The following is a 72,089-nucleotide window of genomic DNA, read 5'->3' on the forward strand; positions in this document are numbered from 1 at the left end:
TTAAAATAATTATTAATGTACATTTGTACATAATAATTAAAATTAAAAAAAAAGTTATATAATATAATTTATACTCATCTATAATAGGAGTCTTATAGATTGTGCGTTCATGAAATAAAATAAAAGAGAGTAAAAAACATCTTTATAAAAAATTTGGAAGTCTTCCGAAATTTTACATATTTTGCAAGACTTTTATCAAGGCAAATATATACACAAAAGTCACTCAAAATCTTGAAAATAGGTAAGTATGCAAGGTCTTCGAATTTTCAAATTTACAACGAGTAACATAAATTTTAGAAGACCTTTTGACAATCTACAACGAGTAACATAAACTTTGAAAAAGATTTTAAAAGTATACAACCAATAACACAATACTTTGTAAATCCATTAAACTCTTTAGAAATCAATAAAAGTATTTATTGAGTAAACCCCAGGAAGTGTTTAAGGATACCTCAACCCAATTAATACAAAAGGCACAAACTCAAAGAAGACAAGAAATAATAAAAAGCCAAGCGAAATCAATAAAAAGACATACGCCAAACGTATCAAATAATTCGACAATATATCCAACATACTAAAACAAGTATGATATAAATATGAGACGTCACTTTGGCAGTCGAATGTGTTGGGGACGTATGGAAGGTACATTTTCTTAGTGTTGCTCTTCAAACCTATTGATGTTTCCAAATTAAAATAATTTCAATTGAATTTGTCCTCACAAATTCCTCAAACATCCTAATTGGATTTTTCATTCCAAGAAAGAGTTCCATGTATGGTATAAACTGCAGCCAACCCAGGAATGATATATATGTACAGATTAAAAAACACCAGAAAACAAGCTGTAGAATGAATCCTTTATGTCTATGACTTTATCACAAAAACAAGCTCCATAACACATTTATTTTTCCTGATTGTCCTGCAGTTTTGTTGCTCATATGAGTTGCATGCAAGTGGTTATCATAAGAAACCAATCTAGTAATAAATTTAAAGGACGAGACTCCAATACAATTGCACTTGTTGGCCTAATCATTTCGTGTTTCTGAACCCTTCGAATTAAATTGTTATATGAAAATAATAAAAATTTGAGGTCAGTCAATCTACCAAATCAGCAGGCCCAAGTATGTTGGGCGTATTACAAGCGGTGAGCTTAGATTCTATTCGTTGCTTTTTTTTTTTTCTCTCAAAGATTGTTTAATTTCGAATTCACTTTATTTGAACATAATTGAAATTCAACTTATAATGTCATTTTAAGTAATAATCAGTAGCTACAAGTTGAATAATAGTAGTAATAATTTTCACATAATCAGAAGTTACTCACATTATACCATAGAAATCATCTACCCGGAGTTGGTTAGTCGTCAAATACATTTGTTAAAGAATGTGACACACAATAAGTTCTTTGGTTGATTAAACAGCGTGGAGTACAAAGCCACTGTGAGCTGGTATGTAACTATGATGCAAACTTCTCTGTAAATGATGATTGAGTTAGCATTAGACAGATATCCAGATGAATTGGAGTTCAACAGATGCCTAAATGTCTTCACCATGAAATAGAATATGCTTTTGACTTGAACACTCATCTTAATTTCCTCAAACATCCTAATTTTGCTTTCAGTGTTCCTCGTTTTGATATTTCCAGTAAACACATTCATATAATCTATTTACAAACAATAATATAAGAACAACTTTAAGATCTGACTAGATTTGTGCCCGTGCTATGCACCGGGTATTTTTTTATTCTTTTGATTTGGCTGCGTGGGGCTTTGCCCGCCCGTGGAGATGCATTTTTTATTCGAAGCCCCGCCCCGTGGAAATGTATTTTTGTTTGGTGTGCCCGGGGCTTTTCCCCGCCCGATGGAAATGTATTTGATTTGATGTGTACCGGGCTTCGCCCCTCCCCGTAACAATGTATTTTTGATTTGGTATGACGGGGCAATTATATTAAATAGGTTGAGAATATGACATGTATTATTTATTATATTTTCGTAGAAAATATGTGTGAAATATGTGAATTTTTTTCCCTTTGTGCCTATGCTACGCACCGCGAATATATTTTCTTTTCACTAGGTGTGCGCGGGGCTTTCCCCGCCCCGTCGCGATGTATTTTTGATTTGGTGTTCGTAGGGCTTCGCCCCGCCCCGTGGTGATGTATTTTTGATTTGGTTTGCGCGTTCATCGCCCCGCCCCGTTGAGATTGTATTTTTAATTTAGTATGGCGGGGCAAATACATTAAATGGGTTGAAAATATGGGCATATTTTTTTTATTTTTTTTCTTTTAACTTGGTGTGCGTGGGTTTTCGCCCCACCTCGTGGAAATGCATTTTTGATTTGGTGAGCGCGGGGCTTCTCCCCGCCCCGTGGAGATGTATTTTTGATTTGGTGTGGCGGGGCAAATACATTAAATAGGTGGAGGATGTGTGGAAATTTTATTTATTTTTTTCCTTTTATTTTCGCAGAAAATATGAGGATTTTTTCCCCTTTATATATTAATTTGGAAAACATAGTCCTAATATAGCAATTACTCGATTTCCAAATTGAATTTGGACTTCCATAAAATCCAAACATGGTAAGTTAGGCTTTCCTTTTAAGTTCGTATTTTTTGAATCAATCATATGTTGCCAAGTGCCTTCACCTAAATATTGCCACTTTATAAATTCCAAATAGAATTTTCTTTTTTTAATCTTTTTCTATTCTTTTTAAACCAATCATACGTTGCCAAGTGTCCTCACCAAAAAGCTCGTTTCACAAAATTCAAAATTGACATATTTCAACCAATAGGAAGCGAGGATTTCATAACCATTTCATGTGGAAATTTTATTTGTCTAGGCTTTTAAGTCTTTAGATACGGATGTAACACGCAAACTTTCATAAACCGCTTAAAGGCCCAAGTTTCAATCACGTGAATCTTCATTTTCTCCCAAGTCGTTGCATATGCGCCTAATGGTTCTCCTTGAGAAGTATGCAACCGATTCCACCTCTTTTTTCTATGAACGACCAAGACCCATCTGTGTTTATGACCGTGGTAGTAGGATCGAAAGGCTTAGGCAACCTGCATTGGACATGACCAGGTCATAATGGGTCGGGTCTTCACGGACATCAATCAAAACTGGACAGATGCCTAATTGTCTTCACCATGAAATATAAATTGCTTTTGACTTGAACTCTCATATCAGTTTCCTCAAACATCCTAACTTTGCCTAATTTTGCTGTTTGTGTTCTTCGTTTTGGTATTTCGAGTAAACGCATTCATATTATCTATCTAGAAAATTAATATGATGTATATATGGAGAGACCAATGCAAAATGAATCTTATGTGACTTCGTCATAGAATGCAGCTCGAAAAAAGATTTCGTGTGATTGCCCATTTTTCGTGCACTTTGCAACTCAAATGATACTCATATGAACCTCTAGGATTTGAATCTACTAGTAATTAGTATGTTTTAAATAGGATGGAACTAGAACAACTACCCTTATTGGCCTAATAATTTGGTGTTCACTAATAGCGCGTTTGGATACCAGAAATAAAACTGTTTTTGCTTTTCTAGAAGTACAAGTCAGAAGCAGAAGTCAGAAGTAGAAACATTTTGCTTCACAAAAAGTTGACTTTTCTGTTTCTAGAAGTCGTTCTGAAATTTTACACCCAACTAACTTCTTGCTTTTTGACTTCTAGAAGTCGAAAAGCTACTTCTAGATGTGTATCCAAACGCGTTATACCCTTTAAGTCAACTGGTAAGGTAACACTAAGTGTCTTCAGTTAATGCTAGTGTCACTACACCAAATCAAGGTTTAACTAACAATGTGCTTTCTAACTAATTTTTTTATGGTAACACAAATGATCCATTATAATTCTAGTAACCCTTATAAAGAGTTAGCAAATTAACCAATAGTTACTACAATTAGGAATTAACTTATAAAAACTAAATAACTATTCCAAAGTGTGAGTTCATTAGTTATACAAAACTAACATATCTCTACTAAATAACTAATATCAATATTTCTACTCATAACTACATGTATCCTAAAATCAACCCCATCTTTATAACCGTTTACAATTTCATTTATAACGCACTTTCACATATCTCACACATTGATTTTTTTTGAATAACTAGAAAAATAAAATGAATTTCTAAGTTTCTTAAATCTCTTGCCTGGAACCGATTGATAATTCTAGAACCCTAGAATAAATTAATTCCAAAAACCAATGGGTGCGGGAAGCAAAGTTTAGTTCCATTTTTTAACCAAAATTTCAGTCCAAGAGCCAATGGGTCCAGCGTCCACGGACACTCGATAGAACCAAAGCAATATTACTGGTGCATGTACAAGAAAGAACAAATGGTCGAAAGAAAACCTAATGAGAACTTTGGTTTGAAATCAGTTAAATCAAAGCCTGCGCTCCAGAAAAAAACCACTCTAAGCTTCCCTTTTGCAATCAATTGAAAGAAATAGACTCAATCTCGATCAATTTTTCCCTATGGTTTCGATTCCCTTATTGATCTAATCCGTTTTACCATTGATTTTGTGTTATCTCTACGACCAGGGGCAATCGAAAGGTTCATTTTCTTCGTTCTTCTTTCGATCGTAGATCTCGTGACATACTAAAACTCTCTGACCTAAATTGCGGTATGTATCTCAATTTCTTTTCTGTTTTCGTTTGAGATATGGGGTTTTTGATTACTTTGAAATTGGTTTGGTGCATGTTGAAACATGATTAAATTAGGTCCTTTTATAATGTGGGTTTGATTCCATCTATTTTTCTGTGGTAGTTTTTCTTAAGATCCGCTCAAAACTGTGATTGCTTAGATAGATTAATGTTAGAGAAAGTTGTTGAAGTCGTGATTCTTAAGCTATTTGGAAGATTTGAGTTGATCATGCAGTGGTTACTGAGGGGTAAAAGCTAATTTTAACTAGAAAGAAAAAAAAAAATTCAAGCACAACCGTTTCAGGTGAATAATTAGATAACTAGGGTATACACAAAGAATGTTTTTAGTGTCCCATTAGACCATTATTTGTAATTATAATTCAGCCAGTACAATGTGCCGTAGTTGAAGCCATGTAGAGTGGATGATGTGAATATGGTGCAACATCAAAATATTAATTTATACTTAGACGTACAACTCTGTGTAATGAAGCCAATTGTAGTCGTGGTCGGTAATGAAGGATATCCTGCATTGTCTAGTAGTGGATCTAATTGTAATGCTTTTATCAGCATACATTTCATTCATATTAAATCTCATTATGTGTGCATGGGGATATCGGTTTTGGCCATGGAAAAAGATTCACATAGAGTATTACATTGCTTCTCATTTACATTTTCTGTTAAAGATACTTACCTAAAATCTCTTACAGGATCTTGTTGAAATCAATGTCTTCTGCGCTGCAAAGAAGGTCATTGATGCTCTTCAAAGCAGGGAGCTAGCTCTGACTTTAGCTTGGTGCGCAGAGTACAAATCCAGATTGAATAAATCAAAGGTGCAACATTATTTCTATGATTTTTTGTTTGTCTTATGATATTTATCTAGGTGAAAAGTGGTGGCTCTCTAAAAGAGTCACAAACTAATACCTGCAAGTGCACAGGGTCTGTTGTAGTGAGTGTGCAAATACGAGTCGAATCCACAGGGACTAGGGTGTGTATTGAAATTCTCCTAAGCTACTCTCTAAGTGCAAGGCAGTGAAGTAAAGAGACAAAGGCAATGAGCCTAAGGCAGTGAAGTAAAGAGCCAAAGAAACAAAGTAAAACAGTTGCAGTGATGGAAAGAGTGCATTGAATAAAAGAAGCAAAGAAGATCAAAGTAAACAGTTGTGGTAACACTACTAGGGTCTTGAATCCACCTTCTTAATCCTATGCTAAGGAAATATTTATTCAAATTATGTTCTTGTTCCTTTCCAGAGAAAACTACAAAGAATGATTTATCAGTTAATCTTCCTAACTCACCCCTAGCATAGGCTGTCTTCTTACAGCACAACCTATCACAGGCTAATTTGGTTCAATTATCTAACTCTCATTCCTTTCTCAATTAAGCACAGTTCTTATTCTATGGTGGGATCTCAAATGGATAACTTATCAACCAACTTCACTAATTCCCCCCTAGCATAAACTGTCTTCTTACAATACAGCTTATCACAGGTTCATTTGATCAATGTAGATAACTAGCATCCCTAAAGCTATGAAGCATTATAAGAACAATAATATGAACTTGAATTATCTTAACATGTGATTAAGGGTTTCATATAAACCCTAGCAGATTAATTTAGAACATGAACTGAAATTAAATTCTAAAATGAACTGAAATTTACAAAATAATTTAAACTAAGAACTAACCCTTGAGGCACTGGATATTCCAGTCCTCTTGGGTGAAGCACTGGCTAGCCCAGGCATCCTTACAACACACACCCACAACCCATATTTATACCCAAATTAATCAATTAGGGTTTACATAGAAAATCCCCAAATCCCCAAATTAAACAGTTGAAATTAGGGTTTTTACAAAAAGAAAAATTGACATACTTAACTCTCTGAAATCACTCAATCTTCTTCGGCCCATGCCTTTATTCCTTCTCCTGCGTCTACCCATGCTCTAATTACAACTCTATTTCAACCTATTCTACCAATTTCACATCTAGGGTTCATGAGATTGGTGAGGCGTGAAATTGGTGGAATAGAAGTCTATAGAGTTGGTGAAAGTGGTAGTGATGATGGGTTTTAGGGTTGGTGTGTTATGATGAAGGATGGTGGTGGTTGAGAGGCTGTAGACGGAGTTGGTGGTATTGGCAGCGACGGCATGGGAGGGAATGGGTGAAGAAGATGGAAGAAGAAAGTTTGGATCGATAGTTTTAGAGTTAAGGCATGTTTGGCTAATGGGTATAGAATTGGGTATTAGGGTGTTGAGCGGTTTCATCAAGTCTCGATGATTCGCGAAGCTGAGCCGTGGGATGCAGAAATGGTAGATTGATCTAACAGCTACAAGTGAAGAGACTGGTATCGACCGTCGGATTTCTAATACAACGAAACTGACGGCTCAAGATGGAGTTAGGTGCTGTAGTGTTAGACAGGATCTTCAGACTTTGATGTACTGGCGATGCTGCGACCATTGGATTCAGATGTGATCCAATCTGACGGCTGGCGAAGGAGACGGGTATGGATATTGGAAATGGGTTTGGGTAAGGGTTGTGGAACTTGGGTATGCCAAGACCATATCTTCTTTAAGAACAATTCTTCCTCTTCAAGCCCACTTCTAATTGATCCGGCTCTTGCAAACACCAATCTTCGCTTCCTCCTAGCGGAAGTCTTTGCCGTTTCTTTGCTCTTTTCGCTCCGTGAGTTAACCAGGCTTTATTTAGTACCTAAAAATGCAAAATTAATTAATAAAAATATTTATTCTTGAAAACAATGAAAATACAGAATATGGGATAAAATGTAGAATTAATGCACAAAAGATGAGTTAAATACCAAGAAAAATATATACAAATATGCACCTTTTAGCACTCATCAAAAAGGCCATCATATTTGTAGTGTATATTCTTGTATCCAGAATTTTGAACGATGTGCAATAGTTCTAAATGACTGTTCTTTGTGTAGGTCCATAGTTTTCTCAAGAATCCGTTTTTACTGTTCTGTAACATCCCTTCCGACCTCTGTACTGACTGGTCGTTCTAGACTTTAAAGTGGGAATACTGGATAACAAATTACAGCATCTTAGTTTGCTTAAGGTTAGTTAAGAGGCTAGTTTGGGTGTAAGTTTTGTTGAGGATAGTATGGGGTCTGCACATTTACTTGTTGCATCTGAAAATGTGGCAAGCTTGCTTGGTGTCAGCATGGGTTCTCTTTATCAATTGAGGTGGGTTATTAAAATAAATTTAAAATCTCAATGAGTTTAAGGTTTCTTATCATAAGGGTTTTCAAAGTAGTAGATGGTGGAGTTATAGGTTTCGGAATCAGCTCATTTTTGTGGGTATGTAGAGTTTTGTAAGGAGAACATATTCCCAAATATTAACTTCAAATACGTTACTATTCAATTTTAGTTAAGAAAAATGTCTCCAAACATGTACGATAGTGTGAAAATAAGGGTGTGAGGGATCCCTCCTCTTTAATGAGTATACCCATAAATAAAGAAATTATAACTCAAAATATATCTAATTTTGATAATTCTCTTTATAAATTTGATTTACGAGTTAAAAATGAAAGTCTATTAAAAAAAAGAAAAAACCCAGAAAAACCAAAAAAACACCGGTGGGACGGTTCTGATTTCTAATATTCTAAACAGAACATGGTATGGTTTGGTTGTTGGTTTCTTATAATTGCTATTGGTTTGGTCCTTGGGTTTGGCAGAAAACCAAACCAAACCGAACCATGGCAGCCCTAGTTTCAAGTCAATGAAGTCAAATCTTATTAATTTCTTTTGCGCATATATACTATCAACAGGTAAATGATAGTCTGCTAGCTGCGTCTAGCTTGTCAAAAATGAAGTCCATTGGTGTTAGGAGTAATAGACTATACATGCATCTTATCGTGAAGGTACTCATTGAAGACCATATCAACAGGATTTCCGTCTTGTATTGAATGTTACAGTCATCAAGGAGCAATCATACATATCGAAGTTGAGAAACCGTAAAGGTTTCCAAACATCTATCAATCTTTTTGATAAACACTTGTTTGTACTGCATATCTAATATCAAGTACAGACATGATACGATGTATTAGTTCATCTGGTAACATACTGATTCTATCAACTTCTTTCTCAAACATTTTATAGCTTAGCACTTCTTCATATGCGGAAAAATGCTACAAACATGTTGGTCAGGCTTAAACCTGAGGCAGACACTTTGGGCTCACTAAAATCTGAAATAACTGGCATACTGATTAATAATAACAACATTTAACTAAGTCTTTTGGATATCTTTTTTTCACAGAAGAAAACACCAACTACTTGATTTCGCAATGCTTACAATGCATCTGTTGCTAGTCTTGTGTCTTGACCGAGCACAGAAGTATGATTAAACTAGGACCAGGACTTCCATAGTAAAGATTCTTGTCCATCACTGACAATTAGGGTCAGAAGAAATGCTAAGAACTGAACTGGATAAATACATTCATTTAGACTAGGACCGGGACTTCCATGCTAAAAAACATATACATCAGTGACAAATACCGGAAACGCCAGGACCTCCATAGTAGAAAAATGTACCATCAAGTTTCGAACCGTAGCAATTCGCATTTGTTGTAGTCATCGGTAATCTATGATCTCAAGTCCCGACTCTCCTTAGATTTTATTCATAGAGAAGCAGCTGAAAGATCCAGAAGATTGCATAACCAGATGATTTGATCAACTTGATGGACAAGTAGATATGCTTACAATTTAATCTCCCTCTTACTCTCCAAAGTTGAGAATTTTGTTTATTTGGTTAATTCATATGTTTGTTATCAGATTTAATCGTATATTCAACAATTGTGATATATTGAGACTACAAGGATCTGTTGACATAATTACTACTCTCATTTTCGCCGGACTTCAGTATCACAGCTTATTACCAATATCTTAGGTCTCACTGGGTAGTTTTACTGAAAAGATTTTAGTTTGTAATTCTAAAACAAATTGTACTGCTGCGTATATGTGTTCATCCTGTTCATTATCCTCTTGTACATGTCATTTTGGGTGCTACGAATCCCAACCAGGGTCACTACAATAACTACAAAAATATAGAGCCTTGTTTGTTGGGCATTTTCCGTGGCGTTCAATTTTTTTAGTTAGTTACTTTGCTTTGAGCAGATTACCAATGTCTAAGATCTCTATGGGTACGACAAAAATATTTGGATTTGTAACCAAAGTTGAATTGAAAGCTTTCTTCACATTTCTGTTAACTGATTTTACTTCGCTAAAACACCAGAGCTCCCCAGACAATGTCTGTCACTTTGAAAAGGAACGGGTGTTGGATTCTGATATCCTTGTTTTTTATCCAGGTCATTATACTGTAGATAAACAAGATAATTTATGGTGTTTAGAATAATGGCGGAAACTAGTCTTTCCTCCTTGATGAAAAAAGTCTTAACATCTATCATGAATTATTTGAATTGCAGAACCTCAAGTGATGCAAGAAACTTTCGGATGGGCACTGTAAAACAAAAGTTGAAGAGGGAGATGGGGCATGGAACTGCAGTCGGAATGTAATTGTGTGTACGTACCTCTTTGATTTTGGATTTTGCAAACAACTTAATCACAACTGAATGAAATGTAATGGGTAATCCTCTTTCATTGTGAGGACCGTCTTCTGGTAATTGTAATCTGTCTGGTCTACATTTGAAACTGTGAATTGCATTTCAGAAATTTTGGTTGCACTGGGTTTGCACTTGGGATACCCACCAGCCAGCAAGCAAATTTAACAACAACTAGAGAACCTGCGATGTTTGAGAAGGCTTATCCTAATCTAACGGTTTCACTATCAAACAACTGCCTTACATCGCAAGTATGCTTCAAATCCTAATTGCTATTCCTTACATGCGTAAGGCGAAGGGTGGCAGCACTTGTAAGCACAAGCTCAGTCAAATAGCACCGAAGGGCATAATATAACCTTAATATAGCAATTAGCAGAGACCCAAAAAAAATTTTGATTCGATATTTTCATAGAAGCCACTATTTCACAAAAAAAAAAAAGAATGACAATTAAAGTACTTCATTTCCCAGGGAAAGTCTTGAGCTTTCTTATAAAAGTAAATGTTGTTACAAGTTTACTATATACGGAAGGTACTTTCTGTTTCTCCCCACCTCATTTTGATGTCCGAAGAAGCTCTTGGCAGTGCTCTTAGCTTATTTTTAAATTGTTTTCTCAATCTACTAGGAGATTTAACAGAAGAACAAGCAGGGTACAAAGCAACTTCCTTCAAAACCTTCGCATTTTTCAATAAAAAACTGAGAATTTTGAATTCAGCATCACAGCCATCCACATTTTCAATACGAACAATGTTAAGATGAGACAACATGCCTGGCAATGAGAATCCTACTTCCCAATCATCTCCAACGTCTGGTGAATACGACTATATCCAAACAAAATAGCACAAACGGTATTAGACTGACAAAAAAGTAACAAAATAGCACAAACGGTATTAGACTGACAAAAAAATGGTGGAAGTATCACACTAAACATTGAAGTTGTACAAATATACAAAAATGAAATACTGCCAAATAAGTACAGGTGAACACAATGCATTGAAGTTGTATCACACTAAACGTTATATACCTTGTTTGGTTCAAGTTTAATACTCTTAACATTCGGAGAGATCGTGAGTAAGTATGCTATCGAGCGCAAGCTACCTCTTGTAAACCTTGATTCAACCCTCAAAGATTGAAGATTACATAACCAAGGGAATTGACAGTTTATCGAATCCGCAGCTCTCCAGAGAACCTTGAGAAATAGTAGAAAATTCAATCAAGTAACATTGAAGCTAAATCTTATACATGGATAGCCAAAAATACTTAAACGATTTAAGATGAAAATTAAAACAAACCTCGAGGAATCCAGATGATAATTCGAGTCGTTTCACCTTACGAACTGCTACGAAAAGTTGCATTATACGTATAACATACACTTCTTTTTCATGATCGGACAGTTGTTTCTTTTCAAACTCATTGTTATATAATATGTTAAGGTTCGCATCGGATATCTGACCAGAACAGTTTTGAAGATCATAGTCTTGTGTCAAGAAAGATTTACAGGTAAAGCTGATGAGATTTGGAGCAGATAACTTTATAATTTTATGCTTAAGATGATGTCCCCTATAAATATTATGCTGCTCATGATTAGTGTGTGCAAACTGCTTAAGGTTAGGCGACTCGAGACTGAGACTCCGTTTATCATCAATTATTATGTCACAATCAACTATATTCAACGTTTCAAGAAGCGGGCAGCCTGACAAGAGCCTCTTAGTAGATTCTTCGCCGTACACAGAAAGTCCTTCCAGATGCATAAACAGAAGCTGTGGTAAGCTCATTGATTCAGGAAGATTAATATGCACACATTTATTTACTATCAGTTCCAATCTTTTCAATGATGTACAATTAAGTAGTCTTGGAGGAATCTCATATGTACAACTAGATCGTTGACGGAGTTCTAAAGTTACTTCTTGAACGTTATGCTCAACGGAAACATCAATCCATCTAGAAAGACTTTTTCTTACACCTTTATTAATAGTATAGTAAAACCATCTCAACCTAAACCATTGAATGTTATAGTTGTCGCGGAGTATGATTGCGTTATTTATAAAATCTTCCACCCTCTCTGATTGTTTAACTTTAAATATACTTCTGTAACCATGTATATCGAAGTTCAGAAAAGGTAGGGACTTCCAAACATGAATCCATCTTTTCGATAAAACACAAGTTTGGACAGCATACTTTGTATCAATGAATGACATGATGTCATGAATCAGTTCATCTGGTAACATACTAATTCTATCTACTATTTTTTCTTCATCACCAAAAGAAGCTGATAACTTTCTAGATTTTACCATTGCGATATATGTTTTTCTTACTGAATCAACCAAACACTAAAAAGTAAGAATCCCTACTGTTTTCTATGAAGTTCGTTTGTTCTTCAAAAACTCTTGAAAGGTTGAAAAAAATGCCTGAGTTTTTTGCTGAGGCTGATCCAAAACCCTAGCCTCCAACTCCAGGGTTTTTTTTTTGTTCTCTGTTGGTTGCACCTCTTTTATCTTGCGGTAAAAACTGCGGAAACACTAGGATCGCTAAAAGTAATACTACCCTTGGAAAATTTTGCTCACTAGACAGTAATTAAAAATTGTATTCGTACCATTTATGAGCTTTACCCACAACCCAAAACGCTGGAATAGCAGTGGTACGCCAAATTTTTCGGGGCCAATTTCTGAGACCCTGAACCGAACAGTGCAGCACTAAAAGCCTTTCAATACCCTAAAAACTCCAACATCCCCACCGTTGGATCACCTCTCTCTCTTGATATATATATATATGCCCTAAAAACTTGAGGCACCCTAAAAAAACAGAAAATGGGCTATATAGCCAAAATTGTGTGTTTCCTGGGCTAAATGGACAGTTAGGATTCAGCCTGGGTCAAATGGACAGAGAAATCTTTTTAATTGAAACTAACCCAATTACCCCTCTCCAGATCTCCACCATTTCCATTCTTTCTTCTTATGCTCTCGATCTTCTGTTTCTCCACCACCACCGTTTCAGTCATGGTTGCTGTTACTTCTGTGAGATCGAGAATTGAGAGATTTGATGGGAAGAGAAGATGGTGGTCGACGTGATGGGTATGATGGCTAAGATCGACAATCAGTAATGGGTTGACTCGAATTTGGATTATGAAATTGAGAGTTGCAGTGAATGAATGAAGTTGGGGTTTGCTTCTTCGGGTAAATCAGATGAAGAAATTGTGAATTGATAAGGGTTTCCAAAGATAGAGAGGATGAAATTAAGATGGGTTCGATCTGTGAATCCGTGATCTGAGAGCTTCCACAATTAAATTGATTCGAGACTGTGTAGTTGATGGGTTTAATGGACGATTGAGTTCAAGAAGATGAAGTTGCAGAAATTGATATGGGACTGAACTTAGTTACAACAATGGAAGATTGAGAAGCAGATGTGATAGAAGGAGGAGCAACAGATGCTGCTGTTGAATCTGAAACAAAATTGTAATGGTTTTGAGGTTGGATCTGTGATGGCTTGCAGTGAGGTTATGAACTTGAAATTCAGGGTTTGACTCAACAGAGGAAATGGGGGTTTGAAGCTGCTTCCGATTGAATGTAATGGTGGTGCTGAGCATTAAAAATTTTCTTCCATCAATTTCACTGGTAAGTTTCTTGATCCTATTGGTTTAACTTTTGTAAATTCCATTTTAAAAATTCATTGAATTTTGTTTGTATGTAATTAGTTTCATCTGGGTTAAGCTTGTGTAAAATCTGGATTGACCTGAAATTGCTTTTATCCATTTTATACTAGGATGAAACCAGTATCATCCTGTTTTGGATTGACCTGAAATTATTTTCATCCATGTTATACTAGGATGAAACCAGTATCATCCTGTTTTGGATTGACCTGAAATTATTTTCATCCATGTTATACTAGGATGAAACCAGTATCATCCTGTTTTGGATTGACCTAAAATTATTTTCATCCATGTTATACTAGGATGAAACTGGTTTCATCTAGTTATAGTCTGTGATATAATTACGTTTTCGTCAAAATACTCAGGATGAAAACTAATTTCATATAATTTATTCATTGATATACCATTTTCGTCAGAATACTAAACTAGAAACCAATTTCATCTAGTTGTAAACTTTCATATAGCTGTATTTTCGCCAAATGTGCAGGATGAAACCAGTTTCATATAACTTACATATTGATATACCTTAATTTCGTAAGAATACTCAGGATGATACCAATTTCATCTAGTTGTAAACTATAATATAATTGTTTTTTTGTCAAAATATGCAGGATGAAAACTAATTTCATCTAGTTATAGACTATGATATAATTGTATTTTCATCGGAATATGCTGGATGAAATCAGTTTCATCTCGTTTTGAAGGTGCGGCTGCAGGATTGGACCGAGCTTGGTTGCAGTTGAAACTGAGACTAAGAAGATGTTGTTCTTGCTGATAAACAGATGAATTCGAGGTTGAGTTTTTGTTGCTGGAAGATTATGATGATGAATTAAGAACAGGTTTGGTTTAGATTCAATGAAGATGGGTTTCTGATATTTGTTGTCTTGATGTTTCTATTGAACTACAGGTCTGGATTATTAAGAATCTGTATTGATGTGGCTGGCTCTTGAACATAGTGAAGATTGTGATGGAGTTGATGTAGGTTAGCTTGGGCTGTAAACTAGTGGTATTGAGGTTCAGGTGGGATTTGAACTGAGTTTGTTGGTAGTGATGTCAAGAACAAGGAGTAGTAGTGGCTGCAGTTTTGTGAAGTTTCAGTGGTGGTTAAAATGGGTTTTGAGTCTGCAATGGAAATGTGATGTTGCAGGTGAACAAGAAATGTTCTGCAGCTAATGGTCTGAACGGAGTTGTAATGACTGATTATGAAGTTGAGGCTGTAAATGAATGTGCTATTGAATGCAGTGTCTAGAGCTGTGTGAGACTTGGACATAAATGGAGTAAATGGGATTCTCTGGGTTGATGGATGAAGATTGCGTATGAATTCCAGGCCAAGCATTGGAGCTGGAGCATGAAAGATGAATGTTAGGAGATATTGCAAAGATTTGAGCAGAGATTGGCAAGAAGATGCATGTACAGGCAATGGCAGGTTGTTATGATAATGCATGGATTGAGATTGTAGTTGTTGGCCAGACAAGATGATGGTGTTTACTGTGAAGCTGAACTGAGGCAATTGAAGGAAATGTGTAAATGAATGCAGCTGGTAGCTATAATAAAGAAGCTGGTGATACTGAGATAGCAGGCAAGAAGCTACAAATGGGTCTTTGGAATTGGCAGTTGTGATGATGTTGTCGCAGAATGAGAAGGTTTCAGTACAACTGCAGATGGATAATGGTTCGAGTCTGAGAACCGGTGATATAAGGTGGTGCAGAACAAGGATTTTCTTCTTATTCTTGGTGTCTAGTGGAGTTGTGGCAGCTGGAGTTACAGGGGATTGAAAATTAAATGGTTATGATGTTGTTGATTACAAGGAATGCAGTCGTGTGTGAAGATGTTGTTTACAAGAGACCAAGTTCAGTTTGAAAGACAAGCTAGAAGACTAGATTTTGGTGAAGTTTTTATGCAATCAATCAGGCAAAGGAACTGGCGCTTTTCCATGGTTCAATGGTCGCGTTTGGCAGTTAAGGGGTATTTTAGGTGATTGATATCTTTTGGTTTTTATTTTCCTGGGTCAAATATCCTTTTTGGCTAAATGAACAGTATTTTTCTGTTTAATGTCCATATAAACAGTATCTAAACCTAGCAGTCAGTTTCACCCAGAAAATGTTTGTTTTGGTCTTTTTGACCAATTTTGTGTAATAAAAAACATTCTGGGTGAAATAACCAAACTGGATATTTACAAAGTATATTTCTGATTCCTATCTATATAAACAGTATCAAAATCTAGAAATCTATTTCACCCAGAAATTGTTTGTTTTGGTCTTTTTTGACCAATTTTGTGAAGAAATAAATGGAATGCGAAAAACTTACAGTACCAAAAATAAATAAATAATTACACCACTTTTACACCAATGTTATTTTAACTTTTAATACTATTGCCATCCATTACGGTAAAATGGTAACTTTTCACCTATCATTGATAAAAACTAACGGGTGATGGTGTTGCTCCTGTTTTACACTTCGAATCAGGTGGTTTCACACTCAATAGTGCAACTGTTGGCCTTACTCAACCTGAGTCGGGCATTTTGCGCTTACTAAAATCGTGATCTGGTGCATGTAAATTTTTCCATATCTTATGCCTGCAGTATGATAATTGGCGTACAAATTGGTTGGATTACGAGTTTGAATGTAAATTTGGTTCGGAGGAAACTAATATGAATATCATTATGGAAAGCATGGATTAGGATAAAGAAAACTTCTATTCAGTAAAAACTCTATATATTGATACTCCATATATTAATAAGCTCTATATATTAATATAAAAGAGGCCAATTTGGGCCAGATATAAATAGTAATAACCTCCACATTTTTAATATTAATAAATTTTTATTGTCCCGTTATAAGAAATTTACCTCCATATATTAAAATAAAATAAAAATTTCAGCCGTAACCACATTACATTTAGTACATATTTTTTTCTAGAACGAGATGCAAACCTGAATTGCCTTCCCCCATGGATTCATTTAAAATAAGCCGTCAAGAAGTTTAAATTTCTTAACAACCTAGTACATGGAGGTCTGTGAATAATAACTTCATTGTCTACTAAATCACCGTAGGATTGTTTATCATGACCTGGCGATGAAAGTTTCAGTGCACTTTTAGCTTCTGAGGCCAGAAAAACATGTCACATCCTTACATGTTCTCATTGGTCGTAAAAATAATTGTCTTTGTCCATGATTACCAAGTAGTTGACAAAGATCTTTGCTGGGGTTAAAAAATATGCGTCAGAGCCTCGTTCAGTTAACTGTATCTCAGATTTTCCATCTTTGCTTTTAATTTCAATGCATTGCATGTGTTCAGGGCATGTGTTCAGGGCTTTTAAATTTCTTATCGACATTTTGAAGCCATTTTTTTTCATCCATGATTTTGCTTGTCTTGAAGTTTCCTAAAGATTATGTGTACGAGCCTGGTTCAGTTGACCATATCTCATATTTTTCCATCTAAACCTTTAACTTACTTGCTTTGCATGTGATTGTGGACCAATTTGCGACTCAAGTGTTCAGGGCCTTTAAGTTTCTTATCGACGTTTTGAAGCCAGTTTTTTCATCCATGCTTTTGCTTGTCTTTAAGTTCAGAGTGTTCATGGTGCGTTTGGAAATTCGTGCCGGTGTTCTTACTTCTGTTATAACAATCCTGTTTGCTACTAGTATCATGTTTAGTTAGATAAAGATTATCAGGAATCTGACCGTGATAATACTACTGCTCTCATGGATTTCGTTATCTAATCCTTTTACTACTATAACTACTACTTTGGTGGAACAACATTGATAAAAGTTAATGATGTAGCAGTTCTTGTAGTCTTATTGGTATACATGTTTTAATCTTGTGTTCTTTTGTTGAGCTTGATTAATTCTGGTTTCGGGTTTATACATATTTTTGTTTAAGGAACGAAAACCAATGCTTCTTATAAATTTTCCATGTATTTAACTTTATTATCATGATGTTTCTGAACATGTTTCTTAATTATTTGTACTTCTCGTCGTGACTTGAAAGTTTGAGGAAGGATATGTGGAATGGATGGTATATGATGACGGTTTGATACTACTTCATTCTTGGAAGAGATGTCTCGTGCAAGAGCAATGGGAATTGAAGTTACTGCCACTACATCAATAGTTACTATAATTAGGAATTAACTTATAAAAATTAAATAACTATTCCAAAGTGTGAGTTCTTTAGTTATACAAAACTAACACATCTCTACTAATTAACTAATATCAATATTTCTACCCATAACTACATGTATCCTAAAATCAACCCCATCTTTATAATTTTTTGCAATTTTATTTATAACACACTTCCACATATCTCACACTATGTTGAATAACTAGAAAAATAAAATGAATTTTTAAGTTTCTTAAATCTCTTGACTGGAACCGATTGATAATTCTGGAACCCTAGAATAACTTAAGTCCAAGAGCCAATGGGTGCGGGAACCAAAGTTTAGTTCCATTTTTTAACCAAAATTTTAGTCCAAGAGCCAATGGGTCCAGCGTCCACGGTCACACTCGATAGAACCAAAGCAATACTGGTGCCTGTACAAGAAAGAACAAATGATCGAAAGAACACTCCGAGCTTCCCTTTTGAAATAAATTGAAAGAAACAGACTCAATCTCGATCAATTTTGTCCTATAGTTTCGATTCCCTTATTGATATAATCCGTTTTACCATTGATTTTGTGTTATCTCTACGACCAGGGGCAATCGAAAGGTTCAATTTCTTCTACTTCTTCTTTCGATCGTAGCTCTGGTGACATATTAATCTATCTAACCTTAATTATGGTATGTATTTCAGTCTCTATTCTGTTTTTGTTTGAAATTTAGGGTTTTTGATTACTCTGAAGTTGGTTTAGTGCATGTTGAAATATGATTAAATTAGGTGGTTTTATGATTTGGGTTTGATTGCATTTAGTGTTCTATGGTGGATTTTTTCAATATCTCCTCAAATATGTGATTTCTTAGATTGATTAATGTCAGAGAAAGATGATGAAATTGTGGTTCTTGAGATATTTGGAAGATTTGAGTTGATCATGCAATTGTTACAGAGGGGTAAATGCTGGTTTTATCTAGAAAGGGAAACTGTTCCAGGACTCAGGAGGATAGTTAGATAACTAGGGGTATACATAAAGAATTGATTGAGTTTCCCATTAGACCATTACTGATAATTATAACTTTACCAGTACAATATGCCATAGATGTTACAAGATTCTTGGAGAAGTTTTCTCTTAGTGTCATATGATTTTATCAGTACAAGTTATTGTGCATTATTATAGATCGGGGTTTAATCCATGTAGAGTAGATGATGTGAATGTGGTGCAGCATCAAAATATTAATGTTAATAAGATATACTTAGCTGTACAACCCTGTGTAGGCACAAATTCTAGCTAGAGATGCTGAATTTAATGTTAATAAAATGTTAATGTGTGTATACGATGCTTGTTAATGTTGTATGAATCGCTTAGGAGTTCACACCCTGATATAATAGAAAGTAGCATCGCAGAAATGGGCGGATATGTGAATGTGTATTAGTCGCACTGATTTTGAGCATTTTATTTTATGTACTATTGGTTCATTTACTTGGATAGAATACTTAGACAAGGATTTGTATTATATTCTAGTGGTTCCAAGTTTTCCTGTACTAGAATAAAGACTGGAACACGTCTGATGGTGGTGATAAATTAGCAGTACTGCGTAACAAAACCAATTGCAGATGTTATCGTTAATGAAGGATATCCTGAATTGTCGAGCAATAGAGTTAGTTGAAAGTGCATTGATCAGCTTAAATTTCATTATGCATATGGCAAAAGATTTTGATAAGACTAACATATTGCTTCTCGTTTACATTTTCTGTTGAAGAGGCTTATCAGAATTCTCCTACAGGATCTTGTTGGCATTGATGTCTTCTGCAATGCGAAGAAGGTTATTGATGCTCTTCAAAGCAGGGGCGTAGCTCTGGATTTAGCTTGGTGTGCAGAGAACAAAACGAGCTTGAAGAAATCAAAGGTGCACCATTATTTTTCTAATTTTCTGTTTGTCCTGTGATATTTATCTAGGTGAAAAGGCCATCATCTTTATATCATGCTCATTTCACTTTGACATTCTCTAGTGATTTTTCAGAAACCATAAGTATGCAATTAGATTGGATATTCTCATATCCAGGATTTTGGACGATATTCTTTGGGAAATACTGCTAAATGACTGTTGTTAGTCTAGGTCCATAGATTCTTTAAGAATCCGTTTTTACTGTTTTGTATATTCCTTCCGACCTCTGATTTAAATGGTCATTCTACACTTAAAAGTGGGGATACTGGATAGAAATGATACATCATGTTAGTTTGGTTAAGCTTAACAATGGGGCTAGTTTGATGTTAAGCTTTATTGAGGTTAGTATAGTGGCGATACCAGATACATGGCTAATTTAATCGTTCCATGGCTCCTGGGGTAAGCTTTGTCTGTTTTGTAACCTACTCCGAGTCCTTGGGATATCGGCAACTCAAACATTGGAAAGTTTCATATAAAGCAGACTTCAAACTAAGTGAATAGAAACAGATAAAATAAAAAAAGACTACCTTTATGTGAATGTCAAAAATAGAGTTAACGTTAAGCAGTCGAAAGCCTACCCCATATCCTGCTGAGATCAGTACCCTTGCCACTCTCTAACTCCGAGATCACACCCTCCGCCTCTTTCTGATATTAAAAAGAAAATCATGGCTCGCTGCTATGCTTGCTTAGGATTTTTTTGTTTAGAGAAGGAACAGAATGATACAACATGTTAGTTTGGTTAAGGTTAGCAATGGGGCCAGTTTGATGGTAAGCTCCTATCATTGAAGCTGGCAGTATTCTTTCTGTCCCTAGTTACTGAATTTCGTACTGATTATTGAATGTTCTAGATTTTAAAGCTCCCATTTGTCCAAAGCTTCTATTTAGTAGTCCAGTTTTGTGGTTATGTGTTATGAGACTATGTGCAGTAAGATTGATGTCTTCTGTGATGCGAAGAAGGTCATTGATGCTCTTCAAATTAGGGAGGTTCCTCTGGCTTTAGCTTGGTGTACAGAGAATAAATCCAGGTCGAAGAAATCCATTAGCAGTGGAGGCAAGTGGTAAGCTTGCTTGAGGCCGTATAGGTTCTGCACTTCTATTTGTTTCATTGTAAAATGTGGCAAGCTTGCTTGAGGTCAGCATGAGTTTTTTTCATAATTTCCTTGTTTATAGATAATGTGATACGTGATAATTTGTAAGCCACGGAGTTAAAGATGCATTTGATCTAGAAATACTGTCCAAAGGATAACAATTCTAAAACATGCTGCTGAATGTTATGTTTCAGTTTTTCTCTCACAATTTCCCAATTTCTCTTCTGACTCACTATGTGCCATGAGTGACTAAACTGCAAATCACTTTTTCGTAGGGGTTTTGGAACTGCGTGTTCGATTGACTTTTTTTTGTTCTTGGTTGTCTGTCCAAGTGATTAAATGTGTTTGTAGTTGACAAATTCGGAAGATAATCATATAATTCTTTAAACTAAGTGTTTGAATACTAATGAATATGTGGTGCAATGGTAGCACGTCTGACTTCGATGCAGAAAATGCGTGTTCGATTCACGCCAGGTTCACTCATTTGCATCTTTCATCAATGTTTTCTTTGTTGTGCAAATTATATAAATGTGTGAAATTGTGTGTGCAGTTTATTTGAAACGGTAGCGTGTTTCAGTAATGCAAATTATCTATGACTATAATGATTTATTGCCGATTAAATGCGCATTTTCTTGTTTAGTATGCACTTGCCTAATTTAAGACAACTATGTCATCCGATAGCATGGCAATCTGCTATTTAGATAAAAGACTTTGGTTTTTAACTAATTTGTAAGAATTTCGCAATTGTGTATAGTGAATTGACATCTATTTTGTCAATATCGTTCAAGAGATCTTGTTTGTTGTAAGTTCGATTATGGAAACCTGTCTTTACTATTCACCAGAATAATCCTCAGTTCGATTTTGAAAATCTGGTATTTATTATTTTCCAGAGCAATATTTTTTTTGTTGTAAGTCAAAAATACATCTTCAGACGAGTGCGCTAATTTCTAATATTGAAACCTCGTTAGTTATCAATTCATTCTCGGGAACTCGGATTTTATTATCTATCAAGATGATCATTAATTCGATGTAGGTCAAAAATATACCTTTAGACGAGTGTTTAATCTTAATTGTCAAAATATCGTTCATTATCAATTCATTCTCGCAAAGTCAGCATACAATATGCCATAATAGGGTTTGTTTAAGGTTTCAGGAAATATTCTAATGGAAGCTTACCTGTAAATGGATGGAATCATCGTTCATAACAAGTTTCTGACTTATAGTAGTCCACTCACAGCCAGGTTTCGATCTCGGAACCAGGTTATGCATACGATATGCCAGAATAGTGTTTGGTTAAGGTTTTGGTAAATATTCTAATGGAATCTTACCTGTAAATGGATGTATTCATCGTTCTTACCAAGTTTCCGACTTATTGTAGTCCACTCACGACCAAGTTTCCATCTCGGAGCCAGGTTATGCATACAATATGTCGACTTATAGTATCTTAATAGTTCGTTCTCGCATATTGAAGTTCGTTCCCATGAGAATTAGATCTACTTCATGATTTTCGTCAATTTTGATTTATTGTCGCGTCTCGTTCACAGTAAGCTCATTAGTTTCAAGTCAAGAATATATCATCTGTCGAATGTTCAATCTCTAATGTCAGAATCTCGATCAATTTATTCTCGAAACTCATAAAGTTAAACAATATACCAAGATAATCCTCAGTTTGTTGCATGTTAAAATTACAATCTTCAAACGAGTGTTCAATCGATATAATCTTCAGTTCGTTATAATTCATTTTCAGAAACTCGATATAGGTTGTTTTTTTGTTCGTCAAATTTCACAAGTACAAAATCTAAACTTCTAATTAGAATTTCAATCGACTCCCTTATCACATTCTTCAGAATTTCTACCAAGTCAAATGTCGATATAGGTCAAGAATATTCTTCATATTATCATTTAGTAACCTCTTTTACTAAGTTGAAATCTTCACCTGGTTCTAATCCTACAGATGTTTCTCAGATTACCCTTAATGACCTCTTCCACTAAGTATATAATCTTCACTGGAGCTATAAACTGACAAGTGTTTTCATACTATCCTTAATGACCCACTCTACTAAATCAGAATCCTAAATTTACCGATATTGTTCATATTATCCTTAATGACCTCTTCGACTAAGTCGGAATCTACACTAAAGATATAAATCTACTAATATATGTTATATTATCCTAAATAATCTCTTCTTCGACTAACTCAGAATCTTCATAAGAATCATAAACCTACCAATATTGTTCATATAATCCTCAATGTCATCTCCTACTATGTCGGAATATACGCCTGAGCACTAAACCTACCAATGTTTGTCAGATTTTTTTATCGACCTCTTCCACTCATAAGTCCGAATCTTTAACGAAACCCTTGATTTATTGTCATTAAGTTTTGAAATTTTGTTTAATCGAAAGAGAGTAACAATTTTTGATTTCATTTCTGATTCTTTTGATTCATTCTTATAAATTTTTCGGATTTATATATAGTCAGAAGGTCGATAACAATATTATTCTATTGATTCATTCTTCTAATCTTGGCACGGTGACACTTGTTTCTCTAAAACATCTAAACGACGATTAATTTGAAGCTAAGATTTTGGTGACATGTTCCTCCTATAAAACTCTACATTCCTACCAAAAATGAGAGTATTTTGAAATACGAAACTTTGGATTTTGGTCTTACGAAGGTGCAAAACAAACACACTTGTGTTCAAAAGAAACACACTTGTCTTAATCCGAATGAGAATCCAAAACCAATTGTATACCGTTGATAAATCTCCGCAATCCGTATGAGGAGGAATCCAACGTCCAAAGTTTTTCCTACAAAAACCTAAACTTTTTTTCTCCTCTCACTTTCCTCTTTCTCTTCTTTCCTTTCTCTTTCTCGGTCTGTTCTCTCCTCTCTCACTCCGCCTTAACCAAAACCCTCTCATAACAAATTCGTGTTCATAACCCTAAAAATCCTTGAATCCTTGTTAATCTGTGAATCAAAAACCAATCCGAAATCAAAGAAAACCCTCTAATTGAAACATTCATAACCCTAAAAATTTGATATTGTCCCTGAAATAAAAAAAAAACTTTTTCTGTGATAATAATTGTTCTTCGATCTGTTAGCCAACGATTCAGGTATAATCCCGAGATTAATTTGTTGTTGTTTTTGATGATATTGTTTGATTTTGATCTAAAATGGTTTGTTCTTTACTCTTTCTCAGGCAAAAGAAGAACTAATGAACAAGAAGAAGACTATTGGAGCTTCAAAAATGATTTGTTCTTTACTCTGTGATAATAATGAACAAGAACAATAAGAACTAATGAGATGTCTCTCTCTTCTTTGTTGGCATAAATCTTCAATTTTTGTTCTTATTTGTTTTTTTTTACTCGATCTTAAACTAGAGTTTTTCAATTTGGGGATTTTCTTACTCTGTTATTAGTGAAGATGATATGTATAAATTTTTTAACGGGTTTGTGTATGAATTTGGTTGGATTGTTTGAACAAAGGAAGGGTTTGTTGTTATTGGGTTTGTTTATTCGAGTTCGAGTTTTTTTGTGTGGATTTGACATGGGTTTTCAATATTGCAGTCATTAAGTTGTTTAGACTGTTCAGTTTAGTGGGATGAAGAAGTTTACTTTTTATTGTTCTTACTTCTGTTTTGTTGTTGTTGTTATGTTTCAGATGAATAGAAGTGCAAACCCTATCGGTGACGTTTGGCAAGGTAAAAATGGTGCTCGACAAGGTTAATAATCTTGTGAAAGTGAACATCAAATATAACTAATCTTTACTCATTTAAATATGTGGTTTGTTTTAGTTACTAAGAGTATTTTTTGATGGCGGATTCATTAAATTAATGACAGAATTACACTACTAGTACACTTACAATGTCTGTATGTTGTTTCTTGTTGATTTATTCATACGATTGATGAAATGCATACATCTGGAAGACCAAACCAATGCTGATAAGTGAGGCCCTGTATTTGAATTGGCTTCAATATTTTCTGCATCCTCTCCTACTATGTATACGTCAAGATATAACACAATGATCATTTAGCATTTAATGCTTTTCTTGACGGGTGTTGCAGGAGAAAGATCCATGTAAACCTAGTGCTTTCAAAAGGAAATCTGAATCAAAAAATCTGGTGGCCCACAACAAAAAACAAAATTATAGATGGAACATATCTTCAACTGCATGTCTGCATTAGAAAAGTTGGTTCTTCTATCAAATTTATTTAGGTTGTCCTCAGTTCTTTCTTACGTGGTTTTTGTTCTACGCGATTTGTAGTTTCGTTACCTTTATCACCATTTATGAACAATTTGGGAGGTGGTTATGCAGATTTTTCCAGAAACCGAGCTAAACAAAGACTTCTACAACCAAAACATCTGATGAGAAGTGAGTATTTCTTCGTTCTGTACGCATTTTATAGGTTTATGCTTTTCTCAACCCTGTGCTTGAATATTTTTAGTTCTTGTCTTTAATCGTAACAACTTTAGTACAACTTTTTGTTTGCTGTTAACTTTTTTGGTGTTTCCCTCTAGGTACTACTCAAAGGTAACTGATAGAAGATGGTGAAACATTGATGGTATACAACGATACTCTCTCTGACTTTTACTATGATTGTGTTGATGTAAATTTATCAAAGAGAATTTGAGCTGAATTAAAATTGAACGTATTTGTTTTGTTGATTTATGAAAAATTGACTTAATAGTAAAATGGTAAATTCTGTTGAACCTACTGTTCTACAGTGGAAAGTTTTGGAGCAAGTTGATGAAAATCTGATGAAAAGAGATATAGGAGCAGCATTGAGTCTTGTGGAGTTGGCGGGAAACCTGGTGGTCTTTGTTGCTTTGGCACAGCAAGGCAGGTAACTTTTTTAATTTGTTCTTTTTTTCCCATCGGTTGGTGCATTCTATCAATTGTTGGAACCATAGATGATAGTTCTTGAGTTGGTTCCTTATTAGCACTTCTATAGTATGAATGGTGGAGGATGGATCAATTTTGTTGTTGATGTTCTTATGTAGTTGCATGCTTCTGATGTTATTTATAACCATGATGCATCCTCTAGTGTGTTATTATACATGTTTTGCCGAGGGAAGACAGAATAGGTGACTGGAGGAATCCTAAAATAGATCCTTCTGCATGAGTTGTGTAAAAAATATATAGAAGGGATCTACGTCGTGGTTCCTGTTGCTGAAAACTAGGTAGGTCGGTGTCAGGTTTCACATGTTGATAAAAATTCTAGTTCCTTTAATTGCGGTCTTTGTTGATGATGGTTTGTTTCCATTGAATTCTGATTGCCAATGCACACTTGTTTGATTTCTACCATTGGAGAGTAAGATGTAGAATTTGGAAATGGTTGTTTTATTTGTGTTTAATTGCATTGCGGATCTAGACCTTGGATGAGCTTAAGCTGAATGAGATTGATCCTTCAGCAATTCTTTCACATGTTTGATGGGACTGTGAGTTCATTTGAAAGGTAACTTCAACTTGCTGCTATTTTAGGATATAATTCACAAAATTACATAGATTCTTCAACGTTCTTTCACTAATGGGGCCAACGATCCCACTATTATAATACAATTCACAAAACTCACCATGTGATATGCATCTTGCAAATTTTTATAGATAATTTTTTTTGTCAATCAAATTCGAATTTGTAAATTTGCTGTAGTACTTCGCAGGTTGATTCTGGAAAGTTTGGTCCAGTTTCCTTTGGTGTTTTTGCATTGCTGGTTGCTGCTGAAGCTGGGGAAATAGTTATGATCAGGGTCAACTCTTAGTAAAAGTAGGCAATTTGTTGTATTTTCCAAGGTGTTTCAGCTTTCTAATTTGAAAAATTGTTGATACTTTTGGGATCAAAATACTTGATATGAACACAGATTTGTAGTTTCACCAACAATTTTGTTATAAATTTGCACTTAAGAATTTGAATCTGGCATGATATGAACTGCAGTGTACTTTCAGGTCACCGGAACGTTAATTTCCAAGTTGCCGGAACCTGACATTTTTCAGGTGCAATCCCGTGCCGGAATTACCTGACAGTGTTATTTTTTTTTATTAAATTCTGAAAATTTCCTAATGGAAAAAATGCGTGAGCCTATTTTGAAACATAAGACACGTGTCATCTCTTTATTAGCTACTTGAACAGTTATATAAGGAGTTAGAAAAGATTATAACATAATCTTTACATTATAAAGTAAATATAAAGTGTAAAATTTCAATAGTTAGGATAAATAATGTAATGAAAATGGAGTGTTAGGCTATTGAACTTTCCTAATGGAGCAAAAGAGTTAGACAAATTCCTAACACAATATATAACGGGCCATAGGTAACTATTTTTCTTAGTTAGGGAAATTAGCTTGTAATCTTTAGTAACACTTTTTCTTCATAAGGAAAACCTAGATATGGTGTAGTGTGTACACGGTGAAATGTTGTTATTGATGCCTGATAAACCGTCTTAGGCCTATGGCGAGATGGTCGACTTCCCTAGGCCCGAATATATTGTAAACGACTTATTTAGCCATTTTAGATGTAAATCAAGTGGTGAGTAATCAAAATATTGAAAACCTGAGGTTACATTCAAAATAATAATGAGATCAGTTAATAGTTTAAGTGGTGCTAATTTTTACAAGTTTTTAGCTTTCTTATTAATATTATTTTTTAAGTTTTGCTAACCCTCTCAAACTTGTCCTACACAGTATTTGTAAATTACTGGATTTTGTTCATTTATTTTTGACACATTTTCGCGTGTTTATAACGAAAATGATTTACATCCCGCAGACCCAATCTCGTGGATTGTACCGATGTGACACAAGGGGGTGGGACCCACACTAAACCGACCCCCTGCTAAACCGCCGAGTCACTAGGTCTCCTCGTTCTTTCTCTCTTGCAGAATAACGCGGGGGTTGGGCTTACGGTATTTATAATGTGTTGGTGATATTCTTTGAAGCGAAAAACAAGATAAAAATGCTAAGAAAATGTTTACGGTATTAGCTATCACTGCCAGTTTTTATACATAATTTTTGATTATTTCTGAACTCGTATTGGACTTTTATATGCACGCATAACAATCGCTCAACTAATCAATCACCGATTATTCCTTTATCATTTATGCCCAGACACTCTAGAAAAAAGGGCCCTCTTTTGAAAGTTCTCCCTAAGACTCTGAAGTGGTAGAGACGACCATGGGCTGTAAATGCTTGCCTCGTAAAAAGCATTAACCGAGTTTCCAGCAGTTTAACTACCCTCTTGACATATTCATCCATAATTGATCAACAATTGTAACTAAATTTTGAGTCAGGCGCTATCCCACCTCATCTATCATAATTTGTTTCGACAGCCATCACTAAAATCAAGAAACATGACTCTCGTTTGGAAATGAGAGATGCTCTGTATTTCTTCTCTATAGTAACCCCCGGATTCCATTTAGGAATCCTTCGAATAATTGTCAATCAAAACTAAATATGGTTCCAATGGGACTCCATAAAAACTGAAGATTAAATAACGATGACGCCTGTTGAGTTAGAACTACTTAGGTTTAGGTTTAGACAAGAAGATAATAGATTAAGAAGCTGATACAGATAATGTGTAACTTTATTAAGTTTTTAATTGATTTACAAACTGGGAATATACATTGTATTTATATAAAGACTTTGTTTGTTCTTCAGGCTAAAGTATTTCCTAAAGAAGTGTTTCATAACATACAAGAATTCCAAAATAAACAAACTCTTAATAGAGTAATTTGGGTCACATTATTCATGTACCGGATAATGTGTTAACACCCTCCCGCAAGCGCCAACGGCTTATCCTGAACCGTTAGCTTGAACCTTAGAAGGGAAAATGTCTTTGGATAATGGTTTTGTGAATATATCCGCAACCTGATCCTTAGATGATATAAACCTGACATCGAGAAGTTTTAAAGCAACTTGATCACGAACAAAATGATTATCAATCTCAATATGTTTTGTTCTTGCATGAAATATAGGATTGACTGTGAGATAAGTATCTCCAAGATTGTCACACCATAGAACAGGGGGTGATTGAGTGGAAACACGAAGTTCTGAAAGAAGTGATTGAATCCACATAATTTCAGCAGTAGCAATTGCAAGTCCCCTATATTATGCTTCAGTACTTGAACGAGATACTGTTTTCTGCTTACGAGCACTCCAAGAAATAATATTATCACCCAAGAAAATACAATAACCACTAGTAGAACGTCGATCGTCAAGAGAACAAACCCAATCTGAATCAGTATATGCACTGAAAGATAATTGTAGAGAAGAAGATGGTCGAAGAAGTATGCCAAAGGTAGACGTGTTTTTAACATAATGAAGTATACGCTTTACCAGACTCCAGTGAAAAACAGTGGGTGCATGCATAAACTGACATACCTTATTAACAACATACGCCAAATCAGGACGAGTAAATGTCAAATATTGTAAGGCTCCAAAAATGTTATGATATTCAGTAGCATCAGTTAATAAGGTACTACGATCAGAAGATATGTCACCAGAAGTACTTAGTGGTGTTTGAATAGGTTTACCACCATCCATTTTTGCTCGAATAAGAATATTATTAGCATACCTTTGTTGAGAAAGAAACAATCCTGAGGAAGTACGAATCGCTTCAATTCCAAGAAAATAAGACAAGACACCAAGATATTTAATTTCAAATCCTTGTTGTAGAAGATCAAGAGTGGATTTAATACCAGCAGAATTGGAACCTGTAACGATAATATCATCCACATACACCAATAGATAAATAGTGCCATATGATCCATTGTAGATAAATAGAGATGAGTCACATTTTGAAGTGACAAACCCAATTTGTAATAAAAAGGTAGTGAGTAGATGGTACCATGCACGAGGAGCTTCTTTAAGGCCATAGAGAGACCGATGCAGCTTGCAAACATGTGTAGGAAATCTAGAATCAACATATCCTGGAGGTTGTTTCATATACACCTCTTCTTTAAATTCACCATGTAAGAAAGCATTATGTACGTCAAGTTGGTGAATAGGCCAATTGGAAGGCAGATCCAATGTAAGAATAATACGAATAGTGCATGGTTTAACAACCGGACTAAAGGTTTCAGAAAAATCTATCCCCTCTTGTTGATTGTATTCTTTAGCAACCAAGCGAGACTTACGACGTTCAATTTCACCAGTAGACTTGCGTTTGATATGAAATAACCATTTACATACAATGAGATTCATATAAGGATCAAATGGTACTAATGTCCAGGTACCATTACGAAGCAATGCATTAATCTCATCATTTGAGGAGACACGCCAATCTGGATCCTTATGAGCTTCTGAAATACAAGTTGGTTCTCGAAGAGAATCACATACCAGAGCATATTTGGAGTTAGGTTTAAAAAATCCATCTTTTTCCCTAGTCACCATTGGATATGTATCAAGAGTAGATGTAGAATTAGAGCTGGGAGCCGGTGTTGTAGTCAAACTAGAAGTTGGTGCAGAACTGGACGTTGGAGCAGAATTGGAAACTGGTACAGAACTGGATGTTGGTGCAGATCCGAACGATGGTGCTGAGCCGACCATTGGTGCTGACGTGGACGCTGGTGCTGAACTGAACATTGGTGTAGAAGTCGACGCTGGTGCTGAGCTGACTATTGGTGTTGAGGTGGACGCTGGTGCTGAACTGAACATTGGTGCATAAGTCGACGCTGGTGATGAACTAATCGTTGGTGAAGAACCCGAGAAGGAAACTAATACAGTAGTGAATGTGATTTATGGTGACAGTACGTGGCTAGAATTTGAGTACTCTGGCTGAGTTGTCAGGGACGGAACATTAGCTGAGACTAGCATTGGTAGTTGTATAGTTGTACTTCTTATGGAATAAAGGGGAACTGTACCAACTGGTGGTATTGGTGCAGTAATAGAACGAGTAACCTGTGGTGTCGAAAACGATAAGGGTGAATAATTATTTACCTGAGAAGTGATCGATGTCGGTGAAGGTGGTGATGTGGTGGCAAAGGGAAAGGTAGTCTCATCAAAAACGACATGACGACTGACATAAATACGAACGGTAGGAATGAAGACACTTGTAACCCATTTGAGATATACTATAACCAATAAACACACATGGAGAGGAAATAGGCTCAATTTTGTGAGACCTGTACGGACGTAGGTGAGGATAACATAAACAACCAAATACACGAAGGGAGGTGTAATCCGGTGGAAGACCAAAGAGAGCTTCATATGGAGATGAATTATTAACAGAAGTGGAAGGAACACGATTCATTAAATAGCAAGCAGTGTAAAACGAATCTACCAATATGACGATGGTACAGAAGCCATGTTTAAAATTGTAAGTCCAGTTTCACGGATATGACGATGACGGCGTTCCACAAAACCATTTTGTTCAGAAGTGTGTGGACATGAAAATCTATGAAAAATACCAAGTTGTTGAAAATGCGGAGTAAGTTTACGATACTCGGGTGCATTATCAGATTGGAAAATTTTGAATTTTCTATTAAACATATTTTCAACATGCTTTTGAAATAAAAAGAATATAGAAAAGACATCAGACTTTTGAGACATAGGAAACATCCAAGTAAAACGACTAAAAGCATCAATAAAAATAATATAATATTTGTATCCTTCATTATATAAAATATGAGAAGGTCCCCATACATCGGAGACAATTAAATCTAATGGGTTCAAGTAAGTAGTTTTACTAGGATTGAAGGGTAACTTATGACTCCTATGTTCATGAAAAGATGAACAAAACTTAATAGTCTGACTTGAAACCGGAAGGGAAAACTGAGAGATGACTTTACGAACTGTACGCATCATTGGATCTCCAAATCTAGAGTGCCAGTCTTGTAAGCTAGCACGTTCTCCTATGCACACTTTAGGAGACTTAGACGAATCATCAAGTTGATAGAGACCACCCCTCCTACTGCCGCGAAGAAGAACCTTCCCGATACATAGATCCTTCACAAGTCAAAAATTCGGATGAAATTCAAATAAGACATTATTATCAGCAGTGAGACGAGATACAAACAAGAGATTATGAGAAACTTTTGGTGCAAAGAGAACATTACGAAGCTGCAACTTACGGTGTGGAGTTACCAAAATAGAGGAACCAACATTAGAAATTGGAATAGAAGAACCATTCCCCATCTGAATTTGATCAGGACCAGTGTACTCAGTTGAAAACTGAAGAGAGAAAGATCATTCGTTATATGATCTGTAGCACCAATGTCAGGAGTCAATGGAGGAGTTGGCAACAAACCGGTTTGAGAAGTATATGCGTGAGGTACGGAAGCTGGTGGTTGACGACGAGGAGGACGAAAACTTCAATCAAAACGATTCCAACATTCTGGAGCTTCGTGATTTGGACGGCCACAAAGATGGCAAGGAAGTTCAGAACGTCCACGTTGTGGTTGAGTAGCTGGAGGACGATTTGAAGAAGAAAAACGGTTTGAGTTTGGTGCAGTAGTGAACCGGTTCGAGTTTGGTGCAGCAGCGGACTGGACTGGAGACGAGTTGTAAGCACCAGAGTATCGTGACGCACTGGATGCAGTATTACGTGACAGTGCAGCAAGATTATCAACCGGCTGAGCAGTTAGAGTTTTGGCCTGATGCTCTATATGGATTTCAAAAGTTAGAAGAAAGGTAAGAAAATCTTCCAAAGTTAGAGATCTCATTGTGGTAGTAAAAGATGTAACGATAACATCATACGAACTTTCAAGGCCAGCGAGAAGACAGTGTCTGAATTCCTGGTCGGTGACTGTGGTATTGGCAGCAGCAAGATTTTCCACTAAATCTCGAGCATGATTGATATACTCGCGCATGGTTTTGATCATTTCTTAAGAGCACGAAGCTCACACTGAAGACGGTGAATTTGAGCATCATATTTAAAGGCATATTGAGCTTCGAGAGAGTCCCAGATTTCTTTGGAAGTTGTAAGACGATGAACGTGACGAGAAATAGCATCTGTAATAGATGAGAATAACCAACTCACTAGGATTTTATCCTGTTTTTTCCATGAAGCAAATGCTGGATTAGGAGCTTCATCAGGAAGAACACGTGTTGGACATGGTTTTGTACCAGTAATATGACCATCGAGATCGTAACCTTGAAGATACAACAAAAACTGAGCACGCCACAATGAATAATTAGTTCCATCCAATTTAACAGTGATGATATGATGAGGTTGAGAGAATTGGACAGGAGCCATGGTTGAAAGTTGTGAAGAAGAAGTTGAATCAATAAGTGCAGAGGTTGTAGAAGAGATTGTTAAGGATTCAGTAGACATAGTTTTGGAGGATCTAAAACCTAGCTGATACCAAGTTAGAACTACTTAGGTTTAGGTTTAGACAAGAAGATAATAGACTAAAAAGATGATACAGATAATGTGTAACTTTATTAAGTTTTTGATTGACTTACAAACCGTGAATATACATTGTATTTATATACAGACTTTGCTTGTTCTTCAGGCTAAAGTATTTCCTAAAGAAGTATTTCCTAACATACAAGAATCCCAAAATAAACAAACTCTTAATAGAGTAATTTGGGTCACATTATTCATGTACCGGATACTGTGTTAACATGCTGCACACCAGCTTTTTTGTTCTCACAATAACCACAATTCCCAGCTTTTTAGTGTATAAAAAAGAGGAACCAGTCCATTAAGGAAGACACTTCAAGTTATGATGTTGCATTTTTTCAAATTCCTCTACTTATGAACATGTATTCTAGAAAAATTCATCAGTTCCCAAATCCTAAACTACCGACTATAGAAGACATAAGACGTTTGTTGCAATTAAACCACAAACTCTAAATTTGTCAGATAAAGATATTGGATGCATTATTCAACCATAATTACAAAGAAATATCAAAAAATTAAGATACATTAAGAAGTATAAGCTGGTTCATAATTTCGGCTGATTAATCTTCGATAGTAAAATTTCGGCTGATTAATAACTGATTGGAAAAAATTAGAAAATATGTAAATTAGCTAGTTAAGTATGAGATAGTGTCACTTTTAACTCCATGTACGGTGTAAGAGTTACAAATGAAAACAATTTAAGATATGCTCCTCACAGTTTCCTCAAACATCTTAGTTTTTGACTTTCAAAACATTTTTTTTTTGGAAAGAACCAAAAACATGATATACAATACCACTACCAATACTTGATCTGTATATAAACTAAAAAAATGAACTACAAACATTTCAAGCGTGCTATAGAAAGAACACCAAAAAAGAGGATGGAGAATGAATCTTCAATGACTTTGTCATAAAATTCAGAGATACGTTACCTTTACAATGGTCTACGTTTCTACTAAGGATTAGAGCATTTCGAGATATTAAAGAACCCCTGATTTGGGATATTGAAACTAATTGGGGATATAGGAAAAGGACAAAAACAGGATCCAAATATTCAAACAAGATCACCCCTTATCTAAGTATTTTAAGTAATTCCTAATCTACCCCTCACTAATCAGGTTTAGTGATTAATAATAATTAGTAAAATCATAAGATTATTTGATAAATGATTAGTGTGTATTATTATTTGTATTTGGGTGAGTAATGTGAGTAGAAGGAGGGAAAGAAAATTTGAGAGGGAAATTCTTTTGGAGAAAATGGAGGATGATTGTAAAGAGAGAATTGTTGCTGCTGAATCTTTGGCTCAACTACAACAAGGAGCATATCTTGAATCTTCATCCAATGCCAACAACTCAAAATTACAAGTTTTTTTGGAACCAACACCTTTGAATCATGATTTTTATGAGGATGAAGTGTTTCATGAAGAACCAACCCAAGAGAGTAAACTAGTTCAACATATTAGCACTCCAAATACTCAGCTAAAGCTGCGAATAGGTTGAAAATTTGATTTTTTTTTTTTCTTTAAATCCACCATTTCTGCTTCTGAAAAAGCTCGGTACCGGCATGGTCGCGGTATGAATACAATTCCGGAACCTCCAATGCCGGCATATAATTCATACTACTTCCGTGTCGGAAGCTCGATATCCCCCATTTTGAAACTAAAATCGGCATAGTATGCAACCAAAAATCTATGCCGGTACAAAAGTTATTTTTTACCTACCACGAAATATGCTACCGACATATAGTTAAATTATAAGGTTACCATGCCGGTACTGCATGAAAAACATACATGAAGCAGTGTCTTCCAATGCTAAATACCGGCATAGTGATCTAATTAACTACCAGGCCGGAACTGCGTACCGACGTAGAACCATAAATAACGAGCATGCCGGCATTATCGCCTGCATTGTTAAATTATAACGTTACCATGTCGGTACCTAGAAGAAAAAAAAGGAAGGAGTGTTTTCCAAAGCTAAAAACCGGCACGGTATATTATATATTGGTTACGCCGGAACCATATACCGGCGTAGTCACTTAGATTACGAGCTTGCTGGCATTTTTGTTTCCGGCGTTGATTTCAAATAAAATGTTTATGCCGGAAGCATATCAAAATTGTCTTCAGTTTCGGTGCAGTTCGAATATGCCGGGACTGTGATCGAGCATGCCGGAAGTGCATACCGACATAATATTTGATTTTATTTTTAGTACCTAATGTATTTTATTTTCGTTCGATCCTTAGGTTCTGACATATATTGATCCAACAAATGCAAAACCGCTCGGTCGGGATATGTCTGAATACTATAAAATTCCTTTGGTACATTATCAAAGATATCTTTTCACCTAGTATCTTGAATATTGCTTGTAATGAACCTTATAATCTCTCATTGTTGTCCTTATGTAGGGAATAAAAGATCCAAAGGAAGCAATTGTTTGCGCTAAAGAGATGGCTCTTAAGAACATGTGTGTATTGGTGAGGAATACCCAAGGTTCAAAACGCCGTTTTGAGATGGTTTCTGAGAGAAGTGGGCAATACAAGGCGAAGAATAGCCACAATAGAAATGATTATGTATATCCAAAGAAGACTAACAGGGTATACAAGACTCGTACGAGGAAGGATAATTGCACCTTTAAGCTTGTATTCCAATTAAATGACAAGAACAAAGAATAAGATTGTGCGGTTTGGTTCGGCCAATCACCGGGATCCGAAAGATTTTGTTGGTAACTCCCTAGTTTCGAAGCTAAAACCTCATGAAATGGAGGATGTAAATAGATTGACCAAAGCATTTATTAAACCGAGATAAATTCTCAGAGGCTTCAAGGAAAAGGATGAGACGAACGTGTCTTCTCTAAGTTCAATTTATAGCGCACAAGCAAGTATTAGAAGGGGTCGAATGGGAAGGGAGGAGCGTTATGCAAGAATTTGAGAAGATAGTTTGGGTTCACAACCCAACAGCTTGTTAGTCAGAGCGTGCAACTTCGACCATTCCAAGTCCGGGAAGTTATCTCCTTCTGCAACTGATTTTCCGGTAACACTCAAGCCGAGAATGTTCTGAGCATCATCAGGGATAAAGGTCATCTCACCAAACAAGAAGTGCATGGTATTAGTTTCACCATGATACCTTTCAACGAAGCAATTGACTGTCATCATATAATTTTCAACGAAAGCATATAGACCAGAATCCCTTACTATTGTTTGGACCTCTTCACATTCCTTAGAAAAATCACAATGAGCCGCGGCTTGGTTTCGGCAAACATGCACATCCTTCTTATGATCCTACAATTAGGAGACAATACAATTAAGATATTTTACATAAATACACAACAATACATATGCACAAGATAAAAAATTCTTACATAGCTTTGATAGATAGTACGAGCCCACGTGTCCTTGTAGCCAAATAGTATTTTCGGATCGGGAGCTTCACCCAAAATTCTACCACGAGGAAGATCAGGTATCATGTCATCAGTATGAGGAAGGTGCGAACCTTTAACTTTAACTTTGCCTATGCCCTTGCCTTGAGTCGGTTGTTGACTTGGACCACCATCTTCCTCTAAAACTTGTATTTGGGTTTCTAATTAACTTGCATGAACATCATTATCTTCCTCCTCACTTTCCTCTTCATCTTGCTCATCGTGCACAACTGTTCAAGTAGGTTCACGGGTTATGAGTTTTCTACGGTCACGACCGCTATCCCAAACTTCACCTCTTGTATCCGCCCCCAAATGCTTGTTGCGACCTTGATCTTTTCATAGAGGAGGTAGAGAGTGAGGAGTACTAATACCATCCTTCCTTCTTTTATTAATGCCATCATCTTTAGTTTTTCCTATATTGCAGGAAATCCTACAACAAACCCCTTGTATTATCATGACTATGATTTCTAGATCTAAACTTATTTGATATGAAAATAAAATTAAAAATAATGAAACTAGAAAATAAGACACAAGATTTACGTGGTTCGATCAATATGATATACATCCACGGGGTTAGGAATCTTCACTATAATTATTGAAATTACATTTGGTTTACATTGAGAATCTCCATTAATGAGTATTTGGAGCTCTAGGTTGGTAGAGGAAGAAGAACGAAATAATAATAATACCAATTCTAAACCTTTTTTTCTCTCTCTCTGACTTTCCCTTTATATAGGTGTTTACATAGTGTATGACAACTCATATGTAGTGGAGTACAACTCATATTATCTCGCGCCCAAACTACATTCTCGCAAGCTGCGCTACCTTCTCGCAAACTCTCACTATAACTTCGGAGGCTCTATCTATAATATCGCAAACTCTTACCGTTGTGCGATATTTGGATCCTACATATTGCCTCTTTTTCCTTGAATATTGCTTGAAGAGCGATCTTTAAGGAAAAATCCACTTTGTTGTAGTTGTTGGAGAGAGATATGTGTCGTTGGAGTAGTCTTTGATCTTTGTTGATGAAGGAATGAGCGAAAGAATACTGGACTTTAAAAGTACGTGCTTGCCTCTATTCTTTTGTGAAGTTTCGGAGCGTTGCGAAGTAAATATGAAGTATCATCTCTTGAAGTATGCGAAGTATTAAGTATCCTTGAAGAAATATAAGAAGTACTCAATCCTTGAAATATATAAGAAGTATGAAGTATCCTTTGAGAAGTATAAGAAGTACTTAATCCTTAAAATATATAAGAAGAATTTTGCGAAATAAATAAGAAGTATTAACCCTTGAACAAGTATTGCCTCTATTCATGCGAAACGTCCATTTTGGAAATGATTCTTGCCGAGGAAATAAAGAACATAAAACATTTTCTTGGTAATCCATAGTTTCCTCTGTTCTTTATCTATGAGGGTAGAATCTTTGAGAATATGTTGAATGTTCGAGTTGTTTCTTCATTCTTATCTTGCCTCTGTCTCATGTTTTGTGCTCATGCGATAGTATAATCTCTTCAAGTTGCTTATAATTGTGCGAAATAATCATATCGTTCGGAATAATCACATTCTGCGAAATAATCACATTCTGCAAAATTCGGACACACTCTGCGAAATTCTAAATACTTCTGCGAAATTCTGAATAGTTCTGCAAAATTCTGAATAGTTCTGCGAAATTCTGAATAGTTCTGCGAAATTCTGAATAACCCTGAATAATTCTTCTAAATTCTGCGATATTATTGCGAAATTCTGCAATATTATTTCGTACAGTTTTGTAAAGTATTTATGTGAACATAATGCTTATGTGATGATTATGTTATGAAATGTGTATGCGATGTTTATGCCATGAAATGCTTATGCAATGCTTTTATGATGCTAGCATGATGCTTGTATGATGAGAATGCTTATCTATTGCAATGTATAGTTAAGGTTTGTGTTACTTAGCTCATTTTGCCGTCTAAAATTGATGTAGCTTTAAATTGCTTCAATTCTTCATTTCTCTGGCTTTTTCTTTAGTGTATGCATTCATCTTCGTGTAGTTATTGTTCTTCACAAGTTCTTACTTGTGTTTCATCTTTCCTTTTTCCTGCACTATTAGTATCTCATAACAGTATGCTCATAATATCAAGTCTGCGGCATTTTCACTGCCTCAGTTTCATTTCCATGTACATATTCGCAAGCTTATTTGCTTACTCATTTTCTTATGTGGTCTTATTTTGCCTTCCTAGTTAAAGGTCTTATTTTTCCACCTCTTGTCATTGCGACAAAATCGCAGGACGTCTTTGCACTTTCATGCAAAAACCCATTGATCTTGCCTTAACTTTTCTTTTGTATTATTGTCTCTTCAGGATTGTTGCGACAGTATGACATGACTAAATATTCTTGCGAAAATAAAGCCCCATGACATTGTCGTCTTGCGACGAAATCGCATGACGTCTTCACACTTTCATGTAATGACCCATTGATCTCGTCTTATTTTTTTCTCTAGTATTATTGCCTCTTCAGGATTTTCGCACAAATATGACAAGCCTTAATACCCTTGCGAGTAAAAATCCTCATGACATTTGCGTCTTAAGACACTTATCATCTCCCTAATGGAGGGTGCCTCCCTTATCTCCCCCTTGGTTGCCCCTTCAAGGAGGCGTACTTTTACCATAAAAGGTTAGCTCCTCCATCCATCCTTAACAACAACCATTTTTTTTCGCAGCCTCTTATCCCTTTTACCTATAGGGCTTATGGTTACGAGACTGCACCCTAAGTGGGGTTTTTTTCGGGCCGAGTGCAGTATAAGCCAAGACTTGTCAAGAATGGCAAGGTGCGCTTCAAACGCCCCTGGCACTCTTGACTCAACCGTGTACCTCGGCGTCTTGATCAGATCTGCACTCCTTGGGAGAGTCCTTATTACCTTAGTCGCCCAACCTAGAGTTATCAAATCTTTACCTTGTAATTCTGTGATTCTATCGCGTTTTGTAAATCAAATCAAAAATCTTTTTATTCTCTGCAAAAGAAATATTCTAGAGAAATATATAAATTGAATTTTCTCAGTTTTCTGTAATTTTGAAATCTCGCAATCTTTGTAATTTTGAAGTCTTTATAATCTTGAAATCTTAGTAATCTTTAAAATCTTTGTAATCGTGCGATTGAATCGCTTTTTGTAAATCAAATCAAAAATCTTTTTATTCGTTCCTAGTATAAAGTAAAATGTTCAAGGAGGTGGTACTTATCTTTCACGTGAGTCGCTGTTGTTATCAAAGAAGTGAATAAATGCCTTGAAATGTATGAATTTCGCGCATCAAAAAGAAGTGTAAGAAGTGAGACTTGAACCCTTGATCTTCTTCTTGGATTTTCTCGCACCATACCAACTGTGCTAAGCCTCTTTTGCGAAATAATCAAATTTCTTGCGAACAAATCAAATTCCAACTGTGTAAGAGGCAATTATGTATAAATTTCGCATAATAAAAATAAACATGCGAGAAGCAAGAACTTATCCCGCGACCTGCTGCTTGCATTCATGTCTCCTGACCAACTGTGCTAACCCTCTCTTGCGAAATAATCAAAGACTGTGCCTCCTGACCAACTGTGCTAACCCTCTCTTGCGAAATAATCAAAGACTGTGCGAAGTAATCAAATATCAACTCGGCGAAATGAATATTTGCGAAGAAAAAATTATTTGGTCGCAGGGAGAATCGAACCCATGTCCTCTAGTTTGCATACTCCTTCTCTGACCATCTGCGCTATTTGTTGCTTGCGAAAGAAACACACAATGTTGTACTTTATTCCATTTTTTCGCCTTTAGGATTTCAAAAATGTGCGAAAAATTAAGCTTGATGAGGGATTCGAACTCGAGTCTTACAACTCACTCTAGCGAAGCTTGACCAACTGTGCTACCTCTTGTTTGCGAACTAATGAAAAAATATTGCGAAATTATTCATTTTTCGCTATCTGTAAAAAGAAGAAAACTATGCTCGCAGGGAAGTTCGAACTTGCGACCACGAACGTACATATTGTTCTCTTGACCAACTTTTCAAGAATATCTTTGCAAAATAAACGCACAATGTTTTTCTCTTATTCTTTTATTCTCCCATGCAAATGAGAAGAAAATGAAAAATATGTGTCTCTGCGAAATTCGAACCCATGACCTATCGCTTACTCGCTCCAGCTCAAACCATCTGTGCGAATTTCTGTTTGTGATAGAAATTGCAGCATCTGCCTCTTATCTTTTCTTCATCCTTCCTTAACTTCTTTCACATTTGCCTTCTTCTCCTGAACATGAAAATCTTCCACTGAAACTTCCATTTTCTCCTTAAATTTCACCACAACAACTAATTTTTTCTCTCACTCTTTTCATGTCTTTGAATTGTTGATGATGTTTACTCCCTGAAAGTGTGATTTCTTCCATAAAATTTCCATTTTTGAACTTAAATTTTGTAGATCTAGAAAAATATGAACAGTAGCTAATCTTCTTGAAAATTTCTTGAATCAACAAGTTACAGGAAGGATAAATCCTTTACTCGTTCCCTGTTTATAGCGCCATTATGTAATTGCAGGAAGTCCTACAACACACCCCCTGTATTATCATGACTATGATTTATAGATCTAAACTTATTTGATATGAAAATAAAAATAAAGATAATGAAAATAGAAAATAAGACACAAGATTTACGTGGTTAAATCAATATGATCTACATCCACGGGGTTAGGAATATTCACTATAATTATTGAAATTACATTTGGTTTACATTGAGAATCTCCATTAATGAGTATTTGGAGCTCTAGGTTGGTAGAGGAAGAAGAACGAAATAATAATAATACCAATTCTAAACCTTTTTTTCTCTCTCTCTGACTTTCCCTTTATATAGGTGTTTACATAGTGGATGACAGATCATATGTTGTGGAGTACAACTCATATTATCTCGCGCCCAAACTACATTCTCGCAAGCTTCGCAACCTTCTCGCAAACTCTCTCCATAACTTCGCAGGCTCTATCTATAATATCGCAAACTCTTACCGTTGTGCGATATTTGGATCATACATTTCCTTTGTTAGCTTCCTTGGTTGTATCTCTATAACAAAATACACACGAAATGAATATAAGACAACTCACTTTCATTCCTAAGACTGGCATAGATTCAAGAAAAATAAACCATGCCGGGACAGAACTCGGCATAGTGATGTAGAAAATACGTCATGCTGGTACATCAATCCGGCAGTGAACATTAACTATTGACAATGCCGGTAATTCCTAGAATGTTCCTGGATACCAAAAGAGAACTGTCGACACACATTTAAAAATTCGACTCCATGCCGTAACCAGGTACGGACACAAAATGCGACCTAAAATCAATGTCGGTACAGGTAACAAATTCCTAGGTTGTTCCTATATATTTAAATTGCACTACCGGCATACTCGAATAAATCTAAACCAATACCGTAACGCACTACCGGCATAACATTCAACCTGATTTCAATGTCGGTACCTAACATTCAGTTTCAGGTGATTTTAGCATCAGTACCGGCATTGGTTTCATACCAAATTCTACGCCGTAACAGTCTACCGGCATTGCCTTCATTCTAGATTGAATGTCGTAATCCAATACTGGCATTGTATTCATATTCAATTCAATGCCGGTACTCACTCAAACTCAATTGTTTAAGTTAGTGTTCGCGATTCTAACCTAAACCCACTGCCTTAAATCGATTAAAACACTTATAAACTAGTTCAGAAGTACTTACCTTCTCACAGAATCCATGTTTACGCGAGTTTGATTGTCCGAGTTCTCTTGTTCTTCTTCCTCTTGCTCTTGAGCAATCAAAGCAAGCCTTTTTTCTAATTTTTATTGAGTAATCGATTTTGACTTCGATTTGGCATTTGGTTTCTTTAGTGGAGGCATGGTTATGATTCGGGTAGGTTAATCGACGAAGAAATTTATGAATCGACGATTAATCGTCGATGAAGAACGTATGAAGAAGATGAATTTATTTTGCAAAACCCTAAACCTAGGTGACTGCCGGAACAAAATTAGGAGAATGGGGGATATATTTTGGTTATTTTGATTTTAAGTTTTAGGGGAAAGGGTAGTATAGTATATTCATAATATTTTTTAATTAACCAAAGTGTATTTTAGTATTTTCATACCTAAAAATCACTACTTAGAAGACACTATGGGTTGGGGGAAGTAATTTATATCCCTAATTGCGCGTTCATATTAAACCTCAGCTGCTCAGCATGTGCCCATTTTAATTTCAAGGGTTACTCTTCAAAGGGATAGATGACGGTATCATATATCTCGGGTGTGTTCATTTTTAGTCTAAGTATGGAGATTTATAAGAAGAAAATATTATCAATATGTTAGCTTCAATTGCATTGTCGAGTTTTAAAAAAAATGTTCCCGAAATTGTGAAATAGTTTGAGAATAATCCTCTGCAGCAGCCTTGATAGTTTTCTCTATTAGAAATTGATGCGGTATGACCATTAAAAATAGAAAAACCATAGAAATGATACATCAATATGGAATTAATTTTGAAATTATAAAGAAAAAACTTATAATTTTATCAAAATAGTTGCAATGAATCATCACAAATCACAATCATCAAACTAAAACATGTTGAAGTAATTCTCGATCATCATCTTTTTATTTTGTATCACCTCCTCAATCACTGTTGGAACAATTGTTGAATTATGCATGCGCAAAAAATAAAAATCAAACACGAAACAATTAGTATGGCTGAGTCGCGGACTAAGTCACTTTCTTTAAGGCGTTTCGCGGCTCTGCCCAAGATTGTGCAAGCAGTTCTTCAATGTCGCGTCGTCCCCAGGATAAAACAGCTGAATTCAATCTCTTACACAATCACTCTTGCACGATGAGAGGATGTGAAACTTCCACACTTCATTCTTGCTCAGAAGCACTTTTAGAAAAATCAAGGATGATCACACACTTGTTTTTTTTTCTCACACAAATTCATTTTCTAATAAACTCAAGAAACATGATAGAAAACTCTCACATAAGAAAAAAGACTTTTTACAACTCTCCAAATTCTTTTTTATCAAAAACTGATTTTCAATAACCAAAAAATTAAATAAGATTAAATGACATGCATTATTAAGTTCTTAATTAGCACCATTAACCTATTCAACAAAAAACGGTTTTTGGCATTAAAAATGAAATAAATTTATTCTTTAAAAGAAAGAATAAAAGTCACATTAAAACCATTTAAATGAGAGACAACTATTCGGAAATTAATTAATGTTTTTAAAACATATATCTCAACAATCCCCCACTTATATTTTTCTAAACATTGAGCAAGAATATACAGAGATGTGCATAAGCAAAGGTGTTTCGCGACTTGAACCTTTACATAGTGTTAATAGGCTCTCTTAAAATCTGACCATAGAGTGAACACAAGTCTTGAACTCTAGTAGATAAAAAGATCGCTTAACACACACGACTATATTAGTGTAAAATCTAAAGCCAGCACATTACGGCCATGTGCTTGTATCCCAGTTTAATAAATGATCTAGAGAACTGCCCATATTCTCATAGAAAGCGACCACACATTCACATTCACATAGGTGAGTTTATCAAGAGTTTAAAAAATTAAAACTTAAACTCAACCTCTATTCACTTCAGGATATCATGCCGTGGGATGAATTCTTCAAAAGCATGATTCTCGCATCTCCATATTATCTATGACTTGGTGTTCCATTTGAACCTATATTTTGGGATCTCACTCCATAGGTAAGGGTTACCCTTTTGAACCTATTTTTGAGATCTTGAGGTATAGGTTGGTAACCGCAATGTAAATAACTCAATCTCAAAGATGCTATCATCTATGACTTCGTATAGTCCCTTTGAACCTATTTCTAGGTTGGGTAGCCATCACAAATGACTCAATCTCAATGGGCATAAACCTCATCCCTAAGATGTATTCACATCTTCTTATCAATCCTTTCGTTAAAAGACTAACGAAAACTATTTTCAGACATTATATAATCCATTTTCAAAATATCAACTCTTATAGTTGTCGTTGCATGCATTCTCAATTCTTGCAATAGCCGCGGTACTATCATATTGGATTTATATGTCTGTTCCTCTATCTATTAGAGGATCGAATCGCTTCATCTCTTAAAGGATTCAACTGAAAGTATCTCCAATCAGCTTGGGAATATCCTTAAAGGATTGCGGTAACCATTTAGATAGTGTATTTCTAGGCGTAAGATGTGTTTGAAACACCTCAAAACCTTCTCAATATTTTACCAATTTTCCATACTAGGATTGGTAAATCTGAATATAAATTATCCCCCACTATGGAAGCAATATATTACACCCCCACTACAAAAAATACTTATATATATATAATCAATCACGTATCAAAGAAGCATACTGAGCTACCATACTCATGTCTAGTGCAATCACACACAATCTCAAAATCATTAGCACTAAACCAAATGAGTGAAAATTTGTTTACAATCAAGATTATATATATTTCTATCTCTTTTAAAATTCTATTTTCATTGAAATGAAATCGATCCAAAGAAAAAAAATTATTTTTAACAACATACACCATCTTCATTAAATTGTTTCATGTCAAATAGTAAACTAAGCATGTTCTCAATTTCATTTTCATCCTATAAGTTAGAATAAAAATTCAACAAATCACCTATGCATACAAAACAAAGAGTATTCTGCATTTCACTTTCATCAATTCTGAAATCATCCGAATGAATCAAGCAAACAATTTATCTCTTTTAAATTGTTTTAAAGTTGTTTTCATAATATAAATGAGAAATATATAATTTATAGTCTTTCTTTTATTGTAGAAGCTACATAGTTTTCCATGCTTGGTTTACATATATTCTCATCTTTGACTTACAAAAAAGTATATATTTCTACTTATGACTATAAAAAATAGTATATCGTAGAAACAACATCAACAACACAAGCATGTAAGTTAATTTAGATACATGAATGCAAGTGTCAACAATTTTATGTTTGCTTGTCTAAAGATGATATGTTCACGAATTTATTTTTCCAAAGATTTAATTTTTAAAGAACAAAGTTACTTTCTATGAGAAGTTATCTTTCAAATTATAAGCAACAAAATATTCATGACTAAAATTTAGTCTCACTAAATATGCTTTTCTAGGTCCACTCTTAGTGAATTATTCATCACCTTCATTTTTCTAGTTCCTCTAATTCAAATCAAAGTTTGTAAAACATAGGTTATGGAACCCCCACTATTTTTTGACTCAAACAAGAATTTCGAAACAATATCAAAAGACTCCAAAAATTGTGAAAAACTAATGAACCAATGATTTAAATCCAAAGCGTTTTACACAAGATAGCGGGTAAAAATTCAAACAATTTTAGTGAAGACAACATCACCTAGTTAACTACTCAAAGTATCATATTTGATATCAATACAAGTCATTCAAAGCATCACACATGTTTTTATAAAATTCTCTAACATTTTATTTCATTTCAAACTTATACAACTCGCATTAGATTTGAAAGGGTACATGCTTTTATGAGTTAGGTAAGATTACATACATGTTATACAAAAAATTACCAAGTTTATAAGAAAATATAACATCCTCATATTCATCACTAACTCACTGATTTCTTAAAAAGCATGACAAAATCTCATATTTCAAATATTGAAAATTCAATTTATGTTATGATAAAATTGCAATATTATGCTCAAACATTTTATCCATAACATATCATGTGTAACAAATTTCCTATCTCACTCTGGTTTATACAATATATGAACATCTTGTTATTAACAAGATGAACATCTTGGAAACTAGATACATCTTTAACAGGATTGTTCTACCCAAAGTAAAATTTTAGGCTATACCAATACCGAAAATCCTAGTGATGTGAGTATATCTCAACGCCACTTTCTTTCAAAACGATTTGGTTCAACTTTCGAATCATAACCTATCAAAACAAATATGGTGTAAAACACCAATCTATATCAACCTCTCACCGTATTCATAGTTCACATTAACTAAGCTTGAAAAGCGTTGTTAATAACATTTGATATCCTTGCAATGCCGTGCAAGAATCGCAAATAAATTCATAAACAATAGTTTGTTTATTTCTTGGTGAGAGTTGATATTCACATTTGTTTTGACTAGGTTTCTAATTATTTCGGTTTTTGGTTCGTATAAAATTCCATCTCATAAGTTCCAAACTTATATGAGTCACATGTTTATTGTCATATACAATAATTCTCAATATCTTGTTTCCCTAAAATTTATTCTAAGATTGAAAAATCAATTTATTCAATTTAGAATACCATTATTTGATCACTACAATAACTACAAATAGTTCATCAAACATACCTCAATTGCTTTTAAAGCTCAATTGGTTATAAACCATTGTCCATTCTTTGCGCACCAACAAAGAAATCAGCAACCCCATTGCTCCTCACATCGATTAGTCTCCCGTAATTTTTATTTCATTGGGAAATAAGTAAGTGAATTTTCACCTGTCACAATCATGTACATATGAGCATTTAAAACCAAAAAATAAGTAAGGTGTGCACTTACATAATTACTCGAAAATCAAATAATATAGTACTCCAAGTTTCTCTTAATTTTCAAACAAAGATTCAAAGTTATATAGTCGTATAACATCATACATATACTTATAACTTTTTATTAAGCATATTATCAAACATATGGGGTGCATTAGCTTGATTGATATCAATGATATTCTTTTTCATTACCAAAACAAGAGTATGAAGTATAAAATCAAAACATGATTTTTTATGTAATTTGTTACATCTGTATTCTCTAAACTCAAGTATCACTTCAAATATTTAGACATACATACATAACAATTTTGTTATCACCACATCTCTCAAATTAAAACTTCAAATGGACATTTTCAAAAATGTTTCATGTTATATGAATTCAAATTATCCACAAAAACATTTTAAAAAACATATTCAATCAGGATTAAATTTCTGCCCGTCAGAATTTTTTCAGATACGCTGTTCAGTTTTCTAAAATACTTTTCAGATTCCAAAAATTCTGAAATTTTACGTGGATAATCCTCATGATATCTAATAAACCCGGTTAAAATTTCAAGACCTAATTCACTTTTATGTAGGAGATAAAAATAAAACTCTACAACATGTTATAAATATTCGTTTCACATCAATATTATTTTTCTACTTTAGATATTCATGATATAAAAAATATTATCCATATTACATTCCTAGTCCATCAAGATTAGACATAAAGTTAACTTTAGGTACCGGGTTACCTAAAATCTCAAGCATCATGTTTAATCGCTAAATAAAAAATTTCCGGTTATAATTTTAAGACGAAATAAAACAAAGATACTTATAGCATATCAGCAATCGTTTTCATTTTGATTTCCGTGGCAGAATAGAACGTCTTAAAATTTTTGGAACAATTGATGAATTATGCATGCGCAAAAAATAAAATCAAACACGAAACAATTAGTATGGTTGAGTCGCGGACTAAGTCGCTTTCTTTAAGACGTTTCGCGGCTCTGCCTAAGATTGTGCAAGCAGTTCTTCAATGTCGCGTCGTCCCCAGAATAAAACAGCCGAATTCAATCTCTTACATAATCACTCTTGCACGATGAGAGGATGTGAAACTTCTACACTTCATTCTTGCTCAGAAGCACTTTTAGAAAAATCAAGGATGATCACACACTTGTTTTTCTTTCTCACACAAATTCATTTTCTAATAAACTCAAGAAACATGATAGAAAACTCTCACATAAGAAACAAGACTTTTTACAACTCTCCAAATTCTTTTTTATCAAAGACTGATTTTCAATAACAAAAAATTAAATAAGATTAAATGACATGCATTATTAAGTTCTTAATTAGCACCATTAACCTATTCAACAAAAAACGATTTTTGACATTAAAAATGAAATAAATTTATTCTTTAAAAGAAAGAATAAAAGTCACATTAAAACCATTTAAATGAGAGATAACTATTCGGAAATTAATTAAAAACATATATCTCAACAATCACCATCTTTATCCGTTCATAATTTGATTCATTGGAGGGGCCATTTGCACTTGTTGTGGTTCCTGCTGTTGGAGCTGGAGCTTCATTTGATTTCCATACCATCCTTTTGGGGAAAAGAAGTTAAAATCAATAAGAAAAATGTTTCCATAAGGCTATTGGTTAAGGTATACCAAATTATACAACACCCGAAGCCTTTATTTTCATGTGCATCATGCACATTCTGCCACCAAATCAAATCTACGATGATTTGAAAAGGCAACAACACACTTACTGGCTAGAAGATCACAATAGGTGCCTAAGTGTCTTAAAACCATTTTGAATTTTGATTGAACATGGCGGTACATTACACGCACTACAAAAAATCCGAGCATTAGCAACGAGACTAGTTTAATTGCCTAATATTAGTTTTGAGTTGCCAAACAAAAAGGCAACTAATGGTAGTTGCGGGACCTTAGTTGCCGTATGGGTTGTTTCCAAATGCAAAGGCAACTACTAAAAATTTCTAGTTGCTATGCGCGCTTTTGGCAACTTAGTTTGTGATATCCAAATACATTCTTTGTTAAATATAATAGCTTAGACCCACTAGTTTTTTTAGTTCTCAGTTAATTGCCAAACATTCTAACAACAAAATTTATAGTTGTCAGGTAATTGTTAAACATCATGGCGACTACTCTTAGTCTTGTTGTGAACCTGTTTAGCAATTAATATCTTTGTTGCCAAGTATAGTTATCAAACTGTTCAACAACTAATGTTGATAGTTGTCAGACGGTTCCCGAATCATTTTACAAATAACATGGGTCGTTGCCAAACGTTTTATCCAGTTACTTTCTGTGTTCCAATGCAACTTTTATTGGTTGCCGTGCCAAACCAATCTACTTTTCATTTGTTCCAGTGCCTAATTAATTGGTCAAGTGATTACTCCAGTGCAAAACCTTTTTAGGCTCCCATGCTGCCGCCCAATTTATATTAATACAAAATTATTTATTAATTGGTCAAAATTTTAGATTGCCGTGCGAGAGGTGGTTGGAATGTAAACCACCAATAAAGTCAAATAGAAAAATTATCTTAAAACGGACAATTTTTATCTATAATTAATAATACATTGATTACTGATTTTTTTCATTTCGACATTACATTTATTATTTCAATTACTACAAAATAAAACATTTCATAAAAGGAAAAATAAAATAAAAAATAAAACAGAGCGCTGAACACAGTGTGATAGTGCAATGCTGCAACTTATTTCACTGGACAAGATTAGGTTCATGCTGATGCGACTTAATCTCATTCACGCCGGACAGGATTAAATTCCTACTATTTCGTTCTACTATATTTTAGCTCTGATTTCGTACCAACTAATCTTTCCGGATCGCTCCCTCCTAAAAATGATAAACTTGGGTCCTGCATATACAAACAAATGAATAAGGAACATAGAACATAGACTGTACCCTAAATTGGATATACAACATCAAGAACTGAATCAAAAACCAAATAATAAACCTTGTGATAATTGAGAAAAAATAGCTTTCAAGATCAGATGAATTTGGAGTAGACCTCACCTGATTAATTCATTCCAACAACAAAAAATTTAAACAAAAATAGGATCCATATGGAGGAAAAAAACATAGAAAACTAAGAAATTGAGAAACAAGACGACAACCATATTTATAAAATTTCAAAGTACAATTGGATGTCATAGTGAGAAAGAAGATGACATCCATATGTATTTTAAAATGTCTTACGTTCCGAATCTAGAATATAATTTCAAAGTACAATTTGTGTAGAAACAAACTCCAGATCAAAATTATTGTTTACACATCAAAGCTTAGTCTTGATTATTCACGAATCATCAAGGAAAACATGATTATAAAGAAAAAGAGGCACACATATAAGAAAATGCAGAGTAGAAGAAACGTTAATTTAAATTCATTATATTTTAAAAAAAATGACATTCAAGATCGGGAACATATGTTTACCTTTGAGTAAGAACTGAGACATGAATCCATAAAAACTACCCGCAAAGACTCTAAAAACATCAACAACACTTTATTACCAGTGAACATAAACATCAACTAATCTTCACGCATCTTAAATCACATATTCCCAATGAACAACACCTGTCAAATGCAGGGCACATCAGTTAGCAAGACAACATACCCAAACATGAACTTTCCAAATCATACAAAATCAACAGTAACCTAATCAAAATAAACCCAATTCCCTCTGATCCCCAAATTAAAACCCCGAAACCCTTCAAATAAATTAGCCTAATAAACCACTACAACCCAAAACAAGACCAAATTAACAGCATCCAAATCATAAAAATCCAAACTTTAACCAATCCCAACATTAATCAATCCAACACAAGCTATAAACTAATTAACAGAGGACATATGGTTTTGTTCTTCGATCCATGGATTTTTCAAGCATTGATCAATCATCATCATCAAATCTTGAATGCTTTTCCTTTCTCCTATCATTGATCCATCAACGAGATTTAGCAAAGCAAAATAATGAAAGATTCAAAGAGAGGATAAGAGAAATGGATACAGTTTCTGAGCCTGAGAGGGAGGGTGAGATAAAAAGAATTGAAAAGCGGCCACTTGAGTTGAAGGGAAAGATTAGGGTTTCTGTAAGTTTTGAGGACAGTAGGATTAAATGTAAAATTAACAGTTAAGATTAACTTTTTAGAATCTTCTTGTTTCATGTGACCCATTGTAGTATTGTACCACGACCTTTTTTTCTTGTTGACGCGAACACGAGGCTAGTAGACCCGTTCAAAACATGGCACTTTTTATGTAAACGTATATGTTTATCAAAAATAAGAAATATGTAAATGCATACGAACTTGGATGTTAAAATGAGTACAAATGATCATTTAAAAAAAATGGTCCACAAAACTAATCATTTGGTAGCATATACTAGCGTGTAAAATTAATGTATCCTTCAAAAAAACATACATATAGTTCATTGGAATGTGACACATTAAATCTAGTCGTTCTAAAATTGTCAATGATGCTTTGGTTATTACTCATTTCATAAAGCTTGAATAACGGCTTAACCAGCTTTTCTGTGATGCATTCATCTTATTGATTTCCATTAATGGATGCAAACTAAATTTACACTGGTCAATTTAAAATAAAAATACGTATTTCTAAGAATTTGTGTGACTGTGAAATACGAATAGCATAACCAAAAAACTTTTTCCTCCTCTTTCTTTTCTCCATTCTAGATAGCGACGATTTCCGTCGAGGGGAAAATATTTTCGGCGAGCTCTAAACTACTCCGATTTCCTGGAGCAAATCTGAGCAGTATAAGTATCTAGATTTTATTATTTATTGTTTTGTTTTGGATTGGAAGGTAGGGTTTAGATTTGTGAAGGTTTTTATCGTTTTCCACGATATATTCTTCCAGTCATCTGTAGTTTGGTTGCATCTTTATGGCATTTCTATTTACACTTTTAAGTGTTTCTCCTCTAGCTTTATTAGTTATCGTACTTTAGTTACTAGAATTTTGAAGATCATCAATATGGAGCTCCAGTCGCCGGATTATGCCTTTTTTGGTCAAAATTTGTGCAAACTACCTCATTGAAGATGGAGCATATCTTTCTCGAGAAGAAAATACATCAAATGGTAGGGTTTTGTCCTAATATCACCCCTCATCGGATTTCATCGGATCTTTTGTATTCATAATTAGTTAATTTTCAATATTCCTTTTCTCTCTCTTGTCGTAATATTTGTCCATGTACTCCTTACAATTTGTTCTTATTGATACTCAAAGGTTCTTCATGTTTAAAAATTCTATGTATCCTTGGATTTGACATTAATGAAATTGGAGCTTTTTATAAATAAATAGAAAAAAACAAACAAAAGAAAAACCATAACAAAATAAATAAATAATTTCCCACATAATGCAAATGAATGACCTCTAAATAAATATCATCTATATACTCTCGTTGGTAATACAATAGGGTGAGATCTATCGATTCTAATGGATTTCACATGTTATGTATCAATCATGTCTAATATTGCATGATCTCACTCAATTTTAACATGTTGTGTAGCAATATTATCCAATACCGCTCGAGCTCACTAACTTCTTTTAGATTCGATAGGTTTATCTATATGGTTACTTACCTATCAATTAAAACTAAATTACAATAAACTTCACTTAATTTCGGTTGCTACACCTTAATCAATGTGGTTAGGTCTCATTGATTTTTTCTCGAATTTCGTCGGTTTATCCAATTATCCATCATTTAAACCTCATGTCCACCCACGTTAGGAAATTTTACTCGTTTTCGATCATTTTTATCCAATATCACTCAACCTCATTATATTTCTCAAGTATTCCATGGGTTTATATGGTCACCTAGTGACACAAACGAATTTCCATCGTCTTCACATGGTTTCGCTTGTTAACTATCAAACTTACCCAATATCGGTCAACACAACCCAATACTCCTTGATTTCACTGATTCGTCCAATTATCTATCATATTAATTGAAAGTCCATGGACCTTAGTCAATTTCATGTTATTCATCAATGTGTTTTATATCACCTGACCTCACACAACTTTTTTCTAATTCCATGGGTTTATATGGTTATTTATCAATTCAAATCCAATTTTGATCAACTTCAATTAATTTCACTTGTCATCCATCATCTTATGATTAGATAACATCCATCCTTACTCTTTATCCCAGTTCTACTGGTTTCTTCAGTTATCAGGAATTTATCACCAAATGTTCATCAACCTTAGTTAATTTCGCGTGTTGTCGATCAATCTTATCCAATACCGCTCAACTCACTAGATTTCCCATAGATTCCATAGGTTTATATGGTTACATATCAATTCAAACTAAATTTTCGGTCGACTTTACTCGATTTTTCTTGTTATCCGTCAATCTTATTCAATATCGGTAGATTTCTTCTCTCGGATTCTGTAGGTTTCTCCATTTATCCATGATTTTAACCGAATGTCCATCGACCTTACCCAATTTCATATGTTATATATCCTCAATCTTATCGAATATCGCTTGATTTTATTGGAATTAGCTTGGACTCCATGGGGTTTTACCCATTCAAACCAAAATTTCACCAGTCTTACCTAATGTCGGTCGACCTCACTCATTTTCTCACGGATTGCATTGATTTTCTCCAATTTTATATTATTTTAACTTAGTGTTCGTTTGTAAAAACGTTTTACCGGTTAAAGAGTAAAATGGTGGAGTAAGCAGATGCCAAATTAAGCAAATTCTATTAAACTTTAAACAAATGTATTGCACGGGAGTATTTTGAGTTCGAGACGCTAATTTGTAAGACTTTGACCTATACCAAGAAATAACCGCTCCAAATGCATTGAATTAAAAATACAAATGATTGTCTTGGAATCAACTGCGTTAGATTTTACACATTTGTCCACCAATTTTATTCGCTTTTTTGGTCATGTTTACTTTACACAAATTCCAATACCAAACTCATAATGAAAATAATATATGAAATTTGAGATAGAACAATTTTAAGTTTGAGAGAATGAATCGACAGTGAATAAGATTCTGACATTAAAATCGAATATTTTTCTAAAAATATATTTTTAAATTATGAGGATTTTATCAGGTTAACCCTTTTTCCTCAAACTCAACTCGCTCCTCATTATCCACCCATTTCTTGTTATCTATTGATAGTCACCATAATTAAGATCACAATATTTAGCAATGCAAATTTCGGGTTACACACAAGACACCACGCCAATACACCATAGCTAAATATACGCGATCCAGCCTGATATATATCCAACCAATAGAAAATTAGATTTTTTAATCCTACGGCTATCTACTAAAACACAAAAGGTATAAGGATTGCCATCTTATTCAAGGGTGGCAAAAGAATTTCAACTATAATTTTTATGTGGCGGGAAAACATTTTGGGGAAAATGATTTGGCGGGAATGCTGGCGCCTTTTTTTGGGTGAAATCTAAAATTTCAATGAATTTTTCTAGAATTCTCGACTAGAAATTTTTTTCACAGCTCCTATCTCACCCTTTCTCTTTCTTTCTCAGTATCAATTATTCTAAAAAAACATTGATCTCTCCCCTATCTCTAAGAAACTAAAACAAAAAGCAAAACTTGTTTCCAGAATTGAAACTCAGATCCCCCACATCTCTAGCTCACAGTTTAACAGAAACTCTCATCCTTCTTTTTTTCTCTCAGAAATTCCAAATTGACCTTTTCCGGCCAAACCAAATCCAAATCAGTTAACCAAACATTTTCACCAAGGGAAAATCAAGGCTAAAAATAAACTTTAAAACCACGAGTTTATGTGGTGCGAGAAAGGGAATGAAGTGGCTGTTAACGTTTGAGGTTTGTTGTGATTTCTCTCTGTATTCTTCGAGAAAGTTGCAGTCGATGCTATATGTTGTTCAGATCTTAATTTTTTTTTTTTAATCTTTGAGTCAATTATCTTTCCCTGTCAAATCCAGGGTTTTGTAAGTATGGGATTCGTTTGATTTTGGGATTTCTTGACCGATTTCATTTCATTTGGGGGGTTTAATCAATTTGTTATTTCGATTTTGTGCAGTTAGTGTTGACAATTGATTGATTGAAAAAAAAATTCAAGAAAAATTGCTAAGGAAGCAAGCTGAACTCATGGTGATTGAAAGTTGTTCTTGTCATAATCTTGCAACATTTTCTCCAACAGATCTTTTTCTGATTGGCATTAATGGGCTTGCTTCTGTTATAGAAGCGAGTTTTTGATTTGCAGTACTGTTGAGAAAGGTGGTGATAGAGGCTTCCCTTACTCAAAGGTAAAATTGAGTTACATCTTTGTTTTTCAAGTTTCTTATGATTCACATTAGTTTCTCAGAGTCTTTTGTTGATCTAAAGAAAAAATATTGATTTCTTAATAGGGTTTTCATTTTGTTGGAGTTGGGTATTGGTTTTGGTTCGTGTCGGGGATTTAGATGTTTAGGTATCATTTAGCACCTGAAATTAATCATCAGTTTGAGGTAATTTTCTTCTTGTCTTTCTTTTCCCCTTCATTTGAGCTAATCTTAGTCATCATTTTGATATGTATTACCTGTTTGAGATATTGTCTCACTTGCCAATGTTATGGATTGCATTCTCAACAGTAGTTATAGTGGTGAAGAAGAGGGTGCTCTGGTTTGAACTATGAAATCTCTGTAACTAGAAGATTCTTTTCTCCAAGCTAGTTCAAAAATGAGATAAGAGTCCAATATTAATTTGCCTTAGCTACGCTTCCTATTTCTTGGCTTTGTCTCTTTTTACTCATTTATGAAACCCTTTTTTGGAATGGTATTAGTTTTCCACAATTTTAATTTGTAGTGGGTTTACTATTTATGATTAAAGAGTGTGTTCATTGGGTGTTTTCTTGGGTGATTTAGGTTGGGTCGTATAGGTTTGATAATGATCTAATGCATCAGCAATTTGCTCTAGTTTACGTTTTGCCGACACGGATGGTAAAGACCATTTACTCTTGGCTTCTTAGGGTTATGTTAGTTTGGATTCGAGTCTTTTCTTTGTGAATTGGTGTGTGTTTTCTTGGTATTTTACCTTCAGCAGCACTAATTGCAAACCCTCTTGAATCTGCATCCCCTTCAGCAGCACCAATTGCAGACCCTCTCATGTCATCAACACTAGAACCAGCACCAATTACCTGGCTTTGGGAGAAATGGAATGAAGTGGCCGTTGCTTCATGAGGTTTATTATACCTGTTGATCTTTGTGTTTGCCTACAATAGGGTGTTTTCTGAAGTCTGTTCTGTGTTGTTGTTTTTTTTCAATACATTTAGCTTGGACTCCAAAGGTAAAAACTGATTTCCACCACTTCATTTTGCAGGAGAAAAGAATTCAAGATGAAATTCAGGAGCTTAACCCGTTAATTGCAAATTCAGGAGGTTACAGTCATCCATAATACAATCGGCTTGGCGGAAGCATTCCAGGTTCATTTCAGAAGCTAATTTCCCAAACATATCGAGGAACGTCAGATAACAGATTTACTCCAAGAATTACTAACATCATCAATTGGTAAGACTTCACTCCAAGAATTACCAATTCATGAAAACATGTTAATAGGAAATTTACCTGTAAGTATGGGAGAGCTCACAAGTCTTGAACGTTTGCACTTAGAAAAAAACCGGGTAAAACTCCTTCAAAGTTTTGGAGATCTTATGAATCTTTTTGAAGCTGATCTCTCTAGAAACAGCTTGTCTGGTCCCAGTCCTGCTCAACTAGTTAAGTTAACCTCAATGTTAGTACACCTAAAATGTGGTCAGGAAATACACCAATATCTTGGTTATTAAAAATGAACCAATTTTTCACTTATGTTTAGCTGTAACATGGTGGGCCCGGAGGAGTGTGAAAATTAAGCGATAAAAACGCGGGTCTACAGTAATACCGCAAGTGCACGGTCGTTAGTTGTAGCTCGTGCAAGTACGGGTCGATCCACAGAGACTGGGGGTGTTTGGAGTTTCTAGCTATTTGAGCTCTAAATTGCTATTGGGCTTCTAATTGTGCTTTGGGCTTAGTGGGTTTGTTTGTAATGATGAAGTGCTTTAGGCCTTGGGCCTTTGAATTGACTGTGAACTTATGGGCTTTTGGTCTTTTGATGTGAACTGGGCTTGGTAACAGTGAACTGGGCCTTAGGCCTTAACCTGAACTGTGGTTGGGCCTTGAACTAAACTTTGGTCTTAGCTGAGCCAAGCTCAGTTGCAGCAGCAGCAGTGCAAAGGGCAGGTGCTCAGCAGGGAAAGGGAGAGCAGGAGCTGTTCAGGCAGACAAGGTAAAGCAGGCTCTAGGCAGACAGGGCACTAAATCACACAGGACCAAGGATGGTATTTACAATGACATGTACAAAGAAAAAGTGACAATGGTATATACATGGAAGCAACACAGGGCAAAAGGATGCAAATTTACAATGGCAATGAAGATGGTAATGAAATAATGAGACAATGGATGATAAAACAAAAAACACAAGAAAACAGATACAAATACAAAACACAAAACAGGTGACAGAACAATGAAACTAAACAAGAACAATGGAACCAAGGCCTAAGCCAAGGGCAATGGCAGGGGAGCAAAATTACAGATACAAAACAGAGAAACAACACAACTAGGTTATGAATCCACCTTGTGACCTAGCCAGATAGTGTAATTCTATGTTAAATCCCTGTCCCTAATGGAGCTAGGTGAAGGTTCAAGCCTGCCTATGTTCCAGGGCATACATAAATGGAATGGAAGGAGAAGAAGCTTGCTCAACTGTTTACTCCTAGCATTGACTGTCTTTTGACAGCACAATCAATCACAAGCACAGTTGAGCACTAAATTCCTCCATTACTCAATCAACTCAATTTACATGAATTATAACCTAGCACTCCACCACTAACAGTGACTTAAGGCATCATCTCAGCCTAGCTATACACATACACATGTGAGCTCACATAACAGCAACAAAAACAAAACATTTACTAGACAGAGAACTACAAACTAACATGTGAACTAGAATGAAATGTGAATTAAAACATAAAACAAACTGAATTGAAACAAGATAAACTAAAACTGAATTTGGAATTAAAATTAAATCTACAAATACAAAACAGGGAAGAAAAATCTACCCAAGAGGAACTGGCTAGTCCAGCCCTCATGGGGATACACCGGCTAGTCCAGAGATAGTTACAACACACCCCCACATCATCTATTTATACATATAAGCAAAATCCCAAAAAATCCCCCAAATCAGTGAAATTAGGGTTTACCCAAAAATCCAAAATTCACTCACCTAACATACTGATAACAACCCTAATACGTGACCCATGCTTTTAATTAGACGTACAATCAATTTCCCCCAAAAATCCCCAATTTATGGAATTAGGGTTCTTATAAAAATTTCTATTAAAATTTACCTAATCACTGATGACACTGGTAGATGTCGACCCATGCCTCCAATTCTTCTCCTGATGCTTCTCTTGTTCTTCCCATGCCCTAATTGCTTTTCTAGCTCATCTATTTCATCAACCCCTAACCTAGGGTTCCTGTGAGAGGAAAAGATTGAGGAATTGATGTTATAGAAAGCTAGAAGAGTAGGGGAAGAGTGGGTTTCAGTTGGTAGGAGCCATGATGTCTTTGGTGAGAGTTGTGGTGGTGGCAGAGACGGACATGGGTGATGGTGGTGGTTCTGCACAGGGTATGGTGGAGAGGAAGAAGGTGAAGGTCGATTGTTTTGGGAAGAAGGGGATGTTTGGTTAGGTCATAGGGTTCGGTCGCTATGGTGTGTAGCGGGATCATCGAGTTCGGTGTTTGGCGAATCTCGACCGTGGGATATGGAGATGAAAGATCAATCTGACGGTGAGATGAAGTGGATCCTGAAGCGACCGTTGGATTATACAATACAACAAAATTAACGACACCAGATGGAGTTAGGTGTTGTAGTGTTAAGCGGAAGTATCGAGGTTTGATGCGCAGGCAAAGAAGCGATCGTTGGATTCAACTACAATCTAATATGAAGGCTTGGAATTTAAGCGCTGTGCTGTTTTGCAGAGACTTCAGATTTTGATGCTCTACGAAGGAGCGACCGTAGGATTTCGATGTAGTCCCATCTAACGGCTGAGAATGGAGGCGGTTATGGATATAGAAAATGGGTTTGGGTAAGGGTTTTGGGCCTTGGGTATGCCAAGCCCATATCTTCTTTAAGAACAATTCTTCCTTCTTGAGCTCATTCCTAGCTTTTTGGACGTGTGCTCCATTCTTTGCGGCTTCCTTGCGTAATTCTTCCCGACTTTTCACTACTTTTCTGCTCTTTTCGCTCCGCAATTCATCCAAACTTTATTTGGTACCTAAAAATGCAAAATTAAATAAGAAAAATATTTATTCTTGAAAACAAAGAAAATACAGAATATGGGATAAAATGTAGAATTAATGCACAAAAGATGAGTTAAATGCCAAGAAAAATATATAAAAATATGCACTTTTTAGCACTCATCAAATACCCCCAAACCTGAATTTTACTTGTCCTCAAGTAAAACAAAACTAAGGAAATCCTACCTATACCACTGTCGCTGGTCTCTCGAATGCATTTAGCATATGCACTAAGCCTTTTAAACCACTAAGTGTCCCTAGTGGACGAGTTGAAGTCTCGTGAAGGTTTGCTTAGAACGTACCTACAAAGTTCTAGGTCAAAATATAAGCTCAGATTCCATCAAATGTGACATGTGCAAGACAGTTTAAGCTCACAGCAAAATGGAGATGTCAATCTAGCTATCTAAGGCACAATCCTAGCACTGATAACAAAAAAAGACATGTGATAAGAGTGTAAAGTGTATCTACACATGTGTCTAGAATGACCTGAAGTTATGACTACTAACCACCAAGAGATAGTTTTTAGGCTAAGAACCGAATTCTAAGCCAAGCTAGCTGTCCGGCTTTACGAGAATTGTGAATGTTCACCCAATGAGTTGGTGATATTTCAGTTTACCCGCGTTATACATCGATGGCTGCACCCTCCTTGCTTATTACAAGACTATTTACAACAAAAAGATGACTCTTTACATGACTCTTATTTACATTGATTACTCTCTTTTATTTTTGGAACAAGAGAGAACTATTGTCTTTAACATGACAAAACATGGAATACATAAATACTTGATATTTTTTTTATTTTTTTTTATTTTTATTTTTATTTTTTTTTGATTTTTTTTTTTGATTTTTTTTTTTTTTGAAGAAATAACTTTGATCTTTACAACATAGTGACACTTTTGATACATGAACCAAAAAGAAAAACATAATTACATGACTCTTAGCAAGAGGTGGCTCTTATCGAATGCATCCGGTCAAATTCTATGGTTGCTTTTCTTAACGTATCCTCCAACTTCTATCCCAGCCAACCAAAGAACAAGCTAGTCAAGTCTCATTCAGTATTCTAAAGTGATTGGCAATCTAACTTCCTATCAAACACCTTGAAGATCGAGGCTATACATGTATTGGTAGATCGTGCGCGTGCAAATTTCTTATCACTATGTGAATTGTGCTAGAATCAGGGTGCCTAAATATCTAGACTAAGACTCCTAATAATTACATATTTGCACAAGAGTCAACATTTCAAGGTAAATGAGCTCCATTTTTATGTTTTTATCATTTTTCTAATTTTTTTTTGGAATTTTTCAAATTTTTTCAAAAAGAGGGAGTTCTTGTTTTCAATTATGGCATATTATCATGGTATCTACTCTATACCCCCAAACCTAAACTAAACATTGTCCTCAATGTTTAAAAATATGGAAAGAATTAAAAATGCAACATATGGAAAGGGACATGCTGAGTAGAGTCAAAGGAGAGAGAAACCCGATTTCGGCGAAAGCAGAATTAAAACTCTGTTATCCAAGGCAAAACTCCAACATATTCGGAGTCACAATGGATGAGCACAAAATATATACTAACACATTATCTACAAGAAAATTTGGTTTTTCATGGGATTGGACTTTTTGGGAAAAATTTGGTTTTGTTGGGAAAAATTTGGTTTTGGCGGGAGACATTTGGTTTTGGCGGGAGACATTTGGAAACTTTTTTTTTTTTTTTTTTTTTTTTTTAAAAAAAAAAAAAGAAAATAAAATTTGGTTTTTGAATGGGAGCAAGCCCACTGTTGGTCCTCTAATGGAATGGGAGGAAGGCTGCGGCCCACGAAAAACTAAGTTTTAATTTTGAAAGTTTAATTTGGCCCAGTTGGTTAAGGCCCGACGTTTGTTTTAAAACTTTGGTTTCGAGGTCCACTCTTGAGTGGAAACAAGCCCACAATCGGTTACAAGCTCAGCTGGGTTTAAACCCAGAGTCCAAAATACAAGTCCAATGAAAGAATTTAAACAAGCCCACAAATTAAACAAACAAGCCCACAAAAATTAATTACAAACCCAACAGAAAATAAAAAAAAAACCCAAAAATTGGCTTTAATATTACAAGCCCACAATTAAAAATTGGAAGCCCACAATTCGGGTTCTCTTAAATGGGTTACCTTTTAAGCACAGCCCAGCTGCTCTGATATTGTTGCAAAAACCCAGTTGGGCTTTGGTTCTTTTCCTTGGTGGCGTCCCAGCAGAGGAAAAACTGGTTCAGAACAGCAGGTCCAACAGCAAATGAAGTGAAGCAGATGCAGATGCAAATACTATGCAGTGAAATGCAAAAATAGCTAATAAAACTACTAGAGAAACAAACCCGAGTCCCCGGCAACGGCGCCAAAAACTTGGTGGGCCCGGAGGAGTGTGAAAATTAAGCGATAAAAACGCGGGCCTACAGTAATACCGCAAGTGCACGGTCGTTAGTTGTAGCTCGTGCAAGTACGGGTCGATCCACAGAGACTGGGGGTGTTTGGAGTTTCTAGCTATTTGAGCTCTAAATTGCTATTGGGCTTCTAATTGTGCTTTGGGCTTAGTGGGTTTGTTTGTAATGATGAAGTGCTTTAGGCCTTGGGCCTTTGAATTGACTGTGAACTTATGGGCTTTTGGTCTTTTGATGTGAACTGGGCTTGGTAACAGTGAACTGGGCCTTAGGCCTTAACCTGAACTGTGGCTGGGCCTTGAACTAAACTTTGGTCTTAGCTGAGCCAAGCTCAGTTGCAGCAGCAGCAGTGCAAAGGGCAGGTGCTCAGCAGGGAAAGGGAGAGCAGGAGCTGTTCAGGTAGACAAGGTAAAGCAGGCTCTAGGCAGACAGGGCACTAAATCACACAGGACCAAGGATGGCATTTACAATGACATGTACAAAGAAAAAGTGACAATGGTATATACATGGAAGCAACACAGGGCAAAAGGATGCAAATTTACAATGGCAATGAAGATGGTAGTGAAATAATGAGACAATGGATGATAAAACAAAAACACAAGAAAACAGATACAAATACAAAACACAAAACAGGTGACAGAACAATGAAACTAAACAAGAACAATGGAACCAAGGCCTAAGCCAAGGGCAATGGCAGGGGAGCAAAATTACAGATACAAAACAGAGAAACAACACAACTAGGTTATGAATCCACCTTGTGACCTAGCCAGATAGTGTAATTCTATGTTAAATCCCTGTCCCTAATGGAGCTAGGTGAAGGTTCAAGCCTGCCTATGTTCCAGGGCATACATAAATGGAATGGAAGGAGAAGAAGCTTTCTCAACTGTTTACTCCTAGCATTGACTGTCTTTTGACAGCACAATCAATCACAAGCACAGTTGAGCACTAAATTCCTCCATTACTCAATCAACTCAATTTACATGAATTATAACCTAGCATTCCACCACTAACAGTGACATAAGGCATCATCTCAGCCTAGCTATACACATACACATGTGAGCTCACATAACAACAACAAAAACGAAACATTTACTAGACAGAGAACTACAAACTAACATGTGAACTAGAATGAAATGTGAATTAAAACATAAAACAAACTGAATTGAAACAAGATAAACTAAAACTGAATTTGGAATTAAAATTGAAAATTAAAATTAAATCTACAAATACAAAACAGGGAAGAAAAATCTACCCAAGAGGAACTGGCTAGTCCAGCCCTCATGGGGATACACCGGCTAGTCCAGAGATAGTTACAACACACCCCCACATCATCTATTTATACATATAAGCAAAATCCCAAAAAATCCCCCAAATCAGTGAAATTAGGGTTTACCCAAAAATCCAAAATTCACTCACCTAACATACTGATAACAACCCTAATACGTGACCCATGCTTCTAATTAGACGTACAATCAATTTCCCCCAAAAATCCCCAATTTATGGAATTAGGGTTCTTATAAAAATTTCTATTAAAATTTACCTAATCACTGATGACACTGGTAGATGTCGACCCATGCCTCTTATTCTTCTCCTGCGTCTTCTCTTGTTCTTCCCATGCCCTAATTGCTTTTCTAGCTCATCTATTTCATCAACCCCTAACCTAGGGTTCCTGTGAGAGGAAAAGATCGAGGAATTGATGTTATAGAAAGCTAGAGGAGTAGGGGAAGAGTGGGTTTCAGTTGGTAGGAGCCATGATGTCTTTGGTGAGAGTTGTGGTGGTGGCAGAGACGGACATGGGTGATGGTGGTGGTTCTGCACAGGGTATGGTGGAGAGGAAGAAGGTGAAGGTCGATTGTTTTGGGAAGAAGGGGATGTTTGGTTAGGTCATAGGGTTCGGTCGCTATGGTGTGTAGCGGGATCATCGAGTTCGATGTTTGGCGAATCTCGACCGTGGGATGTGGAGATGAAAGATCAATCTGACGGTGAGATGAAGTGGATCCTGAAGCGACCGTTGGATTATACAATACAACAAAATTAACGACACCAGATGGAGTTAGGTGTTGTAGTGTTAAGCGGAAGTATCGAGGTTTGATGCGCAGGCAAAGAAGCGATCGTTGGATTCAACTACAATCTAATATGAAGGCTTGGAATTTAAGCGCTGTGGTGTTTTGCAGAGACTTCAGATTTTGATGCTCTACGAAGGAGCGACCGTAGGATTTCGATGTAGTCCCATCTAACGGCTGAGAATGGAGGCGGTTATGGATATAGAAAATGGGTTTGGGTAAGGGTTTTGGGCCTTGGGTATGCCAAGCCCATATCTTCTTTAAGAACAATTCTTCCTTCTTGAGCCCATTCCTAGCTTTTTGGACGTGTGCTCCATTCTTTGCGGCTTCCTTGCGTAATTCTTCCCGACTTTTCACTACTTTTCTGCTCTTTTCGCTCCGCAATTCATCCAAACTTTATTTGGTACCTAAAAATGCAAAATTAAATAAGAAAAATATTTATTCTTGAAAACAAAGAAAATACAGAATATGGGATAAAATGTAGAATTAATGCACAAAAGATGAGTTAAATGCCAAGAAAAATATATAAAAATATGCACTTTTTAGCACTCATCATAACAGGGTTAACAACTTAACAGTGGCTTTAAGTCAATATATCCGTTTCTGGCAGGGGTAGGGGCACAGAGTTTTGTTTCTTCTTTCTTCTGGCTTCTTTGTAATGAAGAATTAGTCTTCGAACCACCATGTAAGAAAAGTGGAAATGGAGTAGACTGTTGTATATTTGCTGTATATTGCTTCTGGATAATGCCTAAACTGTCCCAAGCATGTTCAATCTGTGAATTGTCACCTGAGATGAACTTTAGTTGTTCTGTTGCAGTGATTTCTGAATTGTCATTCTTATGGGGGTGAACTTTAGTTTCCACGAGAAATATGCTTGTTCTTCTGAACTATTACTGTATCTATTTGGTGTACCTTTCTGTGGATACATTCTCATTCTACTCCATAACTCTTATCGTGTATTTCCTGTTTTCTTGTTGGAAACAAATAGGAGCATATGCCTTGTGTACTTGGATCACCCAGTTACTCCTGGTTGCCAGCAAAGGATTGAGTGCTCATTGATATCCCCAAATTTTATTTACAAACCGTGGTAGGTAACTCCTTCCAATTACTTCAATATAAGCTTTGGTAAACTTTCTTTTGTGTTCCTATGCACTTTTTCTCATTGCTTCTTCGGTTTACTTTTCAGGTACATTGCGGATGAGTGAACTTCCATTCGTGCCTTCTGCAGTTTCTTCAAGCAACTACTTGAAATGTTTTCTCTGCAGTTGGCTCACAAGTTCTAATTTCATGACTTGCCCTTTAGCTTTTATCCAATCAATCATGGTTTTGGTTTAGTACAAGTGTCATCTGGTTGCTTCTGAAAGCAATTAAGCAGCCATATACTCTGTAGGATAATTATCATTGCATCCCCCTATCATGTTTAAAATATTTTGACTTTTTCTGCTAAAATTCATATATCTTATACATGTATAGGAACTCCTGAATACCATGATGCATTTACGAATTTCATAGATACAGTAAATGGGAAACTTGGAAATCCTGAAATCATATTTAGTTGTCCTTGTGGTGATAGTAAGAATCTCGCTGTGCGAATTCATGGGGAGCCGGCTAGCTGCTAGCATTTCTAATTATGTTCACCAAGAGAGAGCAACACCCAGTGTATATCAGGTGGATCTTTCATGTTGCAGATGATGCTCTTATTGATCAGGTTCATGAAATTAGACACGCTCGATGGGGATTCGCAAAGCTGGTGGAAGATACTGACAGCACTAGTTGATCTTCTTATCTATTTGAGTTTAAGTATTCATTTTAACTGTACATTTGTGATAGCAATTTGCACTACTTCTTCCATATTTTATAAGTTAAGGTCAGTGAAAAAGTGATCTAATATTGTTAAAAAGACTGCACAAAGCTTACAAATCGGAACATTATTGAGGAAGGTTGATGACTTAGACTTAAACCCGCAATGCTGGAGTTCAAGTCGCCACATAATCTACTTGGTTTTGTGTTTAGAAACTAATGGAAACAGTAGTTGCGATTAAACTGTTGCCGGAGTACTTAAGAACTAGCAGTTCTAGTAGTTGTGTCTGCTTTGTTTCAAAAGCATTAGGCTACAAGCGTATATTTTGTAGTTGGCCTACATTTGTTGTTATTTTTTTTGGAAACTAATGAAAACTGGAGTTGCGGTCAACATGTTGCCGAAGTATATAGGAACTACCAGTTGTGTTTGCCTAGTTCCGGAAGCATTAGGCTACTAGCGTATATCATGTTGTTGGCATATGTTTGTTGCTAAAGAGTTTAGAAACTAATAAACACAATAGTTGCGATCAACTTATTGCCAAAGTTTATAAGAACTACTAGTTGCAGTTGACTAGTTCCGAAAGGCTTTGGAAACTAATTTTTTTGTGCAGTTGCCAGATTTTAGTGGCATTTTTTCAGGTTTTTTGTAGTGATGTTGCTACAGCAGGTCATTCAGTTGTTCCAATTAAAGATGTAAAACGTGTCGGCCCGGCATAGCCCGGCACACGAGGTCGCGTGCTTCACGTGTCATGTGCCGTGCTGTGCTGTGCCAACGATTTAAACGTGTTGTGTCGTGTTGTGCTTTACTAGTCAAAAGTTAAGCACAGCACACAAATAAACGTGTTGTGCCGTGTTGTCACACGTGTTATAAACAATTTGAAATCACTTAATGTATACATTAAGTCGGACATTATCACGAGAATTTAAATAGATAACATATCATTTGAAATTATTTCAAGTAAAATTAACAAGTTTATTCAATAAAAAGAAATAGCCTATCAAATATAAAATTCGATCATTGTCATGTATTAATGTTCTAGTCAAATATAGGTAATGACATTATAATATTTTCCAAATAGTTAGGTATTATATGTGTTGTTATAAAAATAAGCCAACATAAAATGTCAAAAACTAGCTAGAATAGTGACTATTTTGTGAAATATACACAAAATGTAATGTATTATGCCTTGTTATATGGTATACTTGTGCATGTTATGACGTGCTTTCTTAACGTGCTGTGCTGGGCTGGGCCACGTGCTTATCCGTTCCCGTGTTGTGCCGTGCTACCGTGCCGATTAGGCAAACCCACCACAGCCCATGAAACTAACATGCTGGGCTGAATCACGTATTGTGCTGGGCTTCGCTCAGATTTTAGCGTGATGTGTTGGGCTGTGTTCGTGCGGGCACAGCCCAATTTACACCTCTAGTTCCAATGGCGGGAGTTGTTTTAATTTATATCCATTTGGTAACCCCAATAGCAGGATTGGAAATGTAATCACTCGCGAGCAATTTAAGCACCTAAAAATCAAGTTTTCATGCTGCCGAGCGAAGAACAAATAAATTTATTCTCTTTAACCACGGTAACTTGTGAATAATGAACCTCAGAAGTTAAACTATTTGCCGATAGACAGACGTGAGGAGGTTTCCACTGCCGTACTAAAATTGTTTGACATGATCATTGACTAATTGGTCAGCAGAACTAAATGACTCGGCCAGGAGTAACCACACTACAAATACTTAAGATATGAATGCTGATAAAATAATCAAGATGAAACTTGAATATCTAATTTTTCACCCTTTTTTGTATGAACAGTCTGAACGGATTCTATCCCATCCCATCCTGTTGCCCCCAGTTAAGGGCTCCTGATTTCTGACTCCAATTGGAACTTGGCACAAAACTTGTTTAGGGTCAAAGAAAAAGAAAAGAACTTACCAATTGCAGGATCAGAACCTCTGTTCTTGAGTTCTCTATATTCTTGACAAAGAGCGCACAATTCACAAAAGGCATGAGTCGGCCAATCTGCTGCTGGAGCTTCTACTAGATCATATTTTTCCTCAACTTCGAACGATACCCGCGCGATATTACATGAGGTTGCGTCAGAAGGAGACCCGTAGCGTACATTAACCCACTAGCTGTACATGCTGCATACACGATACACGGCATCCGGTTATTAATTAAATAAAGCTACTTGTGTGTATTATTTATATCGTGCAGTTTCATTAAGTTAATTAGGGAGATGAGAGATGATGAGATGAACGTGAAGCTGGGAACTCACTGCTAGGGCTATCATCGATGATTTCGGCAATCTGTCCAAACGTCAAGCATGGGAGGACGATTGTCATAAGAGCTGCACCACCACCACAAACAACAACAACCACAAACGCAATATGAATTACATGATCGTTACATCAATCAATAATCAAGGAAAAAAAATTTAGTAACCACTTTGATGTGTGCATACCGTTATTAGGATCATCCATACAATCAAATATCCCGGTAGTCCAAGCCATCGTATCAGGTCTGTTGGTAGGGTTAGGAGGAGGAATTGGTGCTGGTTTATTCGGATACATCGGCTGGCTTTGAATTGGAACCCCTACCGCGGGATGCTGTTGTTGTTGATATGCAGTAGTGGGAGGAGGTGTTTGCATTTGAATAGGTGCATGTTCAGGATATGCTGGTTGTGTTGGACCATATCCTGCTAGATGAGGAAGTACTGATTTTTCTCCTTCGTAATTATGAATGGGAGATGGATACGGTCGTTGATGTTGCTGGGGGTGTTGCTGGTACACAGGATTACTCGTTTGTGGGTTATGTGGTGGTGCATACATTTGTTGAGGTGGATATGGTTGTGCATTTTTCTGATGATGAGGTGGTACACCTTGAGTATCCGCGGAACCACTGGCTGAAGGAGCAGGAAGTGGGTAGTTCACAGCTTGAGGATGAGACGTCTCATTGCCAGTGCATACGTCAGTTTCCGGCATTACAGATTGATCATCAACATGACCAATTTTCTCTCGATCATTAGAAGAATTTTTTGCAGCATTTGCTGGAATCTCCATTGATCTTTTTTCCCACGCTATTACTATTACGTCTCGTATTGTCTCCTTTTTTGAGTTAGAAAAAAAAATTAAGAGATGATCATCACGATGAGTTAACTAATCTTTATATGAAATTAAGGAAGGTCAAATGGTCAATTGACGAGTAATGACAACCCCATTGGCATAAATATTATGCCATAACAATTAACAATTTGATTAGAACAATCAACTTAACTAGCTGTATTTTTTGGTAGGTGAACTTGGCTACGAACTCAAGAACTGTGGCCGCTGATAAAAGTCATATTATAAGAATAAGTAATCGGATCAGACGGGATAGATTTAACAAAATGAGCTAGAATATACTTACAACAGGTGATTAAAAAAATGTTTTGTTTAGTAAAATATATATACTTACCAGTGAATTATTTTTTATTTTGATGGGAATTACAAGTGATTTCAGAAAAGTGCGACTTTGGTTAAGAGTTGAAATTGTATTACTTAGGCGAACGTGGGTAAAGATAATCTCATCATTTGATATACAATGAGGAGATAATTTCTTGTGAACCAGTCAGACAAAACCCTAGGTTTTACTGAAGGATTGGCTTTGACTTCCTCCATGAGAAGATCAGTAGCTAGTTTCTTTGAGATATTAGGTTTGTTAGAGCAAGTCTTATGGTGGAATCCATCCATCTTCCATCTTCCACGCCACCTCAGCATTTGGAATTGTGGATGGAAGCGCAAGTGTAATGGTGGAATAGTAGAAACGTTATTCTTAATGGAGGTAAAAAAACGCAATTAAGAATGGAGCTAAAAAACGCTATTAAGAATGAAGCTTTTTTCTCAGCCATTAGATTTCAACAACTCATTTTAAATCTACGGATGGCGTTTTTTTAGCGCTATTCTTATTAGCATTTAGCGCTATTCTTATTGGCGTTCAGATGGATTCCACGAACCCTTCCACGAAATCGTGGAACCTGGCTTGGATTTTCTGTGGAAGACCCCAAATTGGAAGCTACTAGACTTGACATTTCATGGTTTTTCCACACTTGGAATAGTTTGGATTCCACCATAAGACTTGCTCTTAATATCAACAAATCCACCGCCACAAGTATGTTCAGTTACCAACTCTTTCACAAAAAACAAACTGTCGACCTTATACTTTGCATATCCATGAACTTTCCAAAGACAACCTGTTTCTGTTTCTCTTTTGCATTTAGCAATGACCAGATGTTTATCATTTCTTACTCAATCATATTTGTAACCAGAACGAAGAGAATACTTCCTTAGAGACATTCGTAACTCAGTTACACCACTGTGAAAACGCTGACCAACTTTTGTGAAAATAGTGTTCCATGATGTTGATTTCAGCTGTGGTGGTTCCTTTGAATATTCTGAATACAAATCTTCAATCATAGCCATACTTGCAATAACTACACTAAACACCAAAAATAAAATACTTAGTAATAAATAAAACAAAATATGCTCGAAGAAGAACTTAAAAGATTTGAAGACAAAAACAAAATCAAGATTATGAAGTTTGATTTTCCTCACCGTGACAAAGAAAATCTAATATCAGATTGCGCAAAAACGAAAGTGACACTACTCGTTACTTTTTATGAACTATGTATGCTTATTGTAAGTGTAAATAATCCACAGGGTTAGGTGGCAAGATCCTAGGCTAGGATGCATCAAAGAATGAAGAAAGGCGAAACACAGAATAGATCCAGGTGACGTGAAGAATAAGGAGTCACGTGGGTCAGACGTGATGGCCCTACAGTTGTCGTATGTGACGTGACCCTTATCATCTGACATGAGTAACGGACGAACAGGGAGTACTCGGTCAAACAAAGGAAACTGGTCAAAACCAAAGGGACGACAAGGAAGAAGGGAGATATTGTGTCTAATCAAGTACCAACGACTCGGCCTCAGGCGAAAGGCTGTCAAAGACCAAGATTCCATCGCCACACCAGAAAGACGGGGGAATAACTAAGATAGGTCCGATTGGGAACAACAGAGTTGATGTATTGTGACCAACACTATAATTTCGTTGTATCTCGACTATGGCCTATAAATATAAGGGCTTGTTAGAGTGAAAGGAAGGTTGGGAAAGAGAGAGAAGAAAGGCATTACACTTGAGAATTTGAGAGATAGTTCATGTGGGAAAGAGAGAACACTTTGTAACCTAAAAATAGAAGTAATATCAATCATCCTTTCACCCCGTGGACGTAGGTAATCATTCCGAACCACGTATATCCTTGTGTTCATGTTTGAGTATGCATATCTACTTTTTTTAGTTTAACTTCTTCACTTTTGGATGTAGTTTGTGATTTTATGCAACTACATTCTGGCGCCGACTAAGGGGAACATCTAAGTTCTCTGGATACCTTGGCCGCGTACATCAACAGAGACGATCAATAAAGCTCATAAGAACACCTCGTGTGTGGTAGTTGATGCTATGAGATGAACTCTGTTTGGTGAAGCGTCTCTTCTATCTTTTGTTTCTCGAGTTTTGTTTACACAGTTAAATTTCTTTTCATAAAGTTGTGTGGTAGAGAAAAGTTTTAAGTTCTGTCAGATTTGAGAAGTCGAGTTAGCAGGAAGTCTTTCGAGAGCTCCCAAAAAACCCCATCAGCGTTTGGTCGAGACCATGGAGAGACTTTGTTAACAGATCGACTGGTTGTGCTTTGAAACGAGTATCTTTGAGTGTTTGTTTTCGTCTTCGATAATTGTTTTCACTACCGAAAATCTAACAGATGATAAACTTCACAAGACTCCCAAGTAACATCTTTGATGTCGGGTTGAAGTCCCTTGAAGTTCCGTGCTGACTTACCAAGTGTCAAAAATCTTACAAAGTAGCTAATAAGCTTTTTATTTCAGGGTTAGTTGAAACCCCTCTCGACAGATCGACTTCGAACCATGGAGTCATATCCAAAACAGGGAACAAAGTAGTCGGGAGGCGATATCACTAGTTGCCGGAGAAAACCCAAGGAGTTCAGGGAATTCATCCCTGAGTAATTCCATGGAAGTTAATGAAATTTTGTCTAGAATTGATTTTAAGTACGGATCTGAACCTTTTACTTACAAAACACTAGGAGTTAATGACATAGGGAATGTAAGACAAACTGTTTTTAATGCAAAGTCGGGTACTGAGAGCGACATCGTGTAGTACTGAA

The 72,089-nt window shown here is 35.6% G+C and overlaps 1 protein-coding gene, 1 long non-coding RNA gene, 1 other non-coding gene and 1 pseudogene across 3 annotated transcripts; 2 read left to right on the forward strand and 2 right to left on the reverse strand.

The window, feature by feature from the left end:
• Positions 1-10,723: 10,723 nt before the first annotated feature.
• Positions 10,724-12,499, reverse strand: LOC113327928 (putative F-box/FBD/LRR-repeat protein At1g78760). Its single transcript, XM_026575040.1, has 3 exons — positions 11,498-12,499; positions 11,230-11,394; positions 10,724-11,026 (listed from the first exon to the last, which is right to left on the reverse strand). Exons 1-3 carry the CDS (start codon positions 12,497-12,499, stop codon positions 10,724-10,726), a joined length of 1,470 nt encoding a protein of 489 aa, XP_026430825.1.
• Positions 12,500-21,382: 8,883 nt separating this feature from the next.
• Positions 21,383-21,453, forward strand: TRNAR-UCG. Its single transcript has one exon. It is a non-coding gene; the product is annotated as a tRNA-Arg (tRNA).
• A 34,704-nt stretch (positions 21,454-56,157) lies between these two features.
• On the forward strand, positions 56,158-65,157 carry LOC113328143. Its single transcript, XR_003349272.1, has 4 exons — positions 56,158-56,215; positions 56,358-56,456; positions 56,595-56,782; positions 65,066-65,157. It is a non-coding gene; the product is annotated as an uncharacterized LOC113328143 (long non-coding RNA).
• Positions 65,158-67,640: 2,483 nt separating this feature from the next.
• On the reverse strand, positions 67,641-68,937 carry LOC113327929 (annotated as a pseudogene).
• Between the last annotated feature and the right edge of the window lie 3,152 nt (positions 68,938-72,089).

This window comes from Papaver somniferum, unplaced genomic scaffold (assembly GCF_003573695.1).
Source record: "Papaver somniferum cultivar HN1 unplaced genomic scaffold, ASM357369v1 unplaced-scaffold_107, whole genome shotgun sequence".
NCBI lineage: Eukaryota > Viridiplantae > Streptophyta > Magnoliopsida > Ranunculales > Papaveraceae > Papaver > Papaver somniferum.

Excerpts from the sequence above, each read along its gene's own strand:
- LOC113327928 (XM_026575040.1), bottom strand. The coding sequence starts at position 12,499 with ATGGTAAAATCTAGAAAGTTATCAGCTTCTTTTGGTGATGAAGAAAAA. Across the intron at positions 11,395-11,497 it reads TATCATCTGGATTCCTCGAG|GTTCTCTGGAGAGCTGCGGA; the intron begins GTTTGTTTTAAT and ends CTATTTCTCAAG. Across the intron at positions 11,027-11,229 it reads TTAAACTTGAACCAAACAAG|TCGTATTCACCAGACGTTGG; the intron begins GTATATAACGTT and ends GTTTGGATATAG.